Source organism: Myodes glareolus, chromosome 4 (genome assembly GCF_982192425.1).
Source record: "Myodes glareolus chromosome 4, mMyoGla1.1, whole genome shotgun sequence".
Taxonomy (NCBI): Eukaryota; Metazoa; Chordata; class Mammalia; order Rodentia; family Cricetidae; genus Myodes; species Myodes glareolus.
The window spans coordinates 82,838,220-82,910,308 of record NC_142029.1 but is presented as its reverse complement, the minus strand read 5'-3'; the positions used below and the strand labels follow the sequence as shown (position 1 = coordinate 82,910,308).

Genomic DNA, 72,089 nt, shown 5'->3' with positions numbered 1-72,089 from the left:
GGGAGAGACTTTTGATGACTGTTTCTATTTACTTTGTGGTTATAGGTCTATTTAATTTGCTTATCTGGCCTTGATTTAATTTTGGTATGTGATATTTATCCAGAAAATTGTCTATTTCCTTTAAGTTTTCCAGTTTTGTGGAGTACAGGTTTTTAAAGTATGACCTGATAATTCTTTGTATTTCCTCTGTTTCTATTGTTATGTCCTCCTTTTCATCTCTGATTTTGTTAATTTGGATATTCTCTTTCTGTTTTTTTTTTTTTTTTTTTTGGTGAGTTTGGATAAAGGTTTGTCTAGTTAGTTGATTTTCTTGAAGAATTAATTCTTTGTCTCATTGATTCTTGGTATTGGTTTTTTGTTTGTTTGCTTCTATTTTGTTGATTTCTGCTCTCAGTGTAATTATTTCCTGTCATCTAGTCATTTTGGGTAAGTTTGCTTCTTTTTGTTCTAATGTTTTTGGGTGCTCTGTTAATTTGTTCGTGTGGGATTTTTCCAGCTTCTTTATGCAGGCATTTGGTGCTATGAACTTTCCTCTTATCACTGCTTTCATTGTGTTCCATATGTTTGGCTAAGTTGTGCGGTCATTTTCATTGAATTTTAGGAAGTCTTTAATTTCTTTCTTTTTTTCTTCCTTAACCAGTGGTGATTCATCTGAGCATTATTCAGTTTCCATGGGTTTTTGGGCTTTCTGTAATTAGTGTTGTTGTTGAATTCTAACTTTAAGTCATGATGATCTGACATACATGGGGCTATTCCAATTTTTTTGTATCTGTTGAGATTCTCTTTGTTACTTAATATGTGGTCTGTTTTGAAAAAGAATCTACGAGGTGTTGAAAAGAAGGCATATTCTTTTGGGTTTCAATGAAATGTTCTGTAGATGTCTGTTAAGCCCATTTGAGTCATAGCATTTGTTAGATCCTTTATTTCTTTGTTAAGTTTCTGTCTGGAAGACCTGTCCAGTGGTGAGAGTGGGGTTGAAGTCTCCCACTATTAGTATGTGGGTTTTGATGTGTGATTTAACCTTTAGCAATGTTTCTTTTACAAATGAGGGTCCCCTTGTATTTCAGACATAGATGTTCAGAATTGAGACTTCATCTTGATGAATTTTTCTTGTGATGAATATAAAGTGACCTTCTTTATCTCTTTTGAATAATTTTAGTTTGAAGTCTATTTTGTTAGATATTAGGATAGCTACTCCTAATTAAATATTACTGCATATTGCCTTTATTATGTTTAGGTATATTCCTTGTATCCCTGCTCTTTCCAAGACCTTTATCATGAAAGAGTGCTGAATTGTGTTAAAGGATTTTTCAGCATCTAAATGAGATATTCATGTGAGTTTTTTTCTTTCGGTTTGTTTATATGGTGGATTACATCGACAGATTTTTGTATGTTGAACCATCCCTACTTTTCCTTAGGTCCATTTGATTGGAAAATCTTTTCCCAATCCTTTACTCTGAAGTAAATTCTGTCTTTGTAGTTGAGGTGTGTTTCTTATATGCAGCAGAAGTATGGATCCTGTTTTTATATCCAATCTGTTAGACTGTGTCTCCTTATAGGCTAATTAAGTTCATTGATATTAGGGGATATTAATGACCAGTGATTGCTAGTTTCTGTTATTTTTGTTTCTGCTGTTGATGGTGGTATTATGTGTTTGTTTCTCTTATTTGGGATTTGCTGATATGGGATTATCTATTGCCTGTGTTTTTGTGGTTGTAGCTAACTTCCTTGGGTTGGAGTTTTCCTTCTAGTACATCTGTAGGGTTGGATTTGTGGATAGGTATTAAATCTATCTTTTTTTTAAAGGAATATCTTGTTTTCTCCATCTATGTTGACTGAAAGTTTTGCTGAATATAGTAGTCTGAACTGGCATCCATGGTCTCTTAATGTCTGCATAATGTCTGACCAGGACCTTCTGACTTTCATTATTTCTATTGAGAAGTCAGGTGTAATTCTGATAGGTCCACCTTAATATGTTACTTGGCCCTTTTCCTTTGCAGCTCTTAATATTCTTTCTTTATTTTGTTATGTTTAGTGCTTTGATTATTATGTGGTAAGGGCACTTTCTTTTTTTTGGTCCAGTCTATTTGGTGTTCTGTAAGCTTGTATTTTCATAGGTATGTTCTTCTTTAGATTGGGAAAGTTTTCTTCTATGATTTTGTTAAATATATTTTCTGTGCCTTTGAGCTAGACTTCTTCTTCAATTCCTATTATTCTTACATTCAGTCTTTTCATGGTGACCCAGATTTCCTGGATATTTGGTGTTAAGAATTTGTTAGATTTAACATTTTCTTTGACCAATGGATCTATTTTCTCTAATGTATCTTCAACGTCTGGGAATCTTTCTTTCATCTCTTGAATTCTGTTGTTTATGCTTACCTGTAGTTCCTCATCATTTGCCCAGATTTTCCATTTGCAGATTTTTCTCAGTTTGTGTTTTCTTTATGGCTTCTATTTCTGTTTTCAAGTCTTGAACCATTTCTTTCACCTGTTTGATTGGTTTTTCTTGGTTTTCTTTAAGGGATTTGTTGATTTCTTCCAATTTTTTGGTTGTCCTTTTCTCCATTTCTTTAAGGAAATGTTGTATTTCCTAAGGGCCTCAATCATCTTCATAAAGTTATTTTAGGGTCATTTTCTTCTGCTTCATCTGCACTGGGATGTTCAGGTCTTGCTGTTGTAGAACCACTAGTTCCTGGTAGAACCAATAGTTCCTGTAGAACCAATAGTTCCTGCTATCTTGCTCTTATGTTGTTGAGTGAATTCATACCCTATTGTCTACCCATCTCTTATTCCAATTGGGACAGGTGGAGCCTTTTTTGGGGGGAAGTCCCCTTTTTTCCAGTTGGTGTAGTTGGTGACTGTGGTTCTGATGGTCCTTTCAAGAGTGGGCAGAGAAGAGCCTTTCCTCGGGGTGCCTATGGGCCCAAAGCTCAGATGGCCATTTCTCCTGGTATTGGCAAGGCAGAGGCAGAGGCTCCGGTGGTCATATAATTTCTGAAGGTCACTGCATCATTGCAACCCACTGCACTGCTGCTCATGCATCTCCTCCCAGTGGCCTGGCCTGCCTGCGTGTTTCTTAAATAGCTGCCTACACGAGAGTCCCCTGGGGGAGTTTGTACACTATACTGTCCTGGGTTCATACCCCAAAGATTCTGATTTGAAGGACCCAGGTAGTGTTCTGGTATACTTATTTGGAAGACATTTATCCAGATAACTCTGAATCTGATCTCTTGATCCAACCATGCCTGTTTTCTTTCTACCCATTCAGCAAAAATCTGCTCCAGCCAGAATATATCATGTCTACAGATTTGATGTCATATGCATAGTTTCATATAACTATGCATAGTATTAATAGACATTTCTTCTCAAAAGAATTTTCTCATAGAAGAAAATTCTCTCTTCTTTGGCTATCCCATGTGACTATGATGATGTTCCATGAGGACTGAGTGACAAGCAGATTTTTTAGTGAACTTTCTCTCTCTCTCTCTCTCTCTCTCTCTCTCTCTCTCTCTCTCTCTGTGTGTGTGTGTGTGTGTGTGTGTGTGTGTGCTCAAAGAGTAAAAGCTAGAGATATTTATTTATTAAAGAATTTAATATATTCACAATTCATCATAGATTATTAGAGAAAGCTAAAATTTAACATTTAACTCCAGTTTCAGACAGTTAAATGATAAAACTATTCATTTATATGTGCCTCACATGGCTCACATAATGGAAATCCAGGTGTGTCTGGCTTCCATACTATTCTTTTATCTATTAAAATTTTAATTTTGTTTTTAGAGAATGAAAAATGATTCCACCTGTAAGATTATTTAGCTAGTATGTGGTGAGGAGGCAATTTCCAGATTTACATTCTTTTTCTGTTTTTTTAAATTTTATTGATTTTTATTGAGCTCTACATTTTTCTCTGCTCCCCTCCCTGTCACTCCCCTCCGCTCTTCAGCCCTCCCCCAAGGTTCCCATGCTCCCAATTTACTCAGGAGATCTTGTCTTTTTCTACTTCCCATGTAGATTAGATCACGTATGTCTCTTTTAGTGTTTTCATTATTGTCTAAGTTCTCTGGGATTGTGATTTGTAGACTGGCTTTCTTTGCTTTATATTTAAAAAACACCTATGAGTGAGTACATGTGATAATTGTCTTTCTGGGTCTGGGTTACCTCACTCAAGATAATGTTTTCTAGCTCCATCCATTTGCCTGCAAAATTCAAAATGTCATTATTTTTTTCTGCTGTATAGTACTCCATTGTGTAAATGAACTACATTTTCCTTATCCATTCTTTGGTCAAGGAGCCTTTAGGTTGTTTCCAGGTTCTGGCTATGACAAACAATGCTGCTATGAACATAGTTGAGCACATGTCCTTGTGGCACGATTGAGCATCCTTTAGGTATATACCCAAAAGTGATATTGCTGGGTCTTGAAGAAGGTTGTTTCCTAATTTTCTGAGAAATTGCCACACTGACATCCACAGGGGCTGTACTAGCTTGCACTCCCACCAGCAATGCAGGAGTGTCTAGTGAATTTTCTGCGGTCTGAATGAGAGCAGCAACAGGAACCTTTGAGGTGTATTCTGGGACCGACTCCTTTGACTGCAGGCTGATGCTGCACCAGGACGCTGAACACATGGTGGCTTTGCTGTAGAAATATCTAGTTTTCTATTGGATGCTTGCCCACAACTTTTAAATTTTAGGGTAGTTACCTACCTTCTTCTCAGAGGGACTTAGCTCACTCAAAACTTTAACTGGGAGATGAGAGCAGAACAAAGGACCAGAAAGTGAAATGGAATCCTATCTACGTAAAGAAATCATGCTTTTAACAGCTTTTACTTTTCTTCTTCTTCTTCTTCTTCTTCTTCTTCTTCTTCTTCTTCTTCTTCTTCTTCTTCTTCTTCTTCTTATTCCTCTTTTTAGCATTTTAACTTTTATTTCTGTGTCTGAGTACTCACAGAGGACAGAAGAGAGTATCAAATCCTCAGGAGTTGGAGTTACAGTTGCCTGATGTGGGAAGGAACTGAACTCAGGTCCTCTGGAGGAGCAGTATGTGTTCTTAGCCACTGAGCCATCTCTCTGGACCTAAATCATGCTTTTCATTTCCATAAAAGGATTGAAATTAGAAACAAACAAGCAAATGAATGAACAAAAGCTATATATTAGGTCAGAGTTGATGGCTTCTAAGCCTTCAAGGCCCCCTGAACCTTCATTGGAAACTTTCCTGCCTCTCTCTAAACACTGCTGATTGGGAATGCAGCTTAGTGGTATATATGAGGTCCTGGACTCACTATCAGCACTATAAATAATAATCATAATCATAGCTAAAAATAAACTCTTGCTGATTCTGAAATCTGTCCTTTTTCTATGTGCTTCAAGGAAATCATGGCTGAAGTGATCTATTAAATTATAAAGGAGAGAATATATAAATGTTATATAATACACACACACTGGAGATACATGTATGAATGATGTATATCTCGCTGAGCGCCAACTATTTCGGGAACTGAATGGAAATCTCACCTAGAAATGAGGCTCATTTACAGTAGGCACTTGAGAACCGCCTATTGAGCTGAAGTAAAGGCCATTAGCAGCGCTGAGCTCCCGACGCCATCCTTCAGAGGTGCTTCACAGAAGAAATGCTCTTTCCACAGGAAAGAAGAAAAGAACAGGTACGCTAAGCTCAGCTTTTCCGTGGGCTTCCGAGACCTGGCAGGTCAGACTTCCAAATGTGCGGCACTCCAGGCTATTCAGTATTGTAATTAATGCACTTAAAAAGGTGTGAAGTCGCTGACTTTAACAGGAACTACAGGACGGCACTGTATGAAGCACAGGACGCTGGTTCGGCAGGCATGAACCTAGAGTTGACCTGCCTTTGAGTGGAGTATTGCCACTGTGTGCAGGAAATGCCTGTACGTACTAAAGATCCCTCCAAGAAATTCCATCAGAAAAATTGTCTAATCTCCAGTCTGAAGCTTTCTCCTTTGCTTGAAATTGATCTTTTTTTATTTATCATTTTCTATTAGATTATGAGCCTTTTGAGGGCGAGTTTCATGTATTCATCTGTGTGTTCGTAGTGCCCACCAGAGTGGAGCATATAGCACCCCCAAAGTGTTGAATAACAGTAGGATGTTGAAGACATCTTCTCTTGTCTAGTTTCAGAATTTAAAAGAAGAAATGTCTCCACGTATATAGTGATGTATATGTGTGTGTTTGTGTGTACATCAGATGTGTAAATTATAAAGATAGGTTTGCTTGTGTGCATGCACTTGTGTGTGTTTCTAGGGATCCAGACCAGTACTCAGCAGAGGCAGAGGCAGACAGATCTCACTAAGTTCAAGGCCCTCTGGTCTACATAGAGAGTTAAACCAGACAATGCTATATGGTGAGACCCTGGTGAAACAAAGAGAGAGAGAGAGAGAGAGAGAGAGAGAGAGAGAGAGAGAGAGAGAGAGAGAGAGAATATGAAACATGTCATCTGAAACACAGACAATAAAAGAAAAGATATGAAATCTTAATAGCATCAGAAAGGCTGCATCATTCACTCATTCCTCCCTCTTCTCCTGTTCACTCACCATCTACACATCTCTCTCTCCTCCAGCTAATACTTAGCGTAGGCTACCAACCTATAGTTCCCAAAATACAAATAATTTGGTGAATTGACTTACTAAAGTAATTAAGGCTGGGCTAGAGGCCATTCAGTGATTAAAATCACTTGTTTCTCTCCCAAAGGACCCAGGTTTGGTCCCCAGCACCCACGTGGTGACTCACAACCATCTCTAACTAGAGTTCCAGTGGATCAGGTACTCTCTTCTGGCCTCCTCAAGCACTTAGCACATGTGCAGCACATATGCATGCATGTAGGCAAAATAGCCACACACATAAACTAATATACATACATGTACACACGCACACAGGTCAGCATGATGGGCACACACACACACACACACACACAATTATCATCAACATAGAATACAATATAAATTTCAGAAATAAGCCTAGAGACAAAAACTGTATCTTTCTGCTCCTAGTATAGAATGTTATAGCTTATATGATGTGGCCCTTTAATTACATTTGTGAATATATTTTAAAATATTTATGAAATTTCTAACAAACCCAAATCAAAAGTTTCTCTCTGCCTAATGAGCCATCATGGCAAAGGATATATGTTCCGTATCCCCTTCATGTCTTTCTACCACAAACTGTCAAGAAAAAAAGAAATTCAAGGCCCTACTACCTATAACAAACTTTACCTTCAATGTTTCCTCACCTAACAGGGAATTACATAGATATTCAAAAGAATCGGAAATCTTGAATTTTGAAACAACAAAAAAAAAAAAAAAAAAAAAAAAAAAGCAAAAAGCTCCTTCTTCTGACTAAGTCTCGAGGTTCGGGACTGTGATCCCTGTGTTTGGAAAGCAGAGCAAGATGACAAGATGGCAGAGCGTTTGAGGCCTGCTTGGCTGCACAGGAAGACTTTACCTCAAAAATAAACAAGCCAGGCATGGTGGTTCACTCCTGCTGGGGCAGGAGGATTGTTTTAAATTCAAGTCCAACCTGTGCTGCTTAGTGAGTTTCAGGCCAGGCTGGGCCACAGAAATGAAATCTTGCATCAAACAAATAAACACACAGCGCTTCTGTTCTCGCAGAACAGATAAGCCGGTAGGTTTTATACTACCTGTGAGGTAAAGAAGGCCTTCAGCACTAAGGGAGATGACAACACTGCGTCCTCAGTTATTTCAGCCTCCTGTCTTTGTTCATTATCTGTATGAAATGTTATAAATGTAGAAACATTAATCTTACATTTAAAGTATTTAGAAAGAACCCCCGCAAAATTCATAATATCTTTTGGAATAAGCTTCCACTAAGGGAATGTGTCTGTGTTAGTCTCCCTCAGGAATGATCTTCCAGTATTTTACATGATCATATATGTAAATTTGCATGAGTTTTTCTTTATAACTTTCCATCATTCTGAACTTAATGTCCAACAGAATTCTCCCAAGATACCTGGCTCAACCTTTCATAATATCTATGTTATGGGACCTTATAAATTGTTCTCCAAAGCCAACAAAGTTTTATTGTGACAGAAAACACAACATGGGGGAGGGGAACCACAATGTTCATGAAGATAGTATGTGATAGAAGAATTATTGAGACTATTTGGGTATCCATTTCTTAAAAAAAAAAACAGCTGTGGTATTTTGTATTATTGAATACTGATTATTAACTCTCTTCTCCAACTTCTCTTTTTCCTTTCTCCCAAATGGGTAACTATTTTCTTCCCAGGTATGAAATCTGTCTTCTCTCTATGGTGGAGAGTTCTTCCCCAATGGATTAAAAAAGAACCGTTTCTTGCCATGTTGACCATATCCTGCTTAAGTCTCTCCTCCAAGTCAATTACAAGAGTAAATGAAGAGAAAACACCATATTGAGTGAGATAACCCAGACTCAGAAAGACAAATATAATATGTACTCACTATAAGTGGCTTTTAAACATAAAGGAAAGAAAAACCAGCCAACAATTCACAAGATTGGAGAACCTAGATAACAAGAGGCCCCTAAGAGAGACATATTTGTCTAATCTACATGGGAAGTAGAAAAAGACAAGGTCTCTTGAGTAAATTGGGAGCATGGGGATCATGGGAGCAGGTAGAATGGGAGAGGGGAGAAAAGTAGGGGAGGGGAGAAAAATATATAGCTCAATAAAAACAAAAAATAAAGATAATATACACAGAATATTCTTGATACAGATAATATACAGAGAAGGATATTTTTTGAAAACACAGTTTGTTGCTTTTTTAAAAATAAAAGCTTAGAAAACCACCACCTAAATGTAATGACATTCTAAGAGGTGATGACCAAACTGACCATCATAAGATAACCTGCCAAAAAGACTGAAGCTTATTATATATGTGCGGCAGTTCTCAAATTCATACTCCTAGGCTGAGTCTTTCCTTAACTCAACATAAATAGTTAACTGACACCTCATTTTGAATGGATTATTTCAAACTCAATGTAATAAAGTTTATTCTCAAGAAAAAAAGAGCAAATGGAGACCCCAGACAATGAGTCCTTCAAACCTGGCCATCTGGGGATCCAGGACTATCCTTGATGATATTTAGAGATATTAACAGGCATGTTGAGTCCAGTTGCCACTTAAGCATTGTACCCACAGCTCCGCCAGTCTGTAAAACCCATTCTACTACAAAGCAAAGTGATTTTTTTCTATTCACGTCTCAACTTTACACAATTGAGCAAACTTAGACAAGACCCAAATCATTTTAAGTCCATGGATTTCTTTTTTACTAAGAAAATTATCAAAGAACTCTCTCCCAATTCTTAGTTCTCCATGTCACAAAACTCAAACCTAGACTGAGAATACTCAGGCTAGACTGAAAATAAACAGATGGACCAAGGCATTCACTCCACCTACAAAATTACCCAGATGAGACATTCCTACTTGCTTATTGCTCAATCTCATCTTGCTAAAGAAAGAAGCCTAGGGTGGGGACATTCTTAGTCAAATAAATTCCTAAAGAGACTATTCAGTGAGTGACGGTATCAGGTCTAAGAGAGACCCAAGTTCTGCATCACTAAGGGCGAGCCCGCACAGAGCCTGAGCGGATGACAGAGGCAGGTGCCTCTAGTTCCTCCCCTTCCTCTTCAGCTCTTCTGCTGGGACTCTGGCACAGATCCCCCTCTGTGGAGCCTTGACGCATTGTTTGAGAACGATAGATCATGATCTCAATCTCTTTGCTGTTGATTGCACGTTAGTCTTCTGAGTAGACGTTTTCATGATGGTGAATTCATCCCAGGGTTAGTAGGAAGACCCATTACAATGAACTACAGTCTGAGGGAACAGCATTTCTATAGTTGGGAAACTCACTGAGGACCCACAATGTATCAGTCATCTGCTAAATTCCACAATAAAAGAAAGAATGAGGCCTTACCCTGGAGGTGTTCACATTGTACAGTGCCAAGGTGACTGGCCATTGATCACTATGGATACCCGTATACAAACCTGTTTCAGGAAAACTGATTCTCCGGCTCAGATAGCAATGGGATCAGAGTGAAATACTGAAATCTTCCAGGTAGCAAGAAGGTACAAAGAATCAGATAATACATTTTGCAGAGTAACTGTTGCCATAGATGCAAGGCTTAGGTGGTGAGAAGTTTAGGGATTAAAAGTGAAAGAAGAGTCTAGAAGATCGGGGAATCTAGGTTGGCTCTGGCCCTTTGACAAATGTGTTCCTTAAATTAGATAATAGATATAACAGTGTGGAGACCGGAGGCTCTGCCTCCCCCAGTACACACCTCCTACTCCTCACTTGGTGACGGCAGCTTCTTTCCACAAACAGTCTGAGATTAGAACAATTTTAGCCAGTGGAACCAAATGAAAGGAGCAAAACTCAAAGGTGCAAAACCAAACTAGCAGGGACCCCATATAGTCTGGACAGCCGTGGGTCATTATTAATACTTTTATCCACTGTTTTCGAGGGAGGAGTCAGGTCTCTGTAGATTCATTTGATGGCTAGCGCAATGTCAAAAGCAACTTGGCCTCTGTCCTTGGTGATGATTCCTATTTTAGGTATTTATTGCCTGTTTTCGTTGTTCTTGTTGGACTCACTATGTAGACCAGGTTAGCCTCAAACTCAGAAAATCCACCTGCTTCTGCCTCCCAAGTGCTACCACCGCTGGTTTGCCTGTCCTTTTCAGACAGAGGAGGAAACCCCTGTCTGTCTTGATTGTTATTTTCTCGGCACATAGTTTCCATGCCTGCACAAAACAATCAGTCTGGTTGTTTTACCTTCTTCTACAGCAGTAGCCGACCATGTTAAGTACCGTGACAGTGGTGCGTGCCAAGGTGATCTCTGACAACGGGACATTAACTAGCGTTGGAGACAAGTTTCAGAGAAGGTGGCATTGATCACAGTGAGTAGGGCTTCATGAAGTGGAGTAGGAAGCAACATATACCAGAAAGAACAAAATACCATGGGCAAAACAAAGTTTCATGAAGAACGGTCAATTTCAAAGGCCATCCTGTTTCTCTGTGCTGTCCAGAAGCTCTTGCCTATGAAGAGTTCTTTATAAGACAGAAAATACAACTGAGAGAAAGGGTGTGGCGATGGGGTGGGTGTTTGGAGTTAGGCCATTCCTGTTTCCCAAATAACTGCAAACCAGGATGTGTATAATTCATCCCATTATAATTAAGCCTGGGATAAGGTGTTGTTTCTGAAGCCCTGGTTGAAATACAGGTGTGGACCTGGGAAGGCTGAGCTCTCAGGTACACCTAATTAAAGAGCTGGTTCTTGATCAACTTGACCTGACCTGTCTAAAAATCAGGAGAGGCAGAGGTTGTCTGGGAGACAGAGGACACAGGAAAGCAATTGAGGGTTGGGTATCTGGATTGAGGAGAGGTTGACGATGAGCTAACAAACTTTGACTTCTGGGCAATCCTCTGCGGAGGAGTTGGAGGAACACACCTTGCCCTAGATTCTTCAGGAATCCCATTGACAGGTCTTCCAGGTTCACAGTCCTAGACTTCTTTAGGGGTGGTCGATTCCTGGGCAATTAAACTGGGCCACTGCGGGCAACTCCGCAGTTTTAACCCTTTCCTCCCAGGTTCAGGCACGGGCCACGCTCTCATTCCTCCCCGCCGCGCCCAAGCCCGCGCCCCGGGGTTCCGGGACTGAGCATGCTCAGTAGCCGCCCGCGTCTAGCTCCCAGGGAAACCTCCGCACGCCCTCCCCAGCTGCTCTCGGTCGCCTCCTCGCCGCCGGCCGCCCAGGGTGCATCCCGGTTTGCAGGGCTCTCCACGCGACCCAGATTTCCGCCCCTCCCCCGCCCCTCCCGCGCCCGCAGCCAGTGCGGCAGCCGCGGCCGCCTCTGTCCAGCTTCCGCGAAGGGACCAGCCGCGGTTGTCACGGTCGCCAGTGCGTAGCCGGAGCGAAGACGGAGATGAAGACCACACTGGCGCTCTCCCGGAGCTGCTGAGCCCACCGCTGTCCCTGACCCGGTGAGTCTCGACTCCAGAGAATTCGAGGGGCGAATGCCCTTGGAGAAGAGAGAGGCGGCTGCTGAGCTGCGTAGGGGACAGCAGAAACGCTCGGGGTTGGGGACAGTGAACGGACGTGGATGAAAGTGCGCACTACCTGGGTTCAGGAGCGCCGGGGTCATCCAAGACTATAAATCCTCTTTCTCATCCTGAGCTTGGAAATTAACACCCGCGGCGCTGCGGGTCAGCGCTGGAAGCTGTTTGGGTCCCAGGGGCGCGGGTCGCCTAGCGACTGAACGCCACTGCAGGTGTCTAGGGAGGGATCCCAAGCCGGGGACAAAGGGCGGCCTGAATGGGACGAGTGGAGGGTCCTGGCCCCCGGGGAGCCCTTGGCCCTGCGGGTCAGGCCCCAGGGCGGTGCCAGGCGGTAGAGTGGCAGAGCTGTAGACCGGAGGTCTCCGGGTCTCCACCCCGAGCCAGGTCTGCGGGGCTGGCGCGCTGCGCCTCCTCCCACTGTGGGAAACTCCACTCTTGTAGCATCTCCCGGGCAGGTGCAGTTGAACAGGCAGGCAGAGAACAACAGCCCCGAGAGCTGTTAAAGAAAAGAAAGAACAGTATAGCGAGGCATGCTGTTTTTCCAAGTGCCTTTATTTCCAAGTGTGGGCACCGACTACTCCCCCTCTTGGTGTGTCTGCTCAACCTCTAAGTGGCGAGTCCGGTAACACACCTTATGAATATTTCAGAAACGACCTCACAGACTCGCTTGCTTCAGATCAAGTTTAATGAATATGTGTGGGAGCCTTTCTGCCCCACACAGACAGATGGAAGGCTCAGCCACTGCTTGGAGCTTTCCAAATTTCATGTCTTTCTCCCCATAAACCGAGAAAAAGACGTCACAAATCCCCGCGAGCTTTAGATTGGTGTCATAAATTGAGGCTGTCATTTGGAGAGACTGATTTTAGGCAGGCTTTCGGTCTTTGTTCTGCATCTCAGCAACGTGAGTGTGTGTGTTGTGTCGGTCGCTCGACAACCGTCCTTAACTGGTATTACCAATATGGTGGAAAGCAGGTAGCATGCCTACATTGGGATAAACGTCATAATTCCTTGTTGTCTTTGATACCACGGGGTAACAGCAGTCTTAGTCATTCTCTCCCTAGAAGTTTCCTTTTGAGGTCAACCTAGTTGAAATTTTTGCCAAAGGCACACATTCTCGTTATTTCTCACTATTGTGAGATATTTCTTCTTGCCCTCTCTCTTACGGGGGGGGGGGGGGGGGGGGATGCTTTCTCTGTAAGACATCGCTGTCAAGAGCAGCAACATGTTTTATTGCAGGGAACTTCCTGGATTGAAGCAGACTTACACTTTGAGCTGCAACTCTCACATACCATCACAATTAACCAGTAAACCAGCAAGCTGACATAAAGACGTAGCTGCCAGGACTCTAAGATGGTACACACTGGCCTACAAGGTCAGCCCTCTCCCCCCTCCCCGTCTGTGAGAGACAGGTAGGTAATCTGACCCATCTCTAAGGAATTCTGATGTTGACCCAAAGCTCAAGATTCCCTGTGAAGGATAATTCCCAGTCTTGCAAGTCAGCTTATACAAAGAAGAGGCTGGGGTGCTTCTGTTTACAGATGTTTCGCGTTTAGGAAAGGGTCTCCCTAAAAGATTGCTGCAGTCACATCACGGGCCGGCTCCATCTCTGCCTGCCTGGGTGCTTCTCCCAGCCTGAGGACAGAGAGTGCCGCTGTGCTAGACTAATGAGGAAAAACAGCACTGGGATGAAATTTTGCTTATTTTCTTTATTGTGTTCTGAGGATTCCACTGAAAATACATGAATGTTGGTCTCTGAGAGATTTTTGAAGCCAACATTGTCTTCTATGCTAAAAATTGTTGATGGCATTATAAGGGAACTCTAAGGAATTAACAAAATCAGGGAAATATTATGTAACAAGGAGCATTTCCTAAAGCGTGTCACCAAATCACTCAGGATGAGCCCCAGCTGCATTCACAGATGTAAAGTCTGGCTAATTGGGAAGTTTGCAGAGCTCCCACACAGACTTCCAGGTGTGCCAAGGAAGCCGACCCCAAGTCCTCCAAGAATGCTTTGAAATCAGTTCTTAGGATTTAGCAAAGAAAATTTCAGGCTGCCTCACTAAATTTTAATTTAAAATAAATAGTAAATACTGTTTTAATTTAAATATGTCACATGTGGTATTTGGAATTATACTTTAAGCATTATTAGTTGTTTCTCTGACATTTAGTTTGGACTGGGCAGGCATTTTATTTTCCTGGCAACCCCATAATGGAAAGGTATCTTTCCTCTTTTTTTGGGTCGCCTGTGAGTTGATAAAACAAAATGTAACAGAAATCATATGCCGCTCTGCGGACAATCTGGGGCAAGCTTAGCTCTTGAGTTATTGAGAATAGCTCATGCCTGAAAGCGAGTATTCTCGGTTCTGCACATCTTTGCTGAATGCTTCTACTTGTTAGGCTTTGTGAGAGTTGCCAAGAATCTGAAGATGAGAAGAAGCAGGGGCCGGAGATGTAGCAAGTCCCACATCAACCCGTGTAGGACTTGCTTTGTCAGAAGTGCAAGGAGTATATTTGTCTGGGGTGCGTAATGCAAAAGCCTGGAGGAAGACGCAGAATTCTGCTAGATAGCTCCATCAAGGAACGAAACAGTCAGCTCCCCGGCTGTGTTGGCAGGGCTGGCTTCAGGTATGAGAATGAATTCTTATCATGGGAGAAGAGGAATGAAGAGAGTGACATGGGAACAGAATGAAGCCAGCAGTTTCAGAATTTTTATCTGGTAGTCTCAGTTAGAAACACAGAACAGTGTGTCCTGAATACAGTGTTTCAAAGCACTCCTCCCCATCTTCCAACTTTTGCATTGTTTCCTCCCCCACAAGAGACTTGTAAGTAGTTGCGAATGGCAATGAAGAAGGAGCAGAAATGAGGCAAGGGTAGGGACTGGCAAATGGCAGTTAGGCAAAGGTATCTCTGCAGAAAAAAAAAAAAACTTTTAATTGTTTTGAAATGTGTGTGGCTGTTTTGCCTGCGTATATGTCTGTGCACCACATGTGTACTTGGTGCCCTTGGAGGCCAGAAGAAGGCAACTGATCCTCTGGAACTAGAATTACAGACGATTGTTAGCTGTCATGTGGGTGCTGGGAACTGAACCTGGGTCCCCTGGAACCTCCTAGCCTCTTCTCCAGTGAGCCATCTCTCCAGCCCCTCTCAATGCATTTTACAAAGCAGGTCACCTGCCTTTGATAGCATTATTGTGCCCTTTCATTGTTCCACTGCCATCCTGGTCTCTTTAGATGAACATGCCACCACACAGTATCGGACTGCGTTGCTTCTTTAAATTTTACTTTGACATAAATGGAGACATTTAAATGTATCCGATGAGATGCCGATCAATCGGTTTCTTTGGGTACACTTTCTTGAAAAGAGATAAGCATATGTTTAGATTTTCACAAATCTGTTGCTCTGAGGGGGAAAAGACATTAAATTGCTCTCATTTTCTGTTTCCGTGAGTTGTCTTGAAGGAAGCACATGCTGGGGACGGAGAGAAAGTGTATCTCACAGAAATAGCACTGTGCGAAAATGACCATATGCTTGTAGTATCAGAGAGTACCTACTTAGTGTTCTAAGGAAAATTAATTCCAAGGCAACACCACAGCAAACACAGCTGTGTCTGTAAAGACACTGAAAGTCCTAGCTCTGACGGTCAGGGTGGGGTGTGGCATGGGAGCTGGGGGTTAAACCCATGCAGTTCATGGAGAAACTGGTCGCTTGTTTTTCATGATTCTAATTGGCAAAACTGCAGTGTTGATCTAGAATGCCAATCTAGATTGCCCTTCTGTCAAGAAACCTAGCTGTCTTCACAATCATCCTTCGGAATGGCCTCAAATGTCTAATTATGCATATGTGTGGATAATTCTCACTTCAGTTTTTTTTTCCCTTTAAAAAAAAGGCGCTGGGGAGTGTACCTAGGTTTTTATGGATGCCAAGCAAGCACTCTAGTACTGAGCTGTATTACATCCCTGGGGGGGAAAAAACTTAATTTTGAGAGTCTCACTAAGTTATTCAATGTGGCCTTGAACTTTCTCTATAGTCAAGGAAGGTTCTGAACCCACCTGCCTGAGCTTCTTGAGTAACTGGGATTAACAGGCCTGACCCATGAGGCCCAGCTCATATTCTACCGCAAATTCTCAAAATCCTAAGAATTACCCTAGTCTTATCAAATAAACGACCATCATCTAAGACAGAGCAGAAAACAATTTGATTCAGGAACTTAGACCGGTCCTTTTTGCAAAAGGTCAGACGTTCTCCTGCCTCATAATTCTGAGTTTATATGAGAGAAAAAAAAACTGTGGCCAAGGGACATACCGACATTATTAAAGTTCACGGCAATTAGAGTCTAGGTCTTGTTTTCAGCGAGGTTTCCCGGGGACGTGCACAGCTTATTACAGGAGGCTTTACTGCAGTGGTCCCCAGTGACAGCTTATGTGAGCTGTCACCCAGAGAGCCTCAGGTGATGCCAGATGCTCATTCACCGTCTGAGTCCTTAGTAAACATCCTGAAATCAAACACTCTGCATACAGAATGTCTTGGTATCCCATGAGCATGTAACCTTCCAGCCCCCTCGTGCTGACCGCGGGAAAATAGCATTGTATCTTACTCCAGTTTCTGGGCTGTAAAATGAAAGACGTGAAAGTAAAAGAATAACGATGTGATTCTAAACCCGATGTCGGTATCTATAAAATAAACTTTGAGGCCTTGCTGTGGTTTCAATAGGTGAACAGCTTTGTTCTCAAAGAAATCGGAAACTTCTGGAAAGAGAGTATACTCTAAATGATGCTTCACATGCCATTGAAATAATTACACAGATTGGATTTTTTTTTTGATTTTTACATTTTTGAGGTGAAGCAATTTGATTGTTGCATAAGTAGAATTTATTAAGCTCCTTTAATAGATCAGTCTCAGCTGGAGGTAGTGGTGCACATAACTTTAGCCCCAGCCTTTGGGAGGAGAAGGCAGGCAGATCTCCAATCGTTCAAGGCCAGCCTAATACACAGGATGAGTTTCTGGCCAGGCAGGGACTCTATCTCGAAAGAAAGAAAGAAAGAAAGAAAGAAAGAAAGAAAGAAAGAAAGAAAGAAAGAAAGAAAGAAAGAAAGAAAGAAAGGGAGAGGGAGGGAGGGAGGGAGGGAGGGAGGGAGGGAGGGAGGGAGGGAGGAAGGAAGGAAGGAAGGAAGAAAGAAAGAGTTTCAGACATCCCCCCCCCCCCCCCCGCCAGAAAAAAACAAAGATCAGTCCCTGCAGTGGAGATGACTCAGACAGTAAAGACACTTACCTTCAAGCCTGATGACCCAACTTTCACCCTGGGCCCCACATAATGGAAAATGAGAACAGACTCCAGCAGATTGTCCTCTGCTCTCTACATACACTGTGGTGCATGCCCGTGCACACTCAAACACACACACACACACACACACACCAAACTAAAGAAATAATAAGTGTAATTTTAAAGACCAATCACAAGCAAGCTAATGAATGGCACAGGTTCAGAGTTTCTCACATGCTCTTGCACTGAAGTTTCCATTTTAATTATTAGGCCCAACTTATTAATTAAAAGCCAGATGTAAGAGCTTATTTAAGCCACTGTAACTCTCCTTCCTATTTTCCCTTGTGCAACTAGGTGGTGAAAAGCTGACTTTAAAAGAACTATGTGTGTCTGTGTATGCATGTGAATGCCCGTGTCCTCAGAGACCAGGAGAGGACATCAGAGCTCCTGGAGCTAGATTTAGCCAGGTGGTGGTGGCGCACACCTTTAATCCCAGCACTCGAGAGGCAGAGGTAGGTGGATCTCTGTGAGTTCGAGGCCAGCCAGAGGCCACTCTGGAACTACAGAGTGAATTCCAGGACAGAATCCAAAGCTACAGAGAAACGCTGTCTCAAAAACAAACAAACAAACAAACTGTTGTGTGGCCCCTGACATGTATGTGCCACTGACCACTGTGTCGTGTCCCCAGTCCTGGCCAAAGGTTTTGATAGTTTTATTCATGATGAAGCTAATCGTTTCTTTGTCCCATAGATTTTTTTACTTTTTGTTTTGTTTTAGTTTAACAGATAGCCTCAATGGCATGAATTCTGTTCTCTACATCTTTTTTTTTCTCCCCTGGGTGGCATTGTAAATATGTGAAATGCCAATCAGACACTGGAGAGCATTTGTTGTGTAAATACATTTCTTCTTTTGTCTTTTAAATGAAGCAGAGAGATATTCTATTCAAAAGCTGAAAGACAAATTTTTCTAAAAGTTGTGTAGTGTAGTAAACCCTTTACTTTTTTTGTTTGGGGTTTGTTTGTTCTGTTTTTGAGACAGGGTCTCTCTCTCTCTCTCTCTCTCTCTCTCTCTCTCTCTCTCTCTCTCTCTCTCTCTCCTATGGAGCTCTGGCTGTCCTGGAACTGGCCCTGTAGACCAGGCTGGCCTCGGATTCACACAGTTCCTACTACCTCTGCCTCCTGAGTGCTGGAATTAAAGGCATGCATCACCATGCCCAGTTTTGACCCCTATATTTTTGTAATATAACATTTTCATTTATTCTTTGAGAATTTCACAGAAGCGTTCAATAGATTTTGAAAACCTACCTTCTCTCCCTTCCTCCAACTATGGACAAACCCCAACACATCCTCTCCAGAGTTTTCTCTTGCTCTCTTCCTCCTTCTTTCTTTCTTTCTTTCTCTCTCTCTCTCTCTCTCTCTCTCTCTCGCTCTCTCTTACTTTTTAATAATCCACTGAATCAAATTAGTGCTATCCATTTGCACATGGATATGGGGCCACCCACTGGATCACAGACAGCCTGTCAGTGGCCAAACTCCCAAAAGAAAATGATTCTCTCTCCTCTGCCAATGGCTCCTTAGCTAGAGAGGAGGCCCTCTGAGTCCTGCCAAACTCATCCTGGAATTTTGACTGTCTTGATCTGGTGTAGGTCATGATCTGTGAGTTCAGGAGCACAATGATGATGTCATGTCCACACGACATCCTTGACAATACTCTTCAACATCCTCCATCGATTGCATTCTTTATGCTCCCCCTTCCATGATATTTCCTGAGTCTTGAGAGGGGAGTAGTTAATATAGCTGTCTGACGAGGCTTGGGCACCCACAGCTACTTTCTCTTAGCACTTGAATCAGTTTTGAGTCTCTCTGTCAACTGCTGCCCATCACGAAAAGAAGTTCCCCTAGCCACAGTGAGAGCAACGCTAATCTATGGGCACAGCATAAGTATTTAGAATGCAATTGGACAACATGACCACTTAGCAACACAACAGTGATAGATGGGTTCCTCCTGTGGCTTACGACTCTCTCTCGGAGACAGGCTTACAGTGCTAGGCATGGATTCCCTCTGTGAGCAGGCCTAAGATCCTGTTAAAAAAGCCACTGGTCACCCCCAGATCAGTCACACCACTAGAGGCCAGCAGCATATCTTGCCTGGCAGGTCAGTTCTGTCCTGTTACAGGATCCAGTGCTAGGCAGGGCTAGTATCTTCTCTCTTCCTGTGGCTTTTGTAACACCTTCAAGACCAACCAAAGCTGGCCAGCAGGGAAGAAATCAACTGGTCAGCTCCAGATTGATTTCTCTTGATCCTGCAGCTGAAGTGGGACACTTTGGTTTGAGTTTTAAAGTGTCTTTAGCCTAAAGATCCATTAACATTAGCTTTTAAAAATGTAAGTAATTCCTGTTAGTTATGAATCTTAATCATAGGTTCTCTTAAAATAGTAAACATTCATTAAAACTGTTAATTGGGATGTATATTGCATGTATCATTAGCCATAATTTTAAAAGCCTTTATTAAAATGCCTAACATAAAATGCTTTCATATTCTATCCTGTGTATAATGCGTACATGGCCCAATATGTGAGCCCAATAGATACAGATCAAGATTTAATGATACAGATGATATGTCTTAGCTGTCATTCTGTACTGTACCAGATATTTCCTCCACTATTCCCTTGAATGATAGTTCATATATAAATACATATAATAGATTCATAAAAATACCTATACATATAGAATCATTCTGAAACACATCTTATCAATTATCTGAGAATGTGATAGAGAATTGAAATCTGAGATGTGGTGCCATGTTGACCAACTATGTTGAGAGAATGTGGAATTATAGATGGTGGGTTTTGCTGGTTTACTTTAGAATTCCTTATTGGCCATAATATTTTTACAACTTTATCAGTGATCAAAATCTACATAGGTCATCATAAACATCTCAAAAAGTAGAGAATTTGTATAATAATAATAATTCAATTTGATATCCTTTGGCCCAGAAAAAAGTCAAGAGTAAGATTATATTTTTAAAGGGTTGGTTATGAGATTCATTTAGGATCTAAAATCAGTTCCAAGACCAGAGTGTGGAAGTACCAGCTTTTCTACTGTTGGATTATGGAAACAGTGTTCTCACTTGAATATGAACAGTAGAACTTTTGGTTGGATTTATGAATGTTTTAAGCTCAAACCAAAAAGGGTCAAAAACTAAATATACAGCTTACTATCTATAGAGTGACACCCTTGGGACCCCCTGTGGGAGGTGCAAGAAGAAAGAATGATTTCCCTGAATAGGATGTTGACTCAGATGACCTGAAGATCACCACCTAAATTTGATTGTGCACTTTAAATTGAGTTTCTGGGTGTTTACACATTAATCTGCCATTGACTAACTCAACTTAGTAAACTATATGTAGCAGATAACTATTTTACCTCTGTCCTTTGTTTTAAAATAAATATATAACTTTATTATTTTATACTTAATATTGCCTAGGCAACTAAAGATCACAAATTAATCAATTAAAAGTTAAGTACACCTCTTCAGTGACTACTCTGGGTTGTTTCCAGAATATCCTTTAATTATGTAAGCTCATATCTGAAATTGTTCTTTCTGAATAATGATGGTTTTCAGTAGCCCTAAACCTAGACATGTGTCTTAAGTTGTGCATCTGTGTGTGACAATGGGTGTGTAGTCCCTGGCATCCCTCTGCATCATGTTTTGGCTTTCAGAGACATTTGTTTATACTATAGAATGGTCATTTGCTACTCGTTTTAAACATTGCCTTCAAAATTCCTGTCCTGTATTGGTGACTGTATTCAGTGTTATACAGAGAAACAGAACCAACAGGAGATAGGCACATTTGTGCACACACATACATGTGGTGTGTGTGTGTGTGTGTGCGCGCGCGCGTGCATGTGTGTGTATGTGCATGAAGAAATTTATTACAAATGATGGGCTCTCTTGGTTGTGTACATAATCTGTTGTCTGCCCACCAGAGACCCAGAAAAGCTGTTGAGATTCTACACAAGAGCAAGAAGACACCAGATCTCAGACATCACGTGAGAAACTACTTCCTCCTTCCTCCACCCTTGTTCCATTCAGACCCCACTGCAGTTGGATACTGTTGACCCATACTGGGGTTGTTGAGTCTAGGGATCCAAACACTGATCTTATCCAGAAACTACATTCAGACACACCCAGAGATAATGTAACTGTAACTTTGGAGCAGTGGCAGTTGACATGTAAAATTCGCCATCACAAGCCACACACACCCCCCATTAGAAAACAGGTCCACTTCCCACAACAGGTGTTGAAAGTGCCGGATGTTTCTTTTTCACACACCTTTGAACCTGAGGCCTCTTTCTGGTGTCCAAATTCCATTTCAGGCATTCCAGACATCAAAGCCCCTCTACCAATGCCAGACCGTGCAGAAGCAGTGCCAGCCGGTGTCTGGAGCTGGCAGTGCCAGCCGGTGTCTGGAGCTGGTAGCAGAGGTTTCTTTCCTAGGCTGCATCTATGTCACATGTTAAGGAAGCATTTGAGGGAGCTATATAACGTCCAGACATGATTTCCTTGCCCACCTGAACATCTGGGGATATTTTCATGACAAACGCATTTTCTGCTTAAATAGGAGAAATGGTTTGTTTGGTTTGGAGTTTGGGGTTTGGTTTTTGAGACAGTAGCCCAGACTGGTCTTGGACTCTTGGAGATCTTTCTGCCTTAGCCTCTTCAATGTTGGGGTTATGGGCATGATCCACCATGGCCTGCTAATTTCTGTTTCTGCAATAGTGAGCCCTGATTAGCACAGGACTAATCTTATGCTACTAGGACCCACTGAGTGAGCGATAAAGGTGGGGGAGATAATTATTCAAGCTCTTAGTGTTAATGAGACAAGTCACCTCGTGTGGCCTGAGCCAGTGATCTGGGGAGAAGTAAGGAGAAGTAGGGACCCCGATGGCAAACTTATGTGAAGAGGTATGAATCTATGAGCATAGTGATTTCAAAGATTGCTTTAGGGTGGAAATGGAGGTGGTTATAAGAAAGAATGCTTGTCAGAACAATAAATATTATATTTCAACTATTTCAAGAAGCAACAATTTTTCTTTTTTAATATATAAAGTTTTGGTCTCTAGAGTGTATCATGCCTTAATCACCAATCTCTTCCTGCTCACCCCATCCATAGTTTGCTGAACCTAAGATGTTATTGATATAAACTATCATATTTTGAGTAAAACACTTGTTAAAAAGTCCTTAAAGTGCTTGCCACACACCCATGAGGACCTGAGCCTGTATCCCCATATAAAAAGAAAGGTGCAGTGGCATGTGCCTATAGTCCCAGAGCCAAGACGGATAAAAGAAGAGGGTGTCTGGGTCCAATCTTGCCAAATCAGTGAGATCTAGGTTCACAGTGAGAGACCCTAATGCAAGAAATAAGGCAGCAAGCAATAGAGGAAGCCTCTGACTTCCATGGCCACCTGCACTCAAGTACACACACTCGTTCACACACATGCACACATACCCATCCACACACACACACACACATGCCCATTCACACACAGAGATCCATCCAAACACATCCATCCACACACAGAGATCCATCCAAACACACCCATCCACATACACAGACCCATCCACACACACACCCATACATACATACTCATACACACGCATGCACACACACTCACCCACACATGCCCATCCACACACACACACATTCCCATCCACACACACACATAATGCCCATACATACACACACCCATCCACACACACCCCACACCCACACATACCCATACATACACACACCCATCCACACACACCCACACCCACACATACCCATACATACACACACCCATCCACACACACCCCATACCCACACATACCCATCCACATACCCACACATACCCATCCACACCCACACACCCACACAATGCCCATACATACACATACCCATCCACACACACACCCCACACCCGCACATACCAGTATACACACACACACACACACACACACCATACACACAACTAGAAATAAGATATGAAAGTAAGTACGTAAGTAAAATAAATGGTTTCTTTACACCAGGGTAATACTTTTAAGACTTGGTACTCCAGTCCCTAGGACTCAAATCTTCTTCACTGCAAATCTGTTTCCCAGGAAAGCACATTTTACTTTTAGTGTGAGAAATTGTGCCCACATTTCTACTGCCTTTTACAATGGTTTTATTTAGAATTTTAATTTTCACAACTAAAATATTGAGAACACTTTGTGTCAAAGGGACTATAGCCTTCTCAAATTCCCATAGTCTCTTAAAGGTCAGAGACATATCTCATCAACTGTACTCGCCAACCGTTTGCTGCCTGGAAAAGCAGAAAACCATATGCTTTTGAAGCAGGTCATGAGTAAATTTATGGGCAGCCTTGACTTCTGCAGCGAGCATGGACTGCCATCTCTCTAAATCACAAAATAGCCCTAGACGAATGTCCAAGCCTGAGGAAGCGAAGGCGCTTCCACGCCACCGTGTCAGGGCATGTCAGCAGGTCGGTTTTAAAGATGATTGCTGAGAAGGGAGGAAAGAACAGCCCTGGGCCGCGGCCTCAGGGAGATGGATATCCGTGAGCATGCACCTCATGGGGTAGGCTGGGCGGTGTGTGGGGACGGGAACTGTGCAGTATCATAGACTTCTTCATTCATTTTCGTTCAGAGTGGTAATTTTTCATATCGCTAGTTTTCTGTCATCGTATGAATGCCAAATTACATTTTGTCCGCACTTCAGATGCTCACAGTCTTCGGATTTCTTTCTTTTCTTCCTTTTCACCTCATTCCATCCCATCCCTCCATCACCTTACTGGTTCCTTCCATTTTCTGTCATTTTTATTCAGTTTGTTATTTTATTGTTTCATATTCTTTTAAAATCACAAGGCTCTCATTCTTTACATAGATTTGTTACTTTTTAGGACTTGCTTAAATATGATACAGGCTGAAAATGCAGACATTATCTGAATCTGCTAATTGTCTAGTTAGGATTTCCTATTGCTGTGAAGAGACAGCATGGCCACGGCAACTCTTTTTTGTTTGGTTGGGGTTTTTTGTTTGTTTGCTTTTTTTGTTTGTTTGTTTTGGTTTGGTTTGGTTTTTCAAGACAGGGTTTCTCTGTGTAGCCCTAGCTATCCAGGAACTCACTCTATAGACCAGGCTAGCCTCAAACTCACAGAGATCCTTCTGCTTTTGCCTCCTGAGTGCTGGGATTAATGGCGTGTGCCACCACCGCCCGGCCCGACCACAGCAACTTTTATAAAGAAAACATTTAATTGAAGTGGCAGCTTACAGTTTCAGAGGTTCAGTCCATTATCACCATGACAGAGATTATGGCAGCATGCAGGCAGATGTGGTGTTGGAGCTAAGAGCCTTTGGTTGGTGTCCCAGGCAGATGTGTTCCTTGCTGGCATGCTCATTTTGGATAAGGCCTTTGTTCTGTTTTATTGGAAATCATCCCCAGACAGGCATGCATTCAAAGCATAATAAAGAATTAATGTAAACTACATCAGCTCCAGGTATCTGTAGTGTGCACATTTTCTAAAGTCTTTATGTTTTCCCTCTAGTTTGCATTTTTCACCAAAATATGACAACACTTAAGAAGGGGTGGGTCAAAATGAAACAAATCTATTTCCTATTTCTTCTTCTTGTTCTTCTTGTTCTTGTTCTTGTCCTCCTCCTCCTCTTCCTCCTCCTCCTCTTCTCCTTCTTTCTCCACCTCCTCTCCTCCTCCTACTCCTCCTTTCCTCCTTTTTCTTTTTCGTTTTTTGAGACAGGGTTTCTTTGTAGCTTTGAAGCCTGTCCTGGAACTAACTCTTGTAGCCCAGGCTGGCCTTGAACTCACAGAGGTCCTCCTGCCTCTGCCTCCCGAGTGCTGGGATTAAAGGCATGTGACACCACTACCTGGCCAACTGTTTCTTTTTTTATTATTTATTTTATATTTTCTTTGTGTGTGGGGGGGAGGTATTTTACTTGTGTGTATATCTGTGCATCACATTTGTGAAGTGTCTGTTGAGGTTAAAAGAGGGTGTTGGATCCCCTGGGGCTGGCACTGCAGAAGGTTGTGAGGCTGAGCCACCATGTGGGTGCTGGGAGTCAAACCCTGGTCCTCTGGAAGAGCAGCCAATGCTCTTAACCACTGAGCCATCTCTCTAGGAACACTTAGATCTATTTCTAGTAGATTTCGAAATCCCTACCTGACTGAGGAATGTCTTCTCAATCCTTATTTCATTACCTTCTAGAAGGACCATAATCATTGTTAGATAAGACCAGAAGTGTCTGGAAGGCGATCTTCTAGGTAGCTCCCCAAGGATGCCATGAAGCTTTGGGTACAGGCTCAGACCCACACCTTGATGACTTGCTTCCTGGCTTTGCCCTTTAAGGTGAATTAAATGGAGTTTTAATCTTCTTTTCCAAGTCTTTCTAGAATTTTGTCCCAGTGGCTTCTAGAGGCAGCACAGAAGAGAGCTGAGTGCCACTGGCTCCTGAAGCTCCTCTCTAGCTTAATTTCCCCTGCTGCAAAGTGGAGACAATAGTTAAGATTCACTTCATGAGGTGGCTAGGATTTGAGTTTATAAACAAAACCCATTGGTTGTTGCCCAATGCTTAGCAACTTGTGTTTAAATATTAGCTATTACTAATTCCAGAAAACCTTAAACTGAGATTAATTCTTCAGGTTGAATTTTAATATTATTTATTTATTTTGGTTTTTTGAGGCATGGTTTCTCTGTAGTTTTAGAGCCTGTCCTGGAACTAGGTCTGCAGACCAAGCTGTCCTTGAACTCATAGAGATCCACCTGCCTCTGCCTCCCAAGTGCTGGGATTAGAACTTTATCTTAAAATGTACTCTATACTCTTTTAAATACTGGGATAATCACAAGTTGGGCAATGTTAGAATAAATTGGCATTCACTTTGCGAATTGGTTTTTTTGTGTGTGTAAGCACCATGTGCCATGACATTTTGGTTGTTACCATTAAAACTTCGAGACTGTACAGGGAGTAGTGTCTCTCTCTCTCTCTCTCTCTCTCTCTCTCTCTCTCTCTCTCGTAGGGTTTAAGATTTTAAAGAAAGAAGCTGCCTCTAGTAGAGTCTTTAACCATTCCCTGAGGTGTTCAATGGCTGGATGGAAGAGATGGGGTTACGCTGTAGTACTTTACAAAGAACTTCTTGGAGCTTCATGCTCAAAAAAGGCCTGGCAAGTCCCCTGATGTCGGGTGAGGGGCCTTTCAGAAGTCTCGGACCACCCATCACTATCCATTCCCTCCCAGCTGGACAAAGAGAGGAGGCAGGTAACAGCAGAGCCCCATACCGAAGTGCCGGCTCGCCTCGGGGCGTTTGATCAGCAAGTTCGATCATTTGATCTTTCTCTTTGGATCTGTTCGTCTCTGTACATACGGAGACAAATCACTGCCATGCCCTGCCGAGCTTAACAAGCCCAGCTTCTAACCGTATTCTTTATTATAGGGAAAGTAAGATCTATGATTTTTTTTCTTTTAGGTGGGAAATTTAGAGTTTGTTTTACTAGTGTTACTATCGATGGATGTTTTTAAAGTGTATTTTCCTAAGGTGCAGTGTTCATTCTGACAAAAATGTTGGTGGGTGTGCAGCTTGCCAGACTTCATTCGGTTTTGGAGCCTGGGTAGAAAAGAAACAGCCAAGAAGTCTTTTGTGAGGGACGAGGAGACGGCTTAGCGGGAGAGAGCGCTTGCTGCATAGCATGAGGACCTGAGTCCAGACACCTTGTTCTCGGACATAGATGCAGGCACCTGTAACTCCAACGCTGGTGGGGCAGAGGTGGGAGGATTTCTGGGGCTTGCTGCCTCAGTCCCCCAAAAAAGGGCAAGCTCCAGATTCAGTGACAGATCTTGTTTCAGGGGACTAAGCAAGAGAGTCCTAAAGCAGAACACTTGACATTTTCCTTTGGTCACCAGACGAGCACATGGATGTGTCTTACACACACACACACACACACACACACACACACACACACACACACTAGTAAAAATTGTTTTAAAGTTTTGGAACAGTATTAAGGATGCAGAATACAACAGATAATTCTGGTGTCCATCCCAGAATAAACTCCCTCTAGAGAATAAGTTATGGATAAGGGACAGTGTAAATAATGGTTTTTATGTTTTCCTTAATTAATAGTGTCACCCTTGAAAGAAGGGACACTCATGTCTAGGCAGAAAATTGGTGAGCTTTTTCTGAATTAAAAATGTTTGACACCTGAACTTGTCAGTCGGTGAACTCGCTATAGCCAAGCGGGTAATTCACATTTGATCATTAAACGTAGTAGCCTAATGTGTATAGACACTCGAGGTGTCTGTGGCACCAGTGTCTGTTGTGGCAATGCTGAAGATGGGGAGACAACCAGAAAGTGCTAACGTGGCCGCAAAGGAGGACTGTGGTACTTGGCACCTCACCGGAAAGCAATCAAAGGATATTCCCTATGAAGAGCCACTCAGGGCGCCATAGATCATTTCCCATGTGTCTCACTACATAGACTGTCTAGCAGTAAATTTGTCCCCCTTAAAACATAAAGAAATAGACCATGATTTTAACTAAGCATTTTTTATTTTTCTGTACAGATTTGAGCTAACTTATATAATGACTTTCCAGTGAGCAATGGGTTAAATGCTACTTTACTTACTCTAACACCTGCCATTTTTGATGTTTCTCTGGGGGAGGAGGGTGCAAATGAATTATATCTAGTGTGTTGTCCTCCTGTTTGGAGGGCAGATGAGTAAAACTGATGATTATTTTCTCCATCACTTTTTGTCCACCCAATAAGTGAACCCAGTTGATTCTACCTGATAAATATTTCTCATCTATTTGTTTCTTCCCATGCCACCAGCATTTGTCAATTCAGGTCACAAAAATCTGCCAGAATATATCTTAACAATTTCTTGGGATTTTTTGTTTTGTTTTGATTTGATTTTGATTTTTGGTTTTTTGTTTTGTTTTGCTTGTTTATTTTTTGAGACAGGGTTTCTCTGTAGCTTTGGTGCCTGTCCTAGAACTTGCTCTTGTAGACCAGGCTGGCCTCGAACTCACAGAGATCCGCCTACCTCAGTGCTGAGATTAGAAGCATGTGTCACCACCGCCTGGCAGTCTTGACAATTTCATAAGTGACTATTGACAAAATGATCTTTTACTTTAGAGGAAGATATAATAATAGTGACAAAGTAATAACACCATGGGTGCTCAGGTTCTGGCAGCCCATTGTGTACCTCTAAGTATCCTAAGCACCTACATACTTTGGTTCATTCGATTCTTGGAACTACCTTGCAAGGTAGCTGTGACTTCTCTTCCCACTGAACCCTAGACAGACTAAGCAGCTTGACTAAAGCTGCCAGTTGGTTTGTGATACTTTGTTGTAAAAGGAGCAGCGGGCCACTTCCCGCCGCCCAGCTCCCAGCCACCTGGCTAGCTTATACCCCGAAATAACAACACACAAATTGTATTCATTTAACCATTGCCTGGCCCATTAGTTCTAGCCTCTTATTGGCTGACTCTCACATCTTGATTCAACCCATTTCTAATAATCTGTATGTCACCACGAGGTCGTGGTTTACCAGGAAAGATTCAGCATGTCTGACCTGGCAGCTTCATGGCAGGCAGCTCTCTCTCTGCCTCCTTTCTCCCAGCTTTCTGTTCTGTCTACTCCGCCTATCTAAGTTCTGCCCTATCAAAAGGCCAAGACAGTTTTCTTTATTCAACCAATGAAAGCAACACATAGAAAGAAGACCCTCCTACACCAATACTTGTGTGAACTTTCTCTCCACTCCTAACCACCAGTTCCCTCCCTACCGCCCTGGTGACTTGTCCTGTGGATGTAAGTCTTCACTCAAGACTGTTAGGTCTGAAGGGTGTGGTCTTGCCCCTCTAATTCACCCTGTGTCTTTGCTGCCTGACACTGTGTCTAAGGTATAAGAAGCATTGCATCTCCTTAGAAATGCAAGTTTAGAATGGCGTTTGTTTACAGAGAAGTCGCTAAGAAGTACAGGTAGTTTCTTTATACTATACCACCCAGTTTCCAGTACTAACATTTTACATTAATGCAACATACTTGCCACAACTAACAGATATGTGTTGGTATCTCATTATTAACACAAGACCATATTTTTCCTTTCAAATAATATTTTGTAAGTATTTTCAGTTTTATTTTATTATTACTCTGTGTGTATGTGCATGACATGTGTGTATGCGCATGACGTGTGTGTGTGTGTGTGTGTATTGTAAGTGCAAAGATGTAAATGTCACTCACATGTGTGTGGAGGTCAGAGGACAACTCTCGAGAGTTCGTCCTCTCCTTTCCTCATGGGTCCACGTAACTGAGCTCAGGTCATCGTGCACAGCAATACTCCCGCCCCCTGAGCAGTGACACTCGGGGCAGTGCTTTGTTCACATTTCCTTGGCTGTTACTGCACACCCCTTTTCTGCTCCGGGACCTTGCCTGAGATGCCTCATCTAGTAGACCGATCTCCTTAGGCACACACCTCTTTGTTTCGACACTTTATTGGACTTTCCTTATTTCCAATTACCTTAAGCATTTTGAGAAGCTCAGTTACGTAATCTGTGGCAGGTCCTCCCTCTGGGGTTTGTCTGACATTTCTCTCCTGATTAGACTGGGGTGACAGCGTTGAGGGGAAGTCACAGGAGCAAGTATCATTTCCATATGGCCATTTGCTGTCAGCGCGACTTCTCGCTGGTGACATTTATCACCTGACTCGTGCTTGTCAAGAGTCTCCGTATTATCCACTCCTTTCTTTGTCCTTCCATACTGTCTCCAGGAAGACACTAGGTCTAGCCTTCCTCTGAGGGGAAAGAAGATATGAAGCCTCCTCCTTGTGTTAACTGATCCAGTCATCCAGTGCTGCCGCAGTACTGATGTGGAGCCTGGATCTTCATTGTACCTAGGTTCTGATTCAGTATTGCCTTTTGTTGTTGCTGCCCAGATTATTCCTTCTTTGCCCACTGGGGCTCCTTCCATGTTTATCTGCTGTTTATTTTGTTTGTCTTAAACGCATCCCTTTCCGGCACAACATAATGTTTCTCATCATGTCCCAGACTTAGATTGACCATTTCTCCAAGACTCCCTGGCTCCTTTCAAAGGCAAGCAATGAGGAACCATAAGATCTTTGGAGACACAAAATAATTAAGTTAAAAATTTGATTCGTTTAGAAACCACAGATCTGCAAAGAATGAGAGAATGTGAGAGTCCCACCATCCAAAATAAACAAGTATCGTTTTTAATTTTGCTTCTGACATCGTTTCCAAGAAAAACACTTAAAAGGTTAAAGATCGTTGTTCTCCTCTCTGTCTTGCCAGAAGCAGTCAACCACAGTCTCCATGTGTAGATTTTCTTTTTCAAACATGTAGACTCTACATTGTAGAGAGTACTTGCAGGAGAAAATATATGTTAAGGAAAAGACTGGACTTTAACTGTGCTGTGTGCCCCAGCTTTTGAACTGTTCTAGGTGGTAGCCGTGACTCTTCCCTCCACTGTTCCACTCACTTCTCCTAAGCTAGATTTCCCTCTTGCCCCTCCCTCAGGGATATCTTCTCTCCGCTCTCGTTAGCAGCCAAGTCTGTTCCATCCATCTCACCCACTGTTTACTCTCTGTAGGCCGCCCATGTATCACCTTTCCCGGAAAAAAAAAAAAAGAATGTCTTAGCTAGGGTTTCTATCGCTGTGAAGAGACGCCATGACCACAGCAACTCTAATAAGGAAAGTATTTAATTAGTGTGGCCCACTACAGTTCAAAGGTTCTGTCCATTATCATCATGGTGGGAAGCAAGGCAGCATGCAGGCAGACATGGTGCTGGAGCTGAGAGTTCTTACATCTTGATCCAAAGGCAACAGGAAGTGAACTGACTCACTGAGCATGGCTTGAGCACATAGGAGACCCCAAAGCCCACCTCCACAGTGACACAATTCCTCCAACAAGACCACACTTTACTCCAACAAAGTTCCTCCTTTTAGGGGCCATTTTCTTTCAAACCACCACAGAGGATGTCATGCTAGATGTTGTAAGCTTTGTGAAAGCAAACATTTTTGAGACTTTTTAAAATTAACTTTGCTGTTTGATAATTTCATACATGTTTATGATGCATTCTAATTACTTTCCCACTCACTCTCTCTTCCCTCTTCCTCCCCCATCAACCCCTTTCCTCCCTCCAAATCCCTTCCTCACATTCATGTCTTTCTGTTTGATTTCCTCACCCACTGGCTTTAACCAGGGCTGTCTGTTGGAACTTGGTAGGCTCACCAATAGATACAGAACTGAAGACAATGACTTCTCCTCTGCCTGAATCTATCTATAAGTGGAGCGGGGGTGTAGATGTCCCCATTCATAACTGATGGTTGACAGGAACAACCTTTGCAGGCCAAGATCTTACATGCATAGCTGCTGGGCGGGCATGACTGGGATGGCCACGTCATATCCAGAGATGGCATTTCACAGTCCGTCTCCCTGTGTTCTGATCTTACGTTCTTTCCATTCCCTCATCTATGGTACCCACTCCCTGAGCCTTAGGGAGGCTTTGAACTGCAAAGAACTGTGCAAATGTAAGATCTTACTACTCTGTTCATTGTGAAAACAAAACAAAAAACAAACAAGAAACTTGAACTTGACACTTGAGGCATCATTTATTTGTTTGAAGTGTCTGTTTAGAATAGAATAGAATGTTAGAATAGAATCTTATATTAGCATATTCTAGTTGGACTGATTCTGAGCTCAGCAATATTATCAGTTCCTTCCAATTCTTTCCAAATTGTTGCTTTCGGAAGGCTGAGGCTGTCGGGCTGGAGGTCGTAGGGTATCTGGAAACCAGAATAGTAATTTTCATGGCTCTTTATTCTATTTTTCTTATATGTATTGTTCCTCAAGATGTAGGAAAAATACCCACCAAAGAGAAAAGGCCTATCATTGAATCTCATAAAATCAGCTCTAGCAAGTGACTTAAAATGGAAAGTTAATTGTCCAGTTGTAAGTTGAAAGGCTGCCGTGTTCATCTCCAGTTCTTGAATTCCCTTTGTGGAAGGTTCTAGTGATGATGTTCTGGGCAGAGCAGGAGGTTTTTGGAAATCCCAGTAACCCTCATTTTTTCCCCTGTAGCCCACACTTACTTTGGCAGAAGAAAATTTGGAAGCAGTCGCTGGAAGACAGTTGGCATCATATCTAGAGAGTGGACAGCAGCACAATGAAGCACTTCCTGCGGTAAGTGATCGAGGCTCCCTGGGTGAGCCCTCCGAAGGGGAGAAACCTCCTCGCCAGTTAGAGGGCTAGCTATCTCCTCTGCTCCTCAGTTGTGAGCCCCAGACAGGGTCATTGGGTTTGCGCTTTAAACGAGGGTAACCTGTGAGTGAGGCTCCTCTCTTCCTCTGCCCACCCTCTGATGTTGAGAGAGCACTTGGAGATGACAGGAGAGCCTGGTCAAAAGCATGAATGTTCTTCATGACCTTGGAGACATGTGTTCCTCAAGAATGATATGCAGTCGTCTGAAAGTTGGGGTCAATGAACCAGCTGTTAAAGGATCAATAAATATAATTTGTGTAAAATCGTTGTTCTAAAATAAAGACTTCTAAGTCTTCAAAATTTAGGGCTCAACTGACACACCGGTCCACACCAGTTCTTCTCCGTGGTGCCAGTGTGCTTTGTCTGTCCCTGCTGTCTCCGCGATAGCCATGAACAGCTCCCACGCTGACCCGCACAGAGAGTCTATGCTAGTGGACTTTGGACAGTCCTGTTGCTTAGAAGCCATTGGCCAGAGTCCTTGAGACTAACTCCAAAGCTGCTAATTGCCATCAGATTTTCCATTAATGAAATATATTGCATCATATTAAAAAGTTACAAAATAGAGTTAGTAGGAGCATTAGAAAATTCAATACATTTTCTGGTATGATCTTCTTTCCTTCAAGGTAGTGACCTCCATCTGATACACGTTCCTTGTTCTACCCTGGTCACCCTCGAAGCAAGTTGTGGGTGAACTTGCTTCTTTCAAGAAACTGTTTGACTCTATCAGAGGCAATTTAAACCTTTCTTCTCCCCACTGGTTTTGTTTCCATCACTGTTTCTGGAGGCATGGGTAGGAGGAATTCTCTGTGCTTGGGTATGGTCAGTGGTGACTACTGGGTAATTATGCAAACTACCTGGAGATCACACGTAAGCCACTTCCAGATGTCAGAGTTTGTTATCTTGAACAGAATGTTCACTAACCTGTTTATCTCAGCCATGGGAAAAGAAAGTATCTGAAATATCACTAACGCGTTTATTTGACCTGATATGTCTTTGGTTGCTATGGTTATTAAGTCACCTGTTTACACAATCAAGGAAAACTGGTGTGTACAATTGTCTCCCGAATGCAAATGTAGATCGGTCAGCTATAGAAGCACGCTAACAGGCAGCTTCGCTGTGATACGAAGTTTAGCGTCCAGGACTCCCTCTGCCACCAGAGTTATGTGATGTGATGATGAGGGTTGTATCAAGCCTGTACTGATGAACTTTTCTACACTGTCTCAATGCGTTTCAGAAAAACTTGAGCCAACACACACACACACTCAAAGAGTTTCTATTGATTATTTATTTTGAAATAACAAAAAGAAATTTGTTGCCCATTCTTAGTTGATTATTGGATTTTGCTTTAGATTTTGCTTTTAATACTTTTAGCTGTTATGTTGCTTCAGTTCATTTTATGTTAATATATGGAATGTGGAAGTATAGACATCAAGAAATTTACAAACTAAGGTTATATTAATATTTATTTCCTGAACAGTATATTCTCATAGCTACTGGGCAAGTTTGGAAACGTTTCAACCAAAAAGAAGGTTATGTAAATGCAGCCTGAATGAATCAGGTATTAATTCCTGATTCTACATTAAGTAACACGAGAAGCTGACTTTTCCTGAGGAGAATTTCAGCATTACTTAAAAGGCCACAGAGAGATTAATCTGTCAACTTCTGAAATGAAACGCTCCAGGCCTAGACCAGAGGAAACTAAATGAACCTTTAGAATCCAGATTGTAAGGAAGAATGAATTCTAACTCACATTTAAAGTGTGTGGTGTCTATCCGAGTCCCTTTTTTTTCCTAACTGCCTTATCCAAGCAATTTATAAGAAAGGATTTATTCAGCTCATGATTCTGGAAGCTGGGAGGCCCAAAGTTGAGGGACTGCACCTGGAGAGGACTTTCTTGCTGCCAGAGACCCTGAAGAATCCCAAGACCTTACAAAGTTCTGCTTGGTGAGAGAGGCATGTGACAGATGCCCCACTCCAAGGTCATAAATGGATTGATCCACTAACCCATACATGGACTCATCCACAAAGGTGGCACATCCGTGGCCTAGTCACTTCTAAAAGACATCCCTGGTCCCACCCCTTAACACTTTACAATGGAGCTCAGTCTGAGCATGAGTTTTGCACGGGGCAGTCAAAGCATAGCAGTAACCTGTCTCTTCCGCTGCTGCGGCTGTGGAGTGTAGTGATGGTGGAGCTACTCAGCGCATAATGGGATGGAGAAAATGGTTTACGTGTGTTTTTAATTGCGTTAGGAATAATAAGTAATTGCTACAGGGTGAGTACGCCCAGCTAAAGGATATGTTTGTGACTGAATGCAGTCGTAGAATATTGACTAAGTAACTGCCCTTGGTCACTCAATCAGATGTTAGCCACAGCTGCATAAGAAGAAAGCAAGGCATCCCATAAATGAGGAAATATACCTCTGTGATCTCAAAAAGAGGTCAGCGTGTCTTATACCCCAAGTGAAATTAAGGATTCAGGTTTAGTTTTTGTAACTTTATTTATTTTAATTCAATTGGTAGATACAGTAATAAGGGACTTGAGACTCATACTGAAAATCTTTTCCTTCATTAGAGTTTCATTATTTTGAGATTTTATTTTTTTAAAAGTCATCAGAACATTATCCTGGAAAATTCTGATAAAGAGAATTTTAAAATCACCCCTCATAAATATGGGCCACTGTCTCTTCCAGCCTCAGAGTCTCACTTTTCCATTGTGAGCCTTCCTGTGTATGCTCAAAAGGAAGGAAAGGCAAGAATTTGCCACGCTCAAACCTCCATGAGCAACTCAGGACCCGTCCCTCCCTCCAGATTTTGAAGTAATTAGGAGAAGTATTTTACCTTTCTGATTGGCTAATAAAGTCTCATCTCTCACGAATGTAACTGGGGCTTTGTAAGTCATTCAGCCTTGGCTAACGTTTGGCCCACTGATTCTTTCAGCCAGCGTTTGCTGTGACGACACCTGTATCACAGCGTTTCCCTTCTCAGAGCTACTGTGTAAAGGACTTAATGGGCCGTCGTATAGAGGAAGACCAGGGAGCTTACTCAGTTGAGTGGCTTGTTCCAAGGCACACAGATATTTGAATACAGACCTATTTCTGGTAGCTTGCGTGTTGCGTGCCTCCCTTGTTGTGTGTGAGTCTTTGTGGGTGAGACGAAGGGATGGGAGTCAGTCTCTGCATCCAAGCAGCAGAGCAACTAGAGAAGCGAGGCTGAGCTCAGATATAGGGAAGGGTGTGGCCTGTGGCAGACTGCAGACTTTCTGGCCACAGAAGTCTCCACTAAGGCAATACTGACAAGGGTGGTTAGGGCATTGCTGATTGGAGCTGGGAGTCAAACCCTCGGCCTTCACCTTCTAAGCATGCCCTTGGTCGCTGAACGCCATCTCCAGAATTTGGACATAGGCAGTTGAGAGGACTGCAGGTGCAGGAGATGGAAAAGCCACCCTGAGCGAAGTGAAGTAGGAGTGAGCACCACTGCACCAGCGGTCGCCTTCAGCAGATGTGGGCTCTGCCTAGAGTGAGCAGAGGATAAATAAAGGAGTGTAGAGAGTGCGGACATGTTTGCGAGTGTGACATCAAACACCCCAGGAGCATGGCAACGTGTTTACCCCAGTTCAAAGCAGGCTCTGAAGAGAATCTTTTTCTCTACTAGAACATCTCCTGTTTTGTTTTGTTTTGTTTTGTTTTGTTTTTGAAGAAAATGCCAGTCCAATCCTTCCCCTTAACACAAATGTGAAAGCAGAGACCCAGAGAGGCAAAGTAGCTTGTCTGAGGACACATGATTCACGCTGGCAAATTGCAAATAGGTTTGAAGCCTGATTTCTAGACTATCCAGGCAAATGTCCACACCCAGTACCAACTGATTTCTTCTGCTTTTAAGGGGCAGCCCCACAGGGGTGTGTGGTTGTGCCTGAATTTGCTTTGTGTCCCTTGAAGCATTGATGAAGTTTATTAGAGAGAAAAGCTAAGTCTAAAAGTAGCAAGAGCAGAAAAGTGACTGTATAACCCCTGCAGCCAATTCCCCCATATCAGCTGGGCTCTTTAATCCATTGCCGCCATTTTTCCCTTTTCAGAATACATACATGCATACATATACACAGAAACACATTTCTATGTGCATACAAAGCATACATGCAGACCTGAAGTGTACATATGCACACATATAACTGACTAATTTATACATATCTAAGAGCACACGTTTTTCCACACATTCAAATGATCAACTGTTTCCACACTCTTGTAAGAATCTATTAACTCGGATCTTTGTCCAGGGGATGCCCTCTGGGTGGTGCCTCCAGAGTGTGATGTTGCCAGTCCTGTCTGCTGTTTTCCGTCAGTTTTTCAGAGACTCACTCTGGCTATGTGACTGTTTGTTAAGCCCCCCCCCCAAAAAAAGAGACAGGATCAACAAAAGCCGGGGCACCCCATATAAACTGCTCTGGATTCTATTTATTTATCAATTGAAATTCTTCTCTTCCTCTGAAGGAAGACCTCCCAGGCATTTCTTATCTCCCTGTGGGACAATCAAAGTTGACTTTTCTATTGTCTAAGAGATGGTTCAGGGTTTAAAAACATATCTGCTCTTGCAGAGGACCCAAGATAGCTCAGTTCCAAGGACCCATATCTGTCAACTCACAACCACCAGTAACTTCATATCAAGTGATTCTACACCCTCTTCTGGTCTCTGCAGGTGCCTGCACTCATATGCACGCACGCGCGTGCACACACACACACACACACACACACACACACGCACACGCACGCACACGCACACATGCACACACAAACACATAATTAAAAATAAAATCAATCTTTAAAAGAATCTTTTAAAGACCAGCTTTTCCCTTCAATCTCAGAGGATGAAACTATACATTCTCCTCTAGAGTTACTATACTATTTTTCAATATTTCAGTGTTTAATTCTTTATTATTATTGTCGCTGTCTGTGTGCTTGACGTGTGTGTGTGTCAGTGCACATGTGGTGGTCACAGGACAACTCTGTGGAGTTGCTTCTTTCATCCCACCTTTATGTGTGTTCCAGGAAACAAACTTGGGTCACTGGGCTTCACTGCCTTTATCCACTGAGCCATCTTGCCAGCCCCTACATTTTGTTCTTCTTGTCCTTTTCCTTACTAGACCGTGACTACGTTAGGGACAAGGACATCACATGACTCTCTTCCTCCTCTGCTCTGACCCCCACTCTTCATTCCTCTAGAAGACATTGTGAGCTCCGTTGTGTGTGTGCTTAGTGAGGGTTTCTATTTGTGGTCATGGTAACTCTTAGAAGGAAAACGTTTTTAGGGGGTGGCTACTTATAGTTCAGAGGTTCAGTGCATTATCATCATGGCAGGGAGCGTGGTGGCGTGCAGGCAGCCATGGTGCTGGCTACATCTTGATCAGAAGGCAACAGGAAGTGGATGGTGACACTGAGGGAAGCTTAAGCAGAAGAGCTTAAGCTCTTCCCTTAAAAGCTTCCCTACTTGGACACATTTCCTTCAACAAGGCCACACCTCCTAATAGTGCCACTTCCCATGAGCTTACGGAGGTCAGTTGCAATCAAAACACCACAGATGGTCATACTGTATTCGTATATGTATTTACTGTTGATGATTTGAAAAGTATTTTTATATAGACATGCTTGTGTGCCCATGTGTGGTCAGGTGTACATGCATGTGTATGTACATGTATGTGGAGGCCAAAGGTCAATATTGGGTTTTTTCCTCAGTCACTCTCCACCTTATTATTCTTGAGCCTCATATTAAACATGGAGCTCTCTGATTTGGGTAGAGTGGCAGAGAGCGAGGCTGAGATACCCCCTCTCTCTGCCTCCTCATCACCAGTGTCACAGGGCACAGCGCCAGCCCTGGCTCTCCATGTGGGTGTTAGGGATTGTACTCTGGTCCTCATGGATTGTGAAAGAAGCAGCTACTAACTGAGCCACTTCCCCCAACCCTAGTTTAAAAATACTTTAGTTTACCAATAAAAGTTTGTGTGCAGTTGAGATGACATTGAAGTTTGTTCTAAACGTCAATATATTGTGTTTGCTGCTCCCTTCATACATGAGATACACAGAATGAAAAATTGTGACTTTCAAAAAAATGAATTTTGTAAAAGGAATGCCTTTAAGTATCAGATTTTTAACTTGAATAATAATGCCATTAATAAATTGAAATAAACTTCCATCCTCTTCTCCTTAATGGAAGAGGATGAGCCATTAATTAATTACCTCACTGACCCATGATCACTTGTTGTCTAAGCCCACAGACAAAACTTCTCTGAACATCAACATGTTGCCTGTCGCCGTGGCAACAGAGTTAGCGACAGCATCAAACCGTGGAAGATAGTTACCCAGCAGTCTCTTTAATTTTTACTTTTCAGAAGCCAGGATGATCTCTTTGGGCAAAGAATGACTATGGACCCCACTCCAGCTGGTAACAGGGCCAGGGACTCTCCCCTGTCCTGTAGGAGGGGAATATTTTCCATGTGTGATTTGCATTTCAAGTCATCTGAATTTTCTTTTCCTTTTGGGAGCTCCATAGGAAAGGGGCCCCCTCACTAGGTCAAACAACTTTTGCCACATTAATTCCACACCAATTGCCAGGTACATCTAATTAAGAACTTCAAGAGAACAACCATAGTTTTCTCCAGCTGTTTGAGGAGAGAAAAAGAAAGAGAGGGAGAGAGAGAGAGAGAGAGAGAGAGAGAGAGAGAGAGAGAGAGATGCTGGGAATGCTGAGCAGCTGCTGTACCTAATGCTCACTTTCATGAGAAGAGTTTCATCTTGGAAAACAGTGATTTGAGCCAATTTCCCTTTTGGATATCTCCTTTTCTCATCAAGAGTCTACTTCTTTTTATTGCAGGATTTCTTCAAGCAAGAATTGATTTTCATTAGCACATTCAATGAAACTGTATTAAAGCCTGTTTTCTCTTATTATTTCAAATGAAGATGTCAGATCCCCAAATTTAAGGTGATGGAGTAGTGTGTGCAACACAGGTACCCACCCCTTCACCCTCAGAGTGAGGTGTAACCTGGCTCTAGCTGAATCCCCCTCTTTCTGCGGCCCCATTCCTGATGTCAGTGTTCCTCCAACGAAGCAGCCTAGACAGGAGTTCACTTATATATGGTGGCGAGGATATGATTCATTTTCAATAATTTACACGTGTTCAGGCTAGAGCTTGAATTTCAATACTAAACATCATCATCAGTGTTTTGTGAAAAAGCATTGCTGTGAACTCAGCCATAAACCCCACTGTGCAGTGTTCTGATAAAATGCTGGCAATGGGAGACATATGGAAGGGCTTACACTTGAGTCAGAATCCCCCGTGCTTCGGCAAGGCATCCCTGCCCAGACGCTGCAGTTCTGCGTTCTGGAACATTATCAGAAAGACAAGATTAGAAATCAGAAGCAAGTGCGAAGCCTTGCTGCCTGAGAATGGGTGACTGTCAGGGTGTTGCCTTTAGTCCTGAGAATCCCTACAGTATCTTACAGACTTATCAGTAGGGAATGGAAAAAAAGAGAATGTTCTTCAAAAACTACATTTTTATCAGTTGCTGATCCTGGCTGAGAGAAGCCCCCTGGAACATGGGTCATGGGTGGGAGGGGTGGGAGATAGAACAGGATCAGTAACTGTGGAAGAGAAAGCCAGTGAGATCTGACCTAGGAGTGTGTTTGTGGCGCCTCCTCTCAGACCTGAGGGCAGAAACACAGTGGGAAACAGTGAAGACTGAGTCTGAGAGCTTCCCCACCCTGAGAACTGGACAGACCCTTCCTCCTGAGCCTCTTCCCTCTCATCAGAAGGGAAAAACATATTCACACGAGTTTCCTAATTGCCTCCTTCTCAGAGTAATATGCCCAAACAGTTAAGAATCTCACAAGACGTGCTATCATTTAAAAATTTGTTCTGCTCTTGACTATCCCGAGTTTCCCCCACGAACTTCAGAGCTTTGGGACTTGAAGTCTTTGCTAACCTGGTCCTTCCACCAGGCAGAAAGTCTGCCCTCAAAATAGTACTGCCAGTGTAGGGGGGGGCTACGAGCTACTACCTTCAAGCATGTCTTGCCTAGACCAGACGTACATACTAAACACAAAATAGATTATGTTTGTCAAAATACTGATCTTGTGGGATTTTTTTTAAAGATAGTACTTAGCATGGCAAGCTGTTCTTTAAATGAAATGTCTGTGTATCTTGGCTCATTAGAAAATTAACGGAAGGACGGGAGAGATGGCTCAGCAGCTTTGAGCACTTATAGCTCTTGCAGAGGACACAGCTCTGGCTCCCAGAACCCATACAGTGACTCACAAATATCCCTAACTCGAGTTCCAAGGGGTCTTGCTCCCTCTTCTGAACTCGCAGGTACCAGGCACGCATGTGGCACACATCCATACAGGCTGGCACAACACTTATACACATGAAATAAATACGTTTTTAAAGCAAACGTCCCTTCTTTGGGAAAAAAAAAACCAGAAAAATAAGGGGAAATTTAAATGTATCTTGGATAACCAATAGTGTTGCAAAAATGCAAGGATGAAGCTTACAAAAGAGTAGGTAGTATGTGACAGCCAGTGCGTTTGGGAGCTTGTCATTCGTGTTTTGTGGTGTGGTTTCTGCGACTGTGGGCTGTCACAGTCTTCTGCACACTGCAGAGTGATGCTTTTGTCCTAAGCCCCACCGCAGCATTTCGACTACGTTTCATTACTTTTGACAGTGGAAATATCCTTGTGGGTATGAGAAAGAGAGCGAGAAAGAAAAGCAAACAGAATAGGGTGTCTTCTCTCTTCTTTTATGTAAAATTATCTGCCTATGAAACCTACATAGGTTTTTCTTTACAATACAAAGAGACCTGGGGAAGAAATGACACCCAGGCTCTAAGTCATTCTGCAGATAGACGCTTCCTGGCTGGCACCTAGGACGGCACTTCCAAGTCTCGAGCTACACCTGTGTATAAGCCTGGTGCAGCGGCCAAAGGGGAGCCGTTCTGGAGCTTGATTTAAGATAGGAAATGGCTAGTGTGTTTCCCCTGGGTAGAGGGACGATGAAGGAGCTCAGCTCTGTGTGTTGATAAGCTTCTCTTGATAGACTCGATACCTGAGAGCAACTTCGAGTGAGATTTACTTGACTCATACTTTTGAAGTTACTGCTATACCCCGGCACTCCGGCCTGTGGGAAGGCAGCACTTCAGGTTGGAAGTACTCAGGGAGCAGAGCTACTCACCTCGTGACCACACAGAAAAAGAGGAGGAGAGGGATTGAGGGATAAGGTCCCACAGTCCCCTTCACAGTCAGACTCCCAGTGACCTAAAGCCTTCCCGCTAGGTCCCCAAAGTACCTTCCTAGGGACTAAGGCTTTGACACATGGGGCTTTGGAGGATGTTCACGTTCTAAACTGTAGTACTCCATAAGCAATTCTCAGAGCCTTTTAGCTCTTGGGAAATTCCATTCTACAAGGACCCAAAGAGTGTGTGGTGTGGTCTCAAGGCATGGGCTTGAAAGGGGGCTTCATCTGGACTTTAATCCACATGTTGAGGTCATTTGTCATTGAAAACTGGACACAGCACAGATAAGATGGCTTTTCTCCTTCACTTTTACTTTATTGTTACAGGACAATACTTCCCAGGATTACTGTCATGGCCATTTGGCTGGACATCAGTCAACAAATATACAACGCAATCTTTTTTTCTGGAATAGTCATCCAACAGTTAGAAAATAGCATTCATTTTCCAAATGAATGCATTTTATAATCTTCTCATGCACCTAATTAAAATGTTCCACTAACTTTATTTTTTAGGGTAACTATTTTTTTTTTTCGAAACCTGTTAACCCGAATCCTACCAGAGCTTTGAATGTATTTAACCTGAACACTTAAATGCCAGGCTTGATTAACACGGGAAGTGCAGCATCCAGCCAATTTCATAGTAACTGGCTGCAAACAGAAAACACATATCCCATAGTGACTTATGGTGATCATGTTATACATGTTAGCGGCTTTATCATTTTCATGCTTCTTAAAATAACATTCAGGAAAAAGAAAGTGTACTTAGTAAATCAAGAAGAAATTACTGCTGATGACTCCAATAACAAGCAATGCCATTATTAGTATCTTCATCCGGAAGCCTGCCAGCCCCCCGTTATTTACATATCACTATTAAAATGGTTTTACTTCTTAGAGGAAATTTAGGTCATTGCATGAGTCTTTGTGTGCAGTTTTTTCTATCAAGGAAATACCACGAACATTTTCGTGTTACGAGCTGCCCTAGGGTGTGATTTTCCTGCCTGTGGAGTATTCCACTGTGCCTTCTTTGTGGAACAGTTTGGAGGCCGTGCTCTTATTCTCATCTTTTCCTTTGTGTTTATAAAAATCTAAACCCTGTGCCTTTACACGCATTGGACTCTACTTTTAACACAAGGCTGTTGACAATATCAGAACCAGACCTATTCAAACACATGACTATAACCGAGGAATTAGTTGACTAATCAGCCCGCTGAATGAGTCCCATTGCTAAGAATGCTGGTGACTGTAATTGATCCCAATAGCCCTAAACACCTTATTTTGGAACAAGAGAGAATCAGAGAACATTTGAGGGGGGAAAAACCTTTTAGAAATGACACCAATGGGAAGTAACAAATATAATTCGGTCTCCTAGGAACACAATGTGAAGAGGGCTGAACCTAACAGTCTGGGTGACAGGTTGTCATTGTCTCTAAAGCACGAGTCACTGAGATTCTGAACAATAGCAGAAAGTAGCAGGCACTTCATTTTCAAATCAAAAATCTACATAAAAAGCAAAGTCACAAGTTCAGTTATGTGTGAAAATGTGCCTGTTTAGAGACACGATCGCTGGTTTCCTGAGGTGCCACTGGTGTTGAGTTGTGTGGTAAGAACATGGTGCTTTGTTGAAACCCAGAAAAGACTCCTGTAGAGTTTCTGAAAAAAAAATTTAAATTTAAATCAGAGAACATTGTCCTCTTGGAGTAAGAATAAAAGGTCAAAAGTGCCTCCTCTGAAAACTGATGAGGAGGCCTTCGGGCAGGAGCAAGGCATGCTGGGATTGGTCAGCAAGGAAGGCAGCAGCCACACCACCAAAGGAGAACAGCAGAAGCCAGGGGAAAGGGAGACAGGAAACGATGAGAGAAAGGAAAAGAGAAAATGCTGGCAGTGGGGCATGAGTAGAATTAAGACTAGAGGCGGGGTGGGGATGGGGTGGGGATGAGATGGGGAATGGTGAGCAGCCATTCATCCAGGCAAGAGGAAGCATCCCCACCCGAAGTCTCAGGCAGAGGCCATGTTAACACTGATTGAGTTCCAAAATATTTAGACAAAGATGGGAGAAACAGAATTCCAGGGTTTCCCCCTCAGCTTGTTGGAGTTGTGTAGCCATGGTAACTGTCCCTCTCAGAAGTGGAGGGATGAACACCTGTGGATGCTGAGATCTAATGGCTGGTTTTCTTCCTGGCTTCTTTTCTTGCTGGTGGTGGCTGCTTTCTCTTCTCTCGCAGCTTTCTATGGGAAGGGCGCTGTCTTTTGTTCCCCACAGGATGCTGATCCAGGTGTGCCTGTATTTCTACTGTAAGTTTTTGTGGCGCTGCATGAAGTTCGTGATGCGGAAGCTCACAGGAAGGTGTGAACTGCAAAGAATTTGCTACAGCACCAAGCCTGGAGCATCTAGAACCATGAAAATTGGTGAGCGAGGAGTGGAAGGGAGGGCAGAATTCACAGTTGGTGGATTGAGAAAGCAATATAATATTTAAATAAGTCATAGTCAAACATTTATAACTCATTATAGCTAATGGCATTTGTGTGTGTTATTACTTCAACAGAAACATCACTGAGGGATTCAAAAAGTAAGGTAAGTAAATTGTTTTCTTATTTTTCAGTAATTTTTCACTGTGGGTCTTACTTTGATCATGAAACATAAAACCTGTGGAGCAGAAGATAGTTCAGCTGGTAAAGGTGACTGCCACCAAGTCTGGGCTTGATCCCCAGGTTCCACATGGAAGAACTGACTCCTCAGGCCGTCCTCTGACTTGCACTCATGCTGCGCAGTGTGTGCACCTTGCACAGATGTGCACACGATGGAATAAAGTACTTTAAGACAATAAAAACTAAAATTGAACTTGCAAGAGCAAAATAGATCACTGACAAAAAGCTAATGTAAACGGGAAGTAAATACATTTTTGCATATATGACAGTTTCTAGGCGCACTTGTAAAGTTTAGTCTATATTAAATTAACTCATTTTATAGCATCTCTTAAATCATAAAACAAGAATATAATAACTGGGTGGTGGTGGCGCATGTCTTTAATCCCAGCAGGGAGGAAAGGCAGGTATATCTCTGAGTTCAAGGCCAATCTGGTCTACAGAGTGAGTTCCAGGACAGGTTAGAGAACCCAAGTTTGATTCCCAGCACCCATATGGGCTCATTAGCAAGAGTAACTCCAATGTGGGGGGGCTCTGACGCCCTCTTCTGAAGTTCAAGTGCACTGTGCACACACAGTGCACAGACAAACACACAGGTAAAACACCCATGCATACAGAAAAAATCTGCTTTATTTTGCAAGATTTTTGATAATTTTATCTCATCTTCTTTAACTTTGGCAACCTTTCGACTATGTCCCTGGGGCCCTCATTCTATGATGTGAAAAAGGAGCCATGCCAGTGTCCTATAAATAGCTTAAAACAAATGATGACAAAAAGAGTAAAGCAAAGCCCAAGCCTTTTACGTGCCAGCTTTACGTCAAATACCTCGACTGGGCAAATGGCGCTACCCCAGCTGTGGAAACACAGAAGGCTCTGGGATCCAAACACGCCATGTCAGTCTGTTTTGAGTGCCCACTTTCATACAGAGGTGTAGAGTTGAAGCCTCCATCCCAGGGGTATGTAAGCCACGGCTGCTAATGGGAGAAACTGATGGAAAGATGTTTTCCAGCTGCTGCAGACCTCAGTGAGCGTTCACCCCGATGCCATCGAAAAGACTATCGACGACATCATGGAGCTGAAAAACATCAACCCTGACATCAACCCACAGTAAGAACTGGACTTGCATGTGAGAAATACAGACCCCAAATCACATGGCTCTCTCTCTCTCTCTCTCTCTCTTTCTCTCTCTCTCTCTCTCCCTCTTTCCATCCCTCCCTCTTCAAAATAATTATCTGCAGTGTTTTGACTTTCAGATGAAGATTAAGTAAAATGGAGGTGCTTCGTGTATGTAAATGGTAATGACTTCAGGCTTTCTCTGGTTTGTAAGCTTATGGTCCTGTCTCTATGAGTCGGAAAAGGGTGGGGGAAGTGAAAACTAATATCAAAACACAAGATCAAGGGAGCCCATTCATCTTCAGGACATGACTTGATTTCGGTGCTGTACATTAATTGCATACATTCAAATCATAAGTGTGCTTATACTGATCCTGCTCCATCTAGAATATTCCTTCAGTTCCCTCATGAATATTCCATCATGCCGGGCTGATAATCTTGGAGACAGTTCCTACCTGCTTGTCAAGAAGACAGGCGTGCGTGGGAGGAAGAGACGATTTTTATATGAATACTTCAGAACTTTATAATTTATTCCTCTCATCTTGGAAGTATTAAAATGCATTTGGCAATGTTCGTGACATTTAAAATTAGCTTTATATTTTCCATTGGGTGCAGCAATTTTTTCAGTAGAATTTGGACCTTAAAGGCATTAAGGAGAATGAATTCTAAATGCGGTATATTTAGACACAGCTTGAGGTTCGTAACAATCAAACTGTCTTGTAGATCTATGTGCATGAGGGCATCAAATGTCACAGGCTGTTAATAACGAAGATGGAGCCAGAGTTGGATGGGATTTCAGAGTCTGCTAGGTGTTGCTCTTTCTCCATCTATACAAGAGCTTGGTCAAAAAACTCCATTTGCTCCTGGTCTCTGCAGCATCTTCTTATAGTCTCATGTGCTAGTGAGCTATAGCTTTGCCTCGTTCAGACATTAAGGTTGAGTTAATTATGTAATAAATATAGTTTTAAATTTTTCTTATGGGGTGGAGAGCTGGCTCAGCAGTTAAGAGCACTAATGCTCCTGCAGAGAGCCTGGGTTTGGTTCCCAGGATCCAAATGGTAACTCACAGCTACCTAACACTCCAGTTCTAAGGGATCTGATGCCCTCTTCTGGCTTCTGTGGGCACCTTCTTGCACATGGTGCACATAAGTTCACTCAGACACACACACACACACAAATAATAAATAATCTTTATTAAAATTTTAAAACTGGTTTTCACTTTTATTTTTTGATTAAAATATAATTATATCATTTCCTCCTTCCTCTCCTCCCTTCCAGCCTTCCCATGTTCTGCCTCCATCCCTCTCAAACTCATGGCTTCTTTTTCTTTAATTATTATTGTTACAGATATACACATAGATTAGATATATTCAACATTCTATGCATTCACAGCAAAATGTTTGCCTTATGAATCAGAAGCCATGCCCCATGAGAGGGAATTGAAGGGATAGGGCTTTTTCCCCTAACCCTGTAAATGAGACTAGAACAGCGGTTCTCAACCTATGGATCTTGACTACTGGGGGTCAAATGACCCTTTCACAGGGGTCACATATCAGACATTCTGCATATCATTAGTTTCTGATATTAATATTCATAACAGTAGCAAAATTACAATTATGAAGTAGCAACGAAAATAATTTTATGGTGGGGTCACCACAACATGAGAAGCTGTATTAAAAGACCGCAGCATTAGGAAGGCTGAGAACCCCTGGACTAGAAGAGTAGACATCATAAAATAATTAGGCCTGGGGGGGAGTGGTGGAGGTAAATCTGTTCAGAGCACAGAATTCGGTCCAGTTGGTAACAAAAAAGAGCAAAGTTTATTTCCACATAGGAAAGTATCCAGATGTGTAGAGTGGTTGGACTCTGGAAAGAATATTGCAAAGGAGAGATGTCGCTCGTGGCACTCCCTCCCCCCTCGGGCCACTATTCACAGACATGACGTCATCACAGCCACCGTCCCCACACCCACCACAGACAGCTGCTGTGGTATTTCTTCTGTTTTGTCTAGAAAAGTTTCTTGTTCTGAATCCCCTGAGAGCCCACTCCCTCTTTCCCTTCTTTCATTCTCTCTCTTCCTCTCATGCACAGACTTTTGAAGTAAATCCAATATTCCTGCCTCAATACCCGCCTGTTGTTTACTCTGTCCTCACATCTTTCAAGCCACCTTCCTGAAGGTCTTCCTTGTTTATTTTAAGCCAAACAGTTAAACTTGCACTTAAGAAAAAGCTAAAATGAAGGGAAAGGATTTTCACAGTTCAACAAAATTGTGCTTCTAGCCAGGCATGGTGCAAGCCCGAGGCAGGAGGATTGTCTAGAATCTGAGGTCAGCCTAGGCTAAGGAGTGAGTTCTAGGCCAGCCTGGCCTGCAGCATGAGACCCTGCCTGGGAAAACAAAGAAAGAGAAAAAGGAAGGGTGATTATATACATGAATATGTGTTTCTGAATATGTACATGAAACTACATAAAAACTGCTAGCCTACAGGCATCAAGGAAGCAAATGCCAATGGCACATGGGTCCATTTTTCCCACACTCGGTTCTTCTGTACTTTAGGCTGGGAATCTCTCTCCAGGCTTGCCTTCTGCAAATTGTGGGTTACAGAAACCTCATCGCAGACGTGGAAAAGCTACGCAGAGAGCCCTACGATTCCGACAACCCTCAACACGAAGAGATGCTTTTGAAGGTGAGTCCTTCCCTAATGTCGGTTAATAACTACCAAGCTCTCAGGTCAGGCAGTCTTTTTGCATTGAGGATACAAAGCTGAGGGTACGAAGACATGGGAGCTGTGACGGACTGTCAAGGCTGAGTTCTCTTGCTGGTTGCGGGTTATTTTTTCATCAGAAAATTCATATGAGAAATTAACTTTAAAGCCAGTTGACTCTTATAGTCTGAGAAAGCATCAGAGATTATTTCTATGGGGGAGTGGCACCTCGCATTTGGCTCAAGTTTGCGTTGCTTCAAATGCGTTGAAAGCTGCAGGAGAAACGAGAGAGCATTTGTCAGAGTGTCATGGGGTTTTTACTTACGACTCTAATACACATCAAAGGCAATGAGGTTGATTTCTGCTTCAGCAATAGCCCTCTGGGGAAATTACCCAAGATCCTCCTGATGATTATTTATTCATGTAACTTGGCCAATGTTCAAAGAGGAGGTAAAGGTTTTTACTTGGCGCACCGAGACTGTCAGGAAGGCAATGTGGAGTTGTAAGTACTCCTTGTTCAAGTCTTAGGAGCTCTGATGCTGCATCATCAGAAAACAGCAATAAAATACCAGTGGATGAGGTCAGTCCAGTCCAAAGAATAAAATTCAGACCAACATCTGAAAGTACTAACTGAATTAAAACGTTGTAGACATTCACTTCTGAAAATAGATACTCTGCTGGCATCAAATGCTCTCTGTCTCCTTCTAAATTTCAAATAGGCAGCGACAAAACTAGGGGAGGGGCTGGAGAGATGGCCCGGTCAAGAGAGCTTGCTGCTTAAAGTTGCTGGCTTTCAAGAGCCAATCATGCCTGCACCAGGGGATCTGATGCCCCCTGCTGGCCTCATCAGGCACCTGCACTTACGTAGGGGTACATACACTGATACACACATATACACGATTAAAAATAAATCTCAAAAAAAGAAGGAAGCCTTTGTTTATCTGTCTCACCTTTGTTTAGCTGAAAATGTCACAGACGTAAGTTTTTAGTGCATCTTGTGTTTTGTGTGAAAGAGTGCATGTTTTTGTGTATGCAAGTGTGTAGGCTGGTGATTCATTTGTCTCTACTAATTAGTGCTGGATCTGAGGTGATCATTAAAAACTGAAGAAATCTCATTCTTGGCAATAGCATGCCTTCTTCTCTTTCTCTCTTGTTAGTTTTAGCTAGCCTGTTAGCTGGGTTCTGGCTTCTCCTATTGCCGATCCCCCTGACCGTTTTCTGATGGAGGTTGTCAAACGCACCAAAATGATTTAACAGCTAGGATCAAGGTGAATGAAAATGAAACGAATCAGCATAGTTGACAGCCTGGCTATCCGTGTCTGAAATGCTTCACAGGCCAAGATAAACTCAAAATTAGCTAATGGCATTTGCATGTTGGCTCTGTGACTGATCTGGTTTATGAGCTGGCTTATAGTAAGTGTTCAGCATAAAAGGGAGGTGAATTAATGACTTACTATAGCACCTTAGTGCATTAGTCAGGGTTCTTTAAAGTAACAAGACTGACAGAATGAATATGTACTTTAAAAATGGAGTTATTAGAGTGAGTTACCAGCTATGGGTCAAGTAACCCAACAATGGCTGTCTCCTGATAGATCACACAGTGGTTTAACCCACCAGACTGGGTGTCTCATCGGTCCTGATCTGAAGAAATCCTGAAGCAGCTGATAGAATTGGTGATTCTAGCATCAGCAAAGGCCCAAGGACAGGACAGATGAACTTGCCAGCCAGAGTGAGGACAAGCAGGCAAAGAAAAAAGAAAGTCCTTTATCCATGACTTTTTATGTGGGCTGCCACCAGAAGGTGTGGCCCAGATTTAAGGTGGGTCTTCCCACATCACGTGACCCATCTGGGAAAAATCCCTCACAGGTGTGCCCAGTTGCTTGGGGTTTTGTAAATCCCACATGTGGTCAAGTTGACAGTCAAGACTAGCCGTCACACTTAGCTATATGTGGAGTAGTACTTTCTCGTCAGGACCGCCAGCCCACAAAGACACAGAGACTTATTAATTTTGAAGATTTGCCCTTTAACTTAGACTTGTTTCCAAAGAGCTCTTATAACTTAAATTAACCCATATGTTTAAATCTACGTTCTGCCGTGTGGCTCGTTACCTCATCTCTCTACTGCACATCCTGCTTCCCTGAGTCTCACTGTCGAATTCCTACCTCTCTTCTCCCCAGAGTTCTTTCTCTTCCTGGAAACCCCACCTACTCTCTCCTGCCTAACTATTGACCATCCAGCTCTTTATTAAACCAATCACAGTGACACATCTTCACACAGTGTAACAAATATTCCACAACGAATATGTTAAGAACAGATGAAGTTGGCACATAACAGGCCTCCAAATCCTATTTGTTAGTTTCATGTCTACTTCAGCCAGTGAAATCCAGTTTGTCAGACACACGTGACTAGTCCAGGGGTTCTCAACTTGTGGGTTGCCACCCCTTGGGGGTTCAAATGACCTTTTCACAGGGCCACACATGAGCTATCCTGCATACCAAATATATCTGATACTACAATTCCTAGCAGCAGAAAAATTACAGTAATGAAGCAGCAACAAAATTATTTTATGGTTGGGGGTCACCACATAAAGGGTCTCTGCACTCGGCAGGTTGAGCCCCCCTGGGCTAGTCTGTTGACTTTTATCGATGGCTGTGATTTGAGTACGCACATGTTCTCATTCTGATGTCATGACTAAAGAATCACGTAGTGATTATTTTCTTTATTTTAGAGGTGGGAAAACTATATTTATTTTAGTTCAGGTGGACTGTCTGCCTATCGCCTATCAGTAAATAATAAAGCCAGAACTATTTACCATCAGGTCTGCCACCTTTTGCTTTTTATTTTTTTGTCTTAAGAGAAAGTCTCACTATGTTTTTGTGAGTTGGTCCTGAACTCACTATGTAGCCAAGTCTGTCTTTGACTTTGTGGCAATCCTCCTGCCTCAGTTTCTTAAATGCTGAGATTACAGGTGTGAGTCACTGTGCCTGGCTCTGAGTCAGAACTTTTTATGACAGTCTTTCCCCTTTTACCCTTACGTGATTTGCAATGTAATCAGGACATGTTCTGCATCTCCAGAAATTCCTAACTATTATCCACACAGTACAGCAAAATGTCTCCAGTGGGTCCGTACCCATTCCCTTCTTGCCTTCGTCTCCAGTTTCGCTATTACAGCCTTGTAATTCTGAGCCTGACTATAAGACTCTCCCCTTCCATCTTCTTCATACTGACAGAGAGGATTTAGGAGACAAGTCTAGCCATTAAGATGGATTAATATCCCCAGACACCTGTAACCCCAGCACTGGGGAGACCGACGCAAAGATGACTGGGGCCCAAAGACCAGTCTGGGCTATATGCAAGATGTTTTCTCAAGCAAAACAAAACACCTTCAAACTTGCTGTGTCCTATAGTAGAGTCCATATTGCTCAGAACTGCACCTTGGCCCCATCCTGATGTATCTCTCTCAGCTCTATCTGCTGCATCCCTGTCCTTTACATACAGAGCATCTCACCACAACTCAGGCTAGGCCATGACAACCAAGTGCCCAGGAATTTGCTTATGCTCTTCCCGTTGTTATTCATTGCTCTCACAGAAGAAACCACCTGGCTTTCTTAATCTTTATTCATTGGATTTTGAAATAATTTCCCCAAACACACAGAGGTGAGATTTTTCTTCTGCCCTGCTGGGTAATTGAATTTCCAAGTATGAGAGTAATGACATCATATTATCGAAACACTTGCTGGGTGTTTGCTGTGTTCTGGCCACTACAATAAATTCTGCACTGAGTTCTCCATTTCCATTCTGACAATAACCTTGTGCTGATGTACTGTATTATCTCCATTTGGAGGGGGGGTGAGAAAACAGGCTGCACGGTGGCCGTGCAGGCCCACGTCACTAGAAAATGCTCCCGCCACTGCACTGCAATAATTTCTTCTGAGGAAACCGTGCCTAGTCTCCTCGCATCTGCAGAGCCTGGCCAGGGCTGGTGCCTGACTGCCCCAGTTCAAGCTTCGTCTTTAAGATGGGTGATGATAATCCTGCTTCCTACACCGCAAAATCATTTAGGACAAGCATCAGCAAGCAAAGGTACATGGGCCACATTACCACCCATTTTTGTTAGTGTTTTATGGTCACGATGCCGTGTGTGTGTTTCTGTTGTCCCTGGCTGCTGTCCTACTATGAAGACAAAAGGAAAAGTAGTTACGGCCCAGTCTACAAAGACTGTGTGCAGAGTTTGCTGCCCCAGTTTATAAGCTCAGTTAACCCAGGCGAACCTTTAATTCACGTTGTTACCAAGGCTGACCTTGAGCTCCTGATCCATCTGCCTCTACCTCCCTTGTGCTATGATTTCAGGCACATACCACCGTGTCTCCTTGTCTCTGTATCTTTAGATAAGTTGACCTGGCATGCTGTGACACGAGCGTAAATATTTTATCTGATTACGAAGTAGTATTAGAGTTGTGCCTATAATAACCACAATACATGAAAGAGAACTGCAGGGTTGCGGGAGAGGGGTGCACACACGTGCAGGTGCCTGCACACAAGTATGGGCTCATGTGCCCATTTGTGCATGTGATTGTGGAGGTGAGAAGTCACCTTCAGGTGTCACTCCTCAGAGTCCACCCACCTTGCTTTTTGCGACTGTGTTTTCATTGACCTGGTGCTAGCAAATTCTAGCGTTTCCCCTCTCTCTCTCTACATCCTCAGAACTGGAATTAAAAGCAGGAGCCATCATTCCAAGCTTTTGCACAGAATTCTGGGAATCTTCCTCAGGCCCTCATACTGTGTAGCAAGCGCATTACTGCCAAGTTCTCTCTCTACCTCTGAACTGCAGATTTCTACCTGTTTGTATTTTTTGCTTTTACTATACTTTACACAGTGCCTGGTATGTGACAATTCACAATAAAACAAGATAATTTTGTATCACTCTTTTGTTGAAACTTTAAAATTCACCTAATATAAAATAAACATTCAGGAGGTTAACTATTTCTGAAAGAGTTGGAAGAAAACACAGTATTTGGCCGGGGAAAAGGCTGTTGGCAAAGCGCTTACTGTCCAATCCTGAGGTCCTGCAGTTTGAACCTGCAGCACCTTGCAAAAGCCAAGTGGGATGGCATGTGTCTGCATCCTACAATCCAGGGCAGGCAAACGCAGGAGGCTCCCTGGAGCTTATTAGTCAGCCGGGCTAGCTGAACTGGTGAGCTTCGGGTTAAAAAAAATAATAATAAAACAAGATAAAGAACAATTGACAAAGACCCTCAATACCAAACTCTGGCCCCGCTCAAATGAACAGACATGTGCACACATGTCACACATACATAACACACCACACACTAACACATACATACACAAAATACAGATACAAAAACTAAAATGTAATATTTGGATTTATATAATATTTGTGGGGTTGGAGAGATGACTCAGCAGTTAAGGGTGTTTTCTGCTCTTCCAGAGGACCCAAACCCGATTCCCAGCATCCGAATCAGGAGGCTCAGAGCTACACAAACCCTTAAGCATTACATATTATATAGAGCCATGGGTTGTAATCCCTGCCATCTGTCCACCTAGCTCTCTCATTATGATGTGCACTAAACCTAGCTTTCTACAGAAATCCTGGGAAATTTATAATTTATAAAACAGTAAAGAGTTTAAGGTCCTGAATTTATATTTTCCACTGGGATATAGTTGATTTTGAATGAAATTATTTTAGGCAACTCTTCAAGATGATACTGTGTATTGAGGCTCACTCGTGAGTACGGCCAGTGTTCCTTTATCTGTACGGTATTTGCTCTCACTCCCGTCACAGATGAGACCTAAAATATGAAACTTGAGTCAGTGTGCTATTGTTTTTATTCATGGTCTTCATGCTCAGTTGTTGGTGGAATGTTAGAAAAAGGTTTCTGTGGAGTTGAACAACAGGTGACCTCAACATTTTCCATTCCCTTTTTCCTTTGTAGTCTTAAATACTTTAGTGACCCTCCCAAAAAGGACATTGTGATAGGATATTATTTATCTCTTTACCTTGTTGATTAGGAACAAAAATATAAAGGTTTAAAACACTAAAATATACATACATGCATTCTATTGCCTTCAAAGCAACAGCCCCATAAGAACATTCTACAGTTCACTCTTGAGGAAGGAGTAAAGGTGTTTAACCTCCTGCTCTTATTATGAAATAACATTTTGCTTTTGGGGGGTCACCTTTAAAAACTGCTATTGTAAATCTGTGTCTGTATTCATCTGTGCAATGCCCTCTGCAAGAATACAACTCACAGCATCCGAACCAATAGGACAGGGCATTTGCGCGTGCACACCCAAGAGTGGTTCTCTTTTCTCCCGCTGCAGCTATGGGAGTTCCTGAAGCCCAACACGCCCCTGGAATCTCGGATTTCTAAGCAGTGGTGTGAGATCGGTTTCCAAGGCGATGATCCAAAAACGGATTTTCGAGGAATGGGTCTCCTGGGACTTTATAATTTACAGTGAGTAGAATAAAGAAGAGTTGAACATTAGAGCGATGCCCCGGTCTGCTGGTATTGAAATGCCAAGGTAGAACCATCACTTTCAAAAGCCAGAAGAATATTCAAATCATCTGAGGGGAAACTCAGGCTCAGACAAACTTGCCAGCACCTTGCCTGTGTTTCAACAGACTTCACAGAATTTTTAAAGCTGCTCTTAGATATGTATTTTTAATTTTTTTATTATGAAATATTCGAGAATATGTAAAAAACTTTTATATTGATAATCTGAATTCAGAAATTTCAACATTATTTTTAGACAAAAATATTAATAAAAATCCTATACTGTTTGCCATTTCACCTCTCATATTTCAATATGTACCTCTAAAAAATATCAATCCTGGGCCTTGAATTGGCTCAGCAGAGAAAATTGGTTGCTGCCAAAGGCCATGACCTGAGTTTGAGGTCGGAAACCTACATAACAAAAGCTGAGAACTGACTCCATTAAGTTGTCTTCTGACCAGCACATGTGCACAGACACACACAATAAACAAATATAAAATTGCTGCTTTTAATATTCCTGTACCCCCCTTAGATTTGTGTAATAAAATATAGAGTCATACATTAGTAATTTGGGCTTATAATATAGTTTTATTATTGCCCTGTTAAATACTTTTTATGAAGTACTTTGGTGGTGGTGTGAGTTTTTATGTTTATTAGACAGAAGCTTCACTTTATTAACATCCCTAAGTTCTATGAGATGAATCCAAATCCAGTGTGACTGCCTTCTAAGAAAGATGCATTTGATCTGGGCATTGTGGCTCACACCTGTAATCCTAACTCCTGGGAGACAGAAGCTAGGGGATCAGGACGCATCCTTGGCCGTGTAATGGGGTCAGTGCTAACCTGAGCTGCAAAATGCACTGCCTATGAAAAAAAAACACAGGAAGAAAGGAAGGATAGAAGGACAAAGGAAGGGAGGGAGAGAAAGAGAGAAAGAGAGAAAGGGGAGGAGTTGGAGGGGAGGGGAGGACCTAGAGTTCTCTCTCCCTTTCACCTTGTTTCTCTCAGCTCCTGCCTCTGGGGTCTTCCCAGCACAGAACCACCCACCCCTTATCTAGAATGCTGGATTATAGGCTTGGCTCTCTGGGTAGTAACAAAGTTCATAATTAAGTGTTCAAGTCTGTTGGCTCTGGAAGAGCGGTGACCTCATGCCAGTGTCTACCTCTGGGTGCCAAGAGGCATCCCACCAGGTGAGGGTGGCTGTCTTACAGATAGTGCAATCATGATGTTCCTTCCCTCTGCCTGCAGATACTTCGCGGAGCGGGATGCCACAGTGGCTCAGCAGGTCCTCTCCGACTCTCTTCATCCAAAATGCAGGTAATTGTTCCGAATAAAAGATGGTTTAGGTTTGGGGTTTTTTTTTGTGGGGGGGGGAGTCAGTAAATAGCATTTTCCACATGGATTTATAGAGAAGTGTTATCAGGAGAGCCAGCTCACTGGGAGCCAAGCTGTAGCGCTCTCGCCAGCCCTTTGGACAGGTGCCTAACAGGAAGGCTAGCACTTCAGATACTCACCTCAGGACTTAGAAGGTAGAGATGTGTGTCAAGAGTGTCTAGGAAAATGAAAGGTGAGTGTGGAGGGCCAGACATGGAGGAAAGAAGTCAGAGACAAGGGAGCATAGTGTGGGCATAAGGAAGAATGGAATTCAAGGCCCCACAGAGAAAACAGGACTTTCTGAGGCTCTTTTGTTTTAAAGTTCAGGGCTATGCTTGCATTTCCATTTACTTGATTTCTTTTCTTTGACTGAACACGTGAAGGGATATCACTAAAGAGGAAATAAGGTATTTTTCTTTGCTTTTTGTGTTTTGTTGTTTTTATTCTATTTTAGAATCAATAGAATAAGAATTTCTAAAATAAAGATTTGTGAAAAACCACCTTTAAAGGCAAACATTCACCAACTTTTAATCTGATATGGTTGATCACTTGTCAGCTGCATTTTTATTAGCTAAAATCCAGATTGATGTACTCTAACAATAGGGTCGAGAAGCCAGGCTTATACCCACCTTGAGGGGCATATAATCCCTTTCTCTGCAGAGGTGACCATCTCACAAACATGTCCTAATCTCCTCAAGGGACATTTTATTTGAGAATTTTCTTGCATAGTGAAAATTTGTTCTTCGATTAGTAATTATTTTTGAGACATGGTCTCATTATGCAGTCATAGGTCACTATCTTTATGAAGCTGTGGGTAGGCTGGAGCTCACTATGTAGACCAGAAACCCACCTGCCTTTACTTCCCCAGAGCTGGGATTAAAATCCTGCCTCACCACTCTGGCTTGGATGGATGTGTTTTCCAATTTGATAATTGTAAATAGTAGTTAATATATAAGTCAGTGGCTCTTCTTCTGAGAACTCCTCCTATTTCACTGTCCTGGTCCCATTAAATTATTTTTTTTTTGTCCTCAGTTATTACTGGCTAAATAAACCTAAAGTTATATTATAGCCGTTTTAAAATTCAGGAATTGGTTGACTGGGGTTTATTTCCCTGATGTTACTATTATCTTCCTCCTAACCCCAGTTGACTAAGGTTCATTAAACTATATTTCTTTCCCAAACTTACATTTATAGTCTTTTATGAGATTAAAAATTCAGTTTCTTTACTTTCATTTATTTCAAGAAAAATATTAAAATCATCTAGATGTTTCTTGACAGACTGCATGATCAACCTCAAGCTATTTTGGCTTTTAAACTCTATCTTCTGGATTGCACAGTCCTGCATTGTGCAGCCTTTCTAATTAAAGCCGGCTGCGAGTCTGTGTGTGTTTCCAAGTGGTGTTTCTCGGATCAGAACCAGGAGTCATGGATACTCTTTGGTCCTGGGGTAGTAACGATAAGCTTAAAATATTTGGGGGGTAACTGTGGAAGGGAGATGAATTTTGTCAGTGAGCCATCCTCAAGCAAGGGGAGGGTAGACAGAGGCTCCACAGTCGCGGCTCCCTCAGCGGCCATCAGCGAGGCTTAAGGCACTTTGGACCACTCTTCAGGAGGTTGGCCTCTGTGTGTGCTGCGTAGGAACCTAGTTTATCCCTCAAGCTACAACCCAGTCAAAGAGAAAGATGCTTTGGTATTCTTTGCTTCCAGCTGATAGTGGAGGTCACCAAGCCGGAATCAGAATGTCTTGAGAACGCTAATCTATTTCTTATATAATTTTCTGAGATTTTTACCAATTGTGGTATTAGCATAGCTTCTATCAAACCCTGCACATTCCAGGTATTCCGCAGGGAGACATGGATGTACTAAGGACATGTTCCCAGTTGTCCTTCAGCAAACATGACACATTGCTGCTTCGGGGACTGATCATAGGGTCCTGAGTAACTTGAGGGATAAAGGTAGATGCAATCTTGCAAGGAGAATTCTGCCTGCTGATTTTTGTTTACTCAGGGACTATCTTATAAGTTATCAAACGAATAGAAGCTACTTGGCCTTCTATTATATTTCAAATACAAAGGTTTCATTTGACAAATACAGACACAAGATTTCATTTAGTAAATATAGACCTACTGTGAATGGACACTTAGAACATTTTTTAATTTCACATGCAACTCAATTCATTTTGAAGATGAATCTGGGCAAAACTCTCCTGGGTGCTGCTTTAGTTTACTCTGTTGGTTAGGAATCACACTTTATAAATAGGAGAGATGTTTTAGCATGAATTCCAGCAGTTATTTGGCATCATAGCCAATCATTCATAGAGTAGGAAGCTCATTTGTGTGAATCTCCATCCTGTACTATGTTTCTGTGATTGTGTGCTGTGGTAGTCCATGAGTGTTTGTGGTGTGTCATTTGCCATCTGTTCTAGAAAACTCTCCTTTTTCCCGCTTAGTTGGATTTAAAAAGTGTATGTAGCGCCAATGCTAAAGTTTGTTTTTGAGACGAGGTCTTACTATATAACCCAGGCTAGTCTTGAACTCAAAATCTTCCTGCACTGGCATATGTTAAAACGGTTACCCTATGTTTATGTACACTATCTAACACTAATCAGTTTGAATATATCAACTCTAAAAGCAACAACACAAGTTGGGATTGATGGGATTCAAGCAGTGTGCCCTCATGTCGAGCTTGTACTGCTGCCTGTAGCGGTGATATATTCAGGCTGATTAGTGCGCTAATAGAGGTACATGTTACTCCATATGTAGTTAGTGGTTTAGTATAAGCATTCAAAGAGAGCAAGACTACGTTAAACAATAAACGTTCATTTATTTATTCATTCTTTCAGCAAATTCAGCAAAGCAGAATGGGAAAAGAAAAGGATGGATAAAGCAATTGGGTAAGTGTGGGACAGTACATGAGGACTGTCAGCCCTGGCCCAGGGACTGCAAAACTAGGTTTGATTCCCAGCACCCACATGATAACTCACAACCATCTGTAACTCCAGTTCCAGAAGATCCAACGCCCCTTTCTTGCCTCCATGTGCACAGGTACTCACATTGTACACAGATATGCATTCAGAAAAAAAATCAATACTCACAAAATAATGAAATAAAATGTAAAAAATGTTTTAAAGTTTAACATTAAATACCTGACAACATAGCTTAGCAGGTAAAAGAACTTGCCACCGAACCTGATGACCTGAATATGTAGAAGGAAAGAATGCTTCAATTGTCTCTTGGCTCCCACACACACATGCCATGGCACATGAGGTCACATAAACAAATTAATAAATGTTCTTAATGGCCTGTTCCATTCAGAAATATTTCTATGCTGGATATATAAGAACAGAGAGAATTTAAGAATTTTGTTCCCTTTTCTGTAGAAGAGGGATATAAAATATAATAATACCTTAAAACTTTCTCACATAAAAGTTAAATTTAGAAAAGCGCAGGAAAGCAGAGCAGAACTCAGCCACCAGCCCATCTTGTCACTTTTGCACACCCATAGTAAGGACCTACCATTTTTCATTCTAGATGTTTTCCCCTGCACTCATGTACACCTACACTAAATCTCGGCTCGCTCGACACAGGTGTCTTGCTTTAAAATCTCTAAGAATGCAATTTTAGTTAGCTGTAAAATTACCATAATTTGGTTAACACAGAAATTGCCATAATTAATTTCTCTAGGAATCATTTAGCCTATTTGGTGGTGTCTATGTCATGCCATGGTAAATAATGCTGTAATAAATATTCTTATGTATAAAGCTTTGTCCACTGCAGACGCTGACCTACCATATGTTTGGGAGTAGAATCACCAAGCCAAAGCATGTGAATTCTCAGTTGTCTTAGCACGTGCTACTGAGCCCTTGTGGTAGAATTAGAGGGCGAGACTTTGATGTGGTGAAGATGGACAGCTGGTTTGCCACTCTGGTGGTCTAAGAGAAATCTGGAACTCGGGTTGCCGGTTTTTGAAGTGCTTATATCCCCATGTGTAACACTTTTGGTTTTTGTGGGTCGTACCTGCAGGTACTCCTTTGCAATTGTGGGCATCAATATCACCGATCTGGCATATAATCTGCTTGTGAGTGGCGCTCTAAAAACCCATTTCTACAACATCGCCCCCGAGGCACCGACGCTGTCTCACTTCCAACAAACATTCTGTAAGTGTCCTGTTATTATTCAATTGTCAGTATGGATTTCTACAGAGCCGACAAGGGTCAAAGCTGAGAAATCATTGTGATGGAGCTACGTTAGGCCCTGGAGGAAGTTTAACTTTGTTGTCTGTTTATTTTATCCTTTAAACATCTATGCTTATATTTCTGGGTATCATGGATTTTTCTTTTTCTCGGCTCTTACATGATATATATGTGTCAACTTCAGGTCTGACTTTTGTCTGTCTCCCTCTGATCTAGCACAGCTTAACACTGAAGAATGCAACTCTAAAGACAACTTGAGTTGACTGCCTGGTCCTATGTTTTGACAGAAATGGGATTCACAAGATTAGACAGTAAGGTTGAAAGACTAGGCTAGAATGTAGAGCATAAAGGTATTGGTGAAAAGTAAAGACATAAACGGGCCTTGTGGGACGTATCCTACCTGAAGAACGAGGGTGTCACAAAAAGGAGAAACTCAGGGAAAGGAAACAAATCCACAAATCAAGAAAAACAATCAGACCAGCAAGGTGGTTCTGTAAGTGAAGGTACTTGCTGCCAAACCTGAAGATCTGAGTCTGATCCCAAGACCTATACAATGGAAGGCAATGACCAGCTCTTGCAAGCTGTCCTCTGATCTCTCCACACACACAGTCTCTCTCTCCTCTTTCTCTCTCTCTCTCTCTCTCTCTCTCTCTCTCTCTCTCTCTCTCTCTCGCATGCACGCACACATGCTAAATAAATAAGCAAATAAATAAATGTGATAAAACTTTAGACCTGAGGGACATATTTTCATATTTTAAGTTCTAAGCATCCATATAACAGAATAAAATCTATCAAGCCAAGGTCTATATCACTGTGAGATACTTTGACACTGTGGAGAGGTGATGCTGAAAATTTCTAAAACTGTCACGCGAAAACTTTGGAACCAAGATCACACTGGACTTCTCGGAAGCAGCCTTTTATTCTCAATCACAATGGAGTGATGACTACAGAAGCTTAAGGTGGCACAAAGGGACCATGATTTACACTTTTAAATTCTATTACCAAGCTAACTTATCAACTGAGTATTGACTATCAAAATAAGATAGCCTTTTTTTATAGTCATAAGGTCTTAAATATTTACTTCCCCGTAACTTAACAAAGAAACTCCTAAAGAAATACATTGTTTCTACAAAATAAGAGAGTAAACCCAGGAAGAATAAACGAATCCAGACAACAGGAAATCTTTCCAGGAGGAAAGCAAAGGGAATTTGTAAGTGAAGGAAAGGGGCCCTCCCAAGACAGGTCTCATGTAATAGGCTGAAAAGAACAGATCTAGATTTGACAAAGTTCTGGAACTGAGCAAACATTTACCATGTTCAAACACTTTTAGGATGCATTTGGCATCCTTAGGGAAAGTGGTTTGTGCTTAAATTCAATGGAAAACTAAGTAAATGAACAAAGAAGGCAGTTAGACCTGGGTTAAAACCAATAAGGGGCTGAGTATGGCTGGGCGGGTGAACAGGGGCTAAAACCATATCTTCTGTGAACAGAGGGTTAAAGACAGCCCAGAAATTAAATACAGTGTGGCTATGGTGCTGGAGAATTTGACAGTCAGAAGGCTCACCTGGAGTGACTGCAGAGCAAGGACTAGGGTAGACGGGGCTACCTCTTCATGGTGCTTGGTTTTCCCATCAAAACATATTAAGCTGATGCCGAATGATGCAAGTATAACAGGCAGAAAATGGAAAGGGTGTTCTTTTAAAGAAGTACTTACTTTATAACTTGTTAGTGGAAAATCTAAGCTCCTCACATAACATTTTATAGCTTCCATTTTGACCAGGGGATGATTATATTCACTTCTGTAAACAGTTCTGTCCCCAACAAATATTACTGAGTTTTGATCACAGATCAGTGTCTATTCTGAGGAAGACTGGCATCAAAACAAATAAATACAATATACTTAGAGGTAAAATACTGTTTCAAAATGCTGCAGAGGCATATGACTGTCATCACCCACTGAATCTGAAGCAGAGAGAGCCCCCTAAAGCAAATGCCATTTTCAGTGAGAACCAAAGGCTGGGTGGCAGAAGGTAAAGCAATGAGCACTGAATGGTACAGCCAGAGAAGTGGTAAGGACACAGGCCATAAGATAGGAGTATACAACAAATCCAAACAATATAGTGGAGAGGGTATGGCTAGCTATGACACTGAGTGGGTGTGGTTAGATATAATACAGGAAATTTAAGAGCAGAATTTGGAATGGACCTTGAGGAGCTTTAAGCCATGTTGGAGAGCACACGCATAGCTAATAACAAACAAAATCTCTTGCACCATGATTTTGTTAGCCTTTCATAAGTTGCCTTTTTCTATAGTTTCCATCTTTCTTCGGGAAATCAGGGACGCTCTTATAAGAGAAAATAGGATGAGTTTAACTTGAAGCATACTGAAGGTAAATTCCTTTGGGGAAATCTATTCAGAGCGACAAAATGGACATTCCTATGAGAAGTCCTAGAAATCCGGTGAGGTGGAAAGGTTCTGCCTACAGACTTTGAATTCATCTGCTTGAAGTTGAAAATCAGAACCATACTGTAAATGACACCTCCCAGGAAAGAATCAGAGTTAAAACCAAGAAGAACTGACATTTAAGGGTAGGAGAAGATGTCTTATTCATTGCTGTATGCTCAGCCTACTGGAGTGTTTAGTAACTCTATGTTACTGGGTGGATGGATGGACTGACAGAAAACATACTATAATATCGAATGATACTCTTTTCAGGGGAAAAAGAGGGTGTAGCTGATCAAATGCCTTAGCCTTACCCAACTGATAGGTTTTTCAGAACAGTCCTAGCCCAGATAAGTTAGCATGAAGCAGTATTTCTTATTTCCCAGGATACTCTTCGGGTTTTAGAAAGAGCAGCAATCACCAACGGATTAGATTATGGTCAGAGAGACCGGGTGTCTTCAGAAGAGGCAAACCATGCCCTGGATTCATTGTCCCTCCACTAGGCACGGTCACTTCTGCAACCTCCGCTGTAATACTCTTGCTATTATCTGCGTCCTTGCACATGCCTCTGCGCTCTCCTAACAGGAAGCAGTGAAGCAAAACCAAGACACATTTGAGCAGCAATAAATATGTGTCAGGCTTCAAATGGCAAGCCAAATTAGTATTCAAAACGAGTGTTTCATCTAGGGGAAAGGAAATAAGAATGTAATGGCTCTATTGTCCTGACTTTACAGTCTTAGTCAGTGAGCTGCTCTGCCAAGGCAATGTGTTGCAAAAACGCCATCCAATCAAAAGCTCGACTGAACACACAACCCGACAGTAACGGGGTAAGGTTAGGAATGTTAGGAATAACGAGCTGAGGGGAGGACACGTGCAGAAGAGGGGGCGAATTATCTGTTAACACAGGATTAAGCCCCCAAGGAGGCAGCCTGTAGAGACAATGGGAAAAAGGGCTGTCTCAGCCCTGGCTTCCAGCTGTTAACTGTGTGAGCATGCACTATTCAAGCTTCCTGGCTGAACCCGGGTGTCCATCTCTGTAAGGTGCAGATATAAAATCTGCTTGGCCAACCCGCAGTGCTGGGGAATGAATGAACTTGGAGACTAGAAGCAGTAGATTGACTCCGCTTTCTCCCTCCTCTTCCTTCACTACCGATAGCTTTCTCAGCTAACAAATCATTGTCAGAAATTGAAGACCCATCTCTCTATCTCTCCAAGAGACAGAGAATTAGGAAACATGAGATCCCTACCTTTCTCTCCATCCTCAGCGCCCAACAGTGTATCTGTTTCAAACATAATTGGTAGATGGGGTGACCAGACAACTGGCCAAATGAATATTTGAATGTTGTGTAATAAATGAGTGGAGTTTTATGATATGTACTTTGGAAGCCAGGTCACCATTTCTGTATTCTTATTGCAGTCATGTTATATGGTCTCTACTCAATTTTCTGATAAGATAGGGAGATTCCCAGGGAATCTGCTTATTGAATTTGCAATTTACCTTTGTACTTATCAAGGAAGTATCATGAAATTGGTATCAGATTATGAAGCACCATCACCCTCCCAAACGGTCATTTGTAATTGTGTGTACAATAGAAAACTGAGGGAAACGGCCGTGTCTGAGTGCTCCTGGAACTCCGTGATGTCCCACATCCCCTTTAAAGCGTGATGCCAGGGTATCTGCACACTGTAGAAAAGTGGGCATCTTTACATGTACTATAGAAAAATAAGTCATTCACTAAAAGGAGATCGAGATGCTACATATTCTGATTTGATAGTCCACATCATACCCGTGCATCAGTTTATCGCATTATACCGTATAAATACAGTCAAAAATACAATTAAAAAAATGGTTCCCACAGTACCTGCTTTCTCGTTGTCAGTGGAAGTGTGCTGGTGGCACTAATGAGATGGATGCCCACGGATAATTTTAATTCATGTTAGAAATCTGACTCTCCTAGCAAAACAACTCAAGTATGTTTATTTGAGCTCAAAGCCCAGTTGGAAAAAGTGTGTTTTATATATTAAGAAAAGAAGAAATTGTGAAATCTCATTCATTTCTTTTATAACCATATCAATTGAAACATTCGTAGAAGGAAACCTCGGGGGGGGGGGATGTGAAAAGATGGAGACTTCTAGATCTTAGGTTTTAAACTGCAATGACAGAGATTCTTCCAGTTGAATCTGGGTGGATCTGTGTGTTTAACAATTACCCCAGGCTATCCCTGAGATATTTTAGGAGCGTTACAGTCACTGAAATGGACAGAGGATTGGGTTCCTGTGAGTCAGAAGAAACAGTGCTGTCATCACGTATTGGAACGACTGGGACAAAGGGCCGCCATCATTCACTGCACGTGAGCCGTGATGGGGAGGCCAGATGCTTACCCTGGAGAGGAAATGAGAGCTGGGCACAAAGCATGCTGCATGCGGCAGAGGGTTAGATTTGGTCCATGAAGTACAGGCCAGCAGCTTTTTACACAGGGATCTTCTAAGACTCTTGGGCTGAAGCAGGAGGATTACAAATTGAAGACTAGCCATACGAAGGCCTTTAAAAAAAAACCCATCCCCTCATCTATGTAACTGTCAATGTTGTTCCTAGAGATACCCAGCCTTGGGACCCCTCAAGGAACCCAAGGGTGAGATGAGTGGAAACAGAAGGCAACTCCCGGGGTGATGGTGGACCTGATTCCCAGGATTCCTGGTAGTCAGTCAAGACTGGCTGGGTAAGGGGAGGGAATGCCTCCATCAGAAATGTTAAGAAGCAGTCTTGTCCATTGCCCTGAAGGAAATAGAAGAGGGATGGGGATGCAGTTCGCTTGGTAGAGTGCTCTCCTTCACACACCAGTCCTAGGCTCTCTCCCTAGTGACACACAAACCAGGTGTGGTGATGCCCTGTGGGGTGGAGGTAGGAGAGACAGGCAGGTTTCAAAGTCCTCTGCGACACAGCGAGTTCAAGGCAAGACTGGACTGCAAGAGACCTTGTCAAAAGAAAGAAAAAAAAATAGAAGAAATGGAACAGAACAGACAACCCAAAGTAAATGCAAAATCTTTTCTCCTATGCTTGAGTGACTGAGTCCTTAAAAATGTATAAGCGTGCCTACACACGCAATGAGAGGAGGAATGAGAGGTGTGTGTTTGTGTGGATGGGTCACCAGGTCACCAGCAAGCAATATGTGTTGGGGAGGGACACCTCCACTATTGTGTTATGGTGAAATCTGAATTTGACATTTTGAAACTGTTAGTAGGATTCTGTTGGAACTATTTCCACCCATTGTTAGCGGCCAGAGGAAAAGCTGTTGGCTTTCCTGAGTTGTTCCATTGAGTAGGTTTGTTCTCAGTTCTTTCCCAGTGCCCCCATTCTTTCCCCTGCTCATCCCTCCTGGGTTCTCTTTATATAGAAAATTAAAAGAGCTGAGAGCCCAACCAAGGTCCTCTCCAGCATTCTATCTGTATTTTCTGGCACCTTCCAAGTTAGAACAAAGAAGAACTTGTATAACATTCACCTTTTCTTTTTTTGAACTGGGATTATTTTCTTTTTTTCTAATTTATAGAGAGGTCTGCAGTTGCATTGGGATTTACTACATCAAACAAATATATAATATTGCTTTTTAAAGGAAATATTCACATTTTAATTATTTTAGATGTGTGGTGAAACAAGCAATGTGTTGGAAGGAAGGGATAAAATGGGGAAGAAAAAAAAACAACAAACAGATTCTTGCTTCAAATGCTTAACATTTATTCCAAAAAATTCAACTCCAGAGTGTTCCTAGATAACAGCTTGGGAACACAAAAGCATTTGAATATGGAATTGGGCTTTGGAAGGAAGTATTATTAGCAATTTTATGAAGCTCGATCACGAGTCTGTGTAGCTTAGATTTGATTTATAGTTCTTACTGTCTCATAATAGATGGTTAAATGCATTTGTTTGATGTGTCAGGATAATTTAAAATTTTAGTTAAATTGAATATCAAGAGGACAAAAGGCAGAGTGGAGTAATTTCGAAAGACTGAGTCACTGTGTAATTTAGTTGAGGGGGGGAACGATGAAGGAGTCACTATCAGCTTTTTAGAATAAGTTATTTTATAAAGTGAGATTCAAATTTTTTTTTAAAAAAAGAATATGTTCTGGGGACAGGGTGGCTCACTGGGTAAGGCACTTGCCTTCCAAACACAAGGACCAGAGCACAGATTCCCAGAACCCGTGCAAAGACCAAGTAGACATGATGGTCCATCTGCAGTTCCCGTGCTCAGGAGTCAGAGGACAGATCCCCAGAACAAGCTAGCTGGTTAGACTAACTGAAGTGGCAAGCCCTGGGTTCACACTGGAGATTCCACCTCAATATATAGGATGGAGAGTGGACACCTAACTCCTAATATTATCCCTGGTCCCTATAATGTGTGCACATGCATGTGCACATAGTCCCTACAATGTGTGCACATGCATGCGCACATACATTCCTGCAACAAACATACACAAATAAATAGTTTTAAGTATTTGAAAATATTTTGAAATACTTGAAAATAAAGGCATGGTGGCCCATATTTTTAATCCCAACATTCAGGAGGCAGAGGCAGGTGGATTTCTGTGAACTGAGGCCAGCCTGGTCTACACAACAAGTTCCAGGTCAGCCAGAGCTACATAGACCTTGCTTCAAAAAGGAAGGGAGAGAGGGAGGAAGGTAGAAAGAGTGGGAGAGAGAGGGGGGAGGGAGGGAGGGAGGACCAGACATCAAAGTTGAGCTGGAGAGATTGCTCAGTGGTTAAGAACTCTGACTGCTTGCCCTTCCAGAGGATCCAGATTCGACTCCCAGAACCCACATAGCAGCTTACAACTGAAATTTCAGTCCCAGGGAATCCAGTGCCCTCTTCCGACCTCCAAGGGACAGCGCACAGTGTGGTGCACAGCGCACAGTGTGGTGCACAGACATACATCTCAGGCAAACACTTATAAACATAAAAAAAGAGTTTGATTAATAAAAAAGAATATGTTCCCAATGTGATTCATATTCAAGAAGTGACAGAATTGGTTTGCCCTCCTACTTTGTGGAACTGAAAATGTCTCTAATGTTAGCAGCAAAAGGAGAAAGCAAACTAGGCAACTTGGTAGCTTCTACCCCACTGGTCATAATAAACCTTGGTGTTTCATGTGAACTCCGCAGAGACTGTTGCTTTGGTCTAACTCATCCGCAGTGCTTTGGAGTGTGGCTAAGGACGATCTCACTGTCTTGTCCCTAACAGGCTATTTGATGCACGAGTTTCACAAGTTTTGGATCGAGGAGGACCCCATGGACATAATGGAATTTAATCGTGTGCGGGAGAAATTCCGCAAGAGGATCATAAAACAGCTGCAGAACCCAGACATGGCGCTGTGCCCACATTTTGCTGCATCTGAGGGTTTAATCAACATGTAGTGCCTGCGTCGGTTTCAATGGGTCCCCCAGAACACTGCCTCATTGTTGTCTTAGATCTCTGCTTAGGTGACAGCTCACACACCGAATGCACATAGTGATTATACATATATAAATATATGCATGCCTTTTGGTACAGTATTTTCATCTCTTGGTCATAATTCCAAGATCCCCCAAATACCACTCTTTCTGGGGTATCTACCCTCCGGTCACTGCTCATATTGTGGCATTCTGCAGTGTTAGCATCTGTCCTTGACGCCCAGGTATGGAGAAAGTTTTCTATTTTTTTAGATTTGTTCCTCCCCTCATCGTTCAATATTTAAAATGTGTAATAATTCTCTAGCTGTAATTTGTATGTAAGAGATTTAACTGAATCACATTCTGTGTTCATATTTATTTAAAAAAAAATGTTTCATGAGGACTGCTGCTAGCTTCTCAAACTGGGTTCACGCTCGGACCCCATTCTGGTAAAGTATAAGATTTTAAAATAATACAGACAGACACATGATAAGCCAAACTCCTCCTGCTCATATAGCTACACTTCACCAAAATGTAATGAGGCTATAAGAAATTAGCTTAAATAGGAGTCATCCTGTGTGAAATCCGGCAGGCCTGTAACCTAACTTAACCACAGTTGCAGCTGTGCTGTAGCCATCAGGATAGAAACTTATTTTACTCCCATCACTTCACGGCTTGGATGTGTAAATATGTGTATGACGCTTGGAGCCCTAGAAAAGAAGCCATATCGTCCCAAGGCTGCAAAGGGTTTCTCACTGCCTGCCTCTTGCTGAGCCCAGAGTTAGTCCTTAGCGCTACCCGACCCGAGCATCTCTGCTTAGGGGATTGAGGTCTGACTGGTTTGTTTTCTATGTTGAGGGGCAATATTTTAACTAGCAATGATATCATGCACTATTTCCTGAAATTAGCATCCTTAAAACAGTGGAAGAAGTTGCTTGGGAGAAGAAAAATGAAATCATCCTCAAACTGCTAAGAATCATCTCCTTCAAAATGTAATTTAGTTTGGAATTATGATTGTAGTCTGTTGAATAGTATTTACCATGGTATTTCATACCCATGGTATTTTATACTTTGGGACTATCGATTTTAGTATTACTAGATGTTTGTGTAATCACTTGCTTATTTAAATGAATTTTGAGTACTGCCTACTGTCAGTATATGAATAAATTACATATCATTCTACAGTAACGGAGAGTGGGTTTCATTTGGATGCCTTTGTACTTTATGGGTCTTCAGATATGCAAACACGTGAGTGGGCGGAATGTCAAAGACAAGCGACTGGTTATAAATTACTGTCTTCAGAGCAGCCAGGTGTAACGGCTGAGAGATTTCCTTAATCTTGAGGTCCAACAATGCTTTAATGAATAAGATTTCTTTTAAGTCTTCTTTTAAAGAACCCCACTATGTAACCCTGCTTGACCTGTTACTGTGTAGACTACGCTGGCCTGGAATTCAGATAGTGACCTGCCTCCATCACCAGTTAGGTTAGGAATAAAGGCATACATCACCATGCCTTAACCCTCTTATCTTTCATTCATGACATCCTATGAAGTCTGCCTTGATTACTGCAAGACGTCTGATTTTTAAAAACCCTCTGCTGCCTGTGGTAGGATTTCTCTAGTCTAGGGTTATCATCCTTTCTTTCTCAGGCCTGGGGGTCAGGTGGTAGCCTTTCTTCTGCCTCTCCTTGAGCCCGTGCCCTCTGTTAGACAGCGAGAAGAGAAGCGTCAGTGGATGCTTAGCGCACACCAAGAATAATATCTCCAGAAGTGAAAGCTACCAGCCGAGTGGATGGTCTGCCTTGAGCGTACAGTGCTTGTACCTGCCAGTGCAGGCGTGGTTCCACAGGCAGGGCAGACTTGGCCAACTACATGTGTGCACCACCTCTTCCTATTTCCCATGGTCCTCTATCAGCAGTGCAGCATGATGGCATGTGGTACTCTTCTGCTCAGGTAGAGACAGCTCACGTTGCTGAGCTAAGACATTCGCCTCCCTGCTCCTTGGCTGCTTTCTATAGTATCTAAACATGGCTGCGCAGCTTCAGGATGAACCGTTGCTGCCAGCTCCTTCAAGGTATTATTAGCCTTCTCATTCACACCTCGTTGTAGGAGATGCAGTCTACCCAGTAACACAGAGCGAGGTGAAAAAAAGGAAAGGAGAAGGTTTTGGGAGCATCAGAGACGTGTGATGTTTGCTATGTGTGTATGTGGTTCCCTCGGGTATTTTTAGCTTGCCTCATATTTATCCCATTGAGCAAGGGTTGACCACATTAAATGCAAATTGTGTAGCACATTTCCTTCATGTTTTCCGAAACACCACTTGATATATGATTTTTAAAACATGTCTAGTTTGCACTACAGGGAAAGAGATAAAAAATACTCTTTGAAGCATCGCTTCTAAAGCGAGACTTCGGCTGGATTTGCCTCCTTCTCACAGTTCTTGTTACTGTGCTGCAGGGAAGAACATTTGCCTGGTAATCCATTCTCTTCTCTGTATCTGCAAAGAAGCCTAGGTAGGTGTCATTCCAAAGACCGGAAGGGATGCCTTTACAATAAATACATCTTCCAAACCAGGAAATGTTTGAGAGGCTAGAGAAAACGAAGGGCAGAAGTTCTTAGTTCACTGAGCCCAGAGCCACCTGCTGGAACCTATAGTGCACACTCTGCCAAAACATTGCCTCCAGCTCTCCTGGGAGCACAGTCAGGGAACGCTCTAATCAGAGACAGCATAGAAAAACAGAACCAAGTGAAACAGCAAGCCCTGGAAAGAGGTTCCAACATGGATTCCATGTCTAAGGCCAGCATTTAGTGAGCAAGTTCCAGGGCCGTATGTCAGGACCCTGCTAGCCCTGACCTTGCCTGGCTTCAGCTCCTTGACAGCCTCTGAAGCTGGGTAACTTCTCTTCTCGCTTACTTTCCTTTTCCTTTTTTAAATTACTAAATTAATTCCTTTTATTTTATGTGTGTTTTGCATACATATATGTATGTGTACCACATGCATGCTTGGTGCCCGTGAATGTCAGAAGAGGGTATCAGGTGGTTGTAAACTACCGTGTGGTGGGAATTGAACCCAAGTCCTCTGTAGAGCAACCAGGGCTCTTAACCTCTGAGACATCTTTCCAGCACCCACTACTTCCCAACCCCCACCCCTGCTTTTCTTGACAGGCAGGCATAGGATTTCAATGCAGTGCCAAAGAACTCAAGACAGGGAAGGAAATGAGTAAGGCATGGTGGCTCACACCCATGATCCCTGTACGAAGGAGGCTGAGGCAGAATCATAAGTTCCAGGCCAGCCTGGGCTACAGAGTGAGATTCTATCTCAAAATCCAAAGGTAGAGGCAGAAGAAGCAAAGAAGAAGGAAGAGAAGAAAGTAAGGAAGGGAAGGTGGAAGAAGAGGAGGAGTGCTAAGCTGACCTTGAACCCATGGTCGTAAGTCAAGACTTCTAATCTTCTGTCTTAGTTGGGGTTTCTATTGCTGTGAAGAAATACCATGACCATGGCAACTCTTATAAAGAAAGACATTTAACCATGGTGGCTTGCTTACAGTTCAGAGATTCAGTCCATTAGTAAGTAAGGCAGCATGCAAACAGACATGGTGCTGGAGAAGGAGCTTAGAGTTCTTTTATCTTGACTCACAGTCAACAGGAAGTGGTCTGAGTCACTGGAAACAGCTTGAGCATGCAAATATGAGGCTTCAAAGCCCACTCCCACAGTGACATACCTCCTCCAATAAGGCCCTACCTACTCTA

At 42.4% G+C, this 72,089-nt stretch overlaps 1 protein-coding gene across 4 annotated transcripts; it reads left to right on the top strand.

Moving 5' to 3' along the window:
- Positions 1–11,722: 11,722 nt before the first annotated feature.
- Elmod1 (ELMO domain containing 1) lies at positions 11,723–69,528 on the top strand. 4 transcript variants are annotated; one of them, XM_085688767.2, is made up of 12 exons: positions 11,723–12,002; positions 21,327–21,389; positions 32,485–32,586; positions 44,160–44,343; positions 44,481–44,509; positions 45,590–45,687; positions 48,248–48,377; positions 54,738–54,871; positions 56,159–56,227; positions 59,127–59,177; positions 60,307–60,440; positions 68,153–69,528. In XM_085688767.2, exons 4-12 carry the CDS (start codon positions 44,166–44,168, stop codon positions 68,323–68,325), a joined length of 996 nt encoding a protein of 331 aa, XP_085544893.1. In that variant the 5' UTR covers positions 11,723–12,002; positions 21,327–21,389; positions 32,485–32,586; positions 44,160–44,165; the 3' UTR covers positions 68,326–69,528. The 4 variants fall into 4 exon arrangements, with proteins under 4 accessions (XP_085544893.1, XP_085544894.1, XP_085544896.1 ...); XM_085688770.2 differs by having other exon boundaries at positions 11,726–12,002; positions 44,198–44,343; XM_085688768.2 differs by lacking the exon at positions 21,327–21,389.
- The last annotated feature ends 2,561 nt before the right edge of the window (positions 69,529–72,089 follow it).

Coding starts and splice junctions, on each gene's coding strand:
- Elmod1 (XM_085688768.2), top strand. CDS start 44,166: ATGGGAAGGGCGCTGTCTTTTGTTCCCCACAGGATGCTGATCCAGGTG. Junction 44,344..44,480: donor ATCTAGAACCATGAAAATTG/GTGAGCGAGGAG, acceptor TTACTTCAACAG/AAACATCACTGAGGGATTCA. Junction 48,378..54,737: donor ACGAAGAGATGCTTTTGAAG/GTGAGTCCTTCC, acceptor CTCCCGCTGCAG/CTATGGGAGTTCCTGAAGCC.